General features: G+C 42.2%; 2 protein-coding genes across 4 annotated transcripts; both read right to left on the bottom strand.

The window, feature by feature from the left end:
* Nucleotides 1–5,114: 5,114 nt before the first annotated feature.
* Nucleotides 5,115–16,945, bottom strand: NUP42 (nucleoporin 42). Its single transcript, XM_068405031.1, has 7 exons — nt 16,779–16,945; nt 13,758–14,010; nt 12,328–12,422; nt 11,932–12,008; nt 8,593–8,679; nt 5,922–6,006; nt 5,115–5,789 (listed from the first exon to the last, which is right to left on the bottom strand). Exons 1-7 carry the CDS (start codon nt 16,888–16,890, stop codon nt 5,221–5,223), a joined length of 1,278 nt encoding a protein of 425 aa, XP_068261132.1. The 5' UTR covers nt 16,891–16,945; the 3' UTR covers nt 5,115–5,220.
* Nucleotides 16,946–18,195: 1,250 nt separating this feature from the next.
* On the bottom strand, nt 18,196–45,964 carry KLHL7 (kelch like family member 7). Of its 3 annotated transcripts, XM_068404703.1 has the most exons (11): nt 45,644–45,964; nt 41,228–41,330; nt 38,194–38,287; nt 36,918–37,042; nt 34,929–35,104; nt 31,670–31,844; nt 30,133–30,275; nt 24,683–24,923; nt 21,565–21,766; nt 21,179–21,276; nt 18,196–19,510 (listed from the first exon to the last, which is right to left on the bottom strand). In XM_068404703.1, exons 1-11 carry the CDS (start codon nt 45,761–45,763, stop codon nt 19,227–19,229), a joined length of 1,761 nt encoding a protein of 586 aa, XP_068260804.1. In that variant the 5' UTR covers nt 45,764–45,964; the 3' UTR covers nt 18,196–19,226. The 3 variants fall into 3 exon arrangements, with proteins under 3 accessions (XP_068260804.1, XP_068260806.1, XP_068260805.1); XM_068404705.1 differs by lacking the exon at nt 45,644–45,964 and having other exon boundaries at nt 38,194–38,310; nt 41,228–41,306; XM_068404704.1 differs by lacking the exons at nt 41,228–41,330; nt 45,644–45,964 and adding an exon at nt 41,184–41,206.
* Nucleotides 45,965–60,631: the final 14,667 nt, after the last annotated feature.

The following is a 60,631-nucleotide window of genomic DNA, read 5'->3' on the forward strand; positions in this document are numbered from 1 at the left end:
CATTTAACTGTCAGTACCTTTCAACTCTACAGTTTTCTCTGTCTCTCTGAATACTGGTAGTCTAGATTTTTCCTTCAGCTGCTGGCTTACATTAGGTCAAATACAATTAGATATCTACTCAAAATGTCTAAATACAACCTATGGCTTTTCTCCCTCCACTATTGCCCAGGTAAATCTCAAATTACAGTTTCTCTCTATCCCCTACATGAGGATATGGGAGGTGGACTATAAACAAAAAGTGTTCACTCGCTTGCCAGTATTTGTGACTAGTCGCTAATGCTAACCACTGTTCTACAAACAGCTGACACCTCTTAAATGCCTGTATCAAATGCCTTACTAAAAGACAGATGATCTGTCTTCAGAATCTCCTCCAATTATTTGCAACCATCAACAAAATAAGTACCTTTGCTTGCTAAGCTATATTATTTCCACAGTCTGCTAGCACATCCCTAGTGCTCTATCATTTATCATCTAAATAATTATCAGAACTATGACAAGTCCGTTAGCTGATTGCCTTACTGGCCAGTACAGCAGATTATCTGGACTCCCACTGTGCTGCAGCAAGCTCACGTTTCACAAATATTTTCTTACTTGCCTTTTATCAGTAACTGCAGTCCATCGTCATTGATTTTCAACTGTCCCTCATTTCAAGTATTTTTTAAATAGATTTCTGCCATTTCAGAGTTATCAATCTCATTTCAGTGCTCCTGTATTAATAGGCCTTTTATATTTCGTTCCCCCCAGACATGTCTGTGAAAGTTCTTCTTTCCTTCTCCTTCTGGCGGCTGTTAAGGTATTGTTGTTGATGCCCTTAGCTTTATTCTCTGAGGCTTACATCTAGTCAGTTGATTACTTGCAGTCCATCTTCCTTCATTCAGTGTGTAAGGGTACCTTGCTACTTTCCGGTGCATATAGTGAAACTACAGAGCACGTGGCTACTGTGATGCTTAACTTTTAAAACAAAATTGTAATGCTTTCTGAGGCTCAATTTTTTTTTCCTCTTCTCTGCTACTAGCTCACATTTCGAGATCTCCCAGTGCTGCTAGTATTACCTGGAGGAAAAAGGGCAGAGAAAATTCCGTCTGTTGGATGCTGGGTTGCTTCCTCTGCTGGGGCAGCGGAGGGATTTTCTGCTGTATACAGCCAGTCTCAAGTGCTGCTGTCTGAGGATTAATCCATGATCTCTTAGAAATCAAAATTTCAAATCATTGTTCAAATTAGTTGGTTGTACCACACCGCAGGAATTTCAGTGACTCATAAATCCTGTTATTTCAAAGTAAGGGGAGGAGCTGAAAATATCCCATGGAGCTTGAATGTTTTAGCCTATTTCACAGACAGAGTTCTTCTACTAATCAGGATGTGTGTACGCCTCTTTGCTTGGACGTTCACCTCATGATTCCCGTTCTAAAACGAGGTACGGTAAGTGAGATGTGTGAGCTTGCTGCCACCCTATATATGTTTTTACATGCCAGAGCACAATATTAAGACTTTCTGGAGAGCAGCCATATACCAAGCAAAAAAGCAGTTGCAAAAAGGAAAAGTTAAGGAAAAAAAAAAAGAAAAAGACAGTTGCAAATGTTGGGAAAGATTGCTTTGATCTACTGACAAATTGTTGCTTATTTTCTGCAGGTTAGTAAGCCCACTAGAGCAATACTATTTCTTTCTATTCTATCCTATCCTTATCTTCACTTCTGCAGCCAAACACACAGCCTGCCTTTTGCTAGCTGTCATATCACACTGCTCTCTGCCATCTTTTTAGGTGCTCAGAAGCCCATTTGGGATGAAACACCAAGTCTTAGTATCTCTGTAACAATGATTTTTTGATTTTTCTTTGAGGAGATGATCTAAAAAAAAAGCATTTGTTCAAAAAAATGCATTTGTTCAAAAAAATTTCATCAAACATGACTTTTTTAAATGTATTGTCATCTATATTAGGAATACCTCCCTTAACCTTTCTGTTTCTTAATGACAAAGTAACCTAAGACTTCAAAAATTCTCTTCTCCCCTTAGGTCGCTGTAGGTTAGAATGACGTTTGAGAACATCTAGCCAATGTTCTTTTGGGTAAGTACAGTAGATTATTCAGTTTTTCATGGCCTTACAATTTAAAGTGCTTGAGCACTTTTGAGCCTTGAAAGCTCTTAGCGCAGCTTAGCAGTAACAGCCTGCTGAGATACTCCAAGAAAGGCTAGAGGTTTTAGCTCATTACTTAAGTTCAAAAGCAAGCTGCTTTAAGCTCTTATGTAGCACAGCAGCAGCACTGAGGTACAGAAACTCAAAAATCTTGCAGTGGCCTTGTGTATAAAGACACTTCAACTTAGTAAAGATAGCTTTGGCATTTGTCAGAGGTAGCCTGTCCTTAACTGTGACTTACAAGGTATGTATGTTCGTGTCTCTTTTTTTTTTTTTTTTTGTTTGTTTGTTTGTTTGTTAAATTAGTCATTTAAGAGGATGAGCATTAGGGAAAAAAGCACAGGTGACTTCAAAACTGTCACTACTTTAAATGTAAGTCAGAACCATCCACAGTCCTCTAAAACACACCATGGGATCCTTAAGGTTATCAGAAGGACTTAATTCTGTACCTTAACCCCAAAATATACTTTTGCCATGCTAGAATGCTGCTTTAATACAAACAATAAAAATCATAGGAACTTAAAAAAAAACTTGTAGCTTTCTGATACAATTGGGCTTGAGAACTGCTAAGGCTTCACGAACGAAATAGGGGAAAGGGTATAGCATGTAATAGCATAAATTCAGGCAGTTATGGAATGCATCTGACAAACCACAAACATGTTTGGTTTTGTTTGTTGTTAAATACTAACTTCTTACAAAAGTGAGTTTAACGACTTCTGTAAAGATGGGGGATATACAACTACTGTGGCATAACAGGTTTTGGTATGTTCCTCAGTTCCTGTGTCCAAATCTGAGTAATTGGCATAAACGATCCAGATATGTACATGTCTTAATTTGTACAAGTCTTAGTACTGAACCAGAGACCCCACTTAGAAAAACACATTTCATAAGAATTAAATGGAACTCAGGGACAATATATCAGTATTTTGTTTGTGAGCTGCAGGAAGCCTGCACTGGGTCATGAACAACAATAACAAAACCCAGGTGCCTTATTTCATCTACAAAACAATCACCAGAAAAACCCATTCAAGGAACCCAGTACTATAACAGAACATATGCAAGTTTCTGGTACATCTAGACTGGGCACATGGACTGAGGAACCTGGATTTCTATTAAGCCTGCAGAGTGCCTACCCATGGCTTGTCATCCTAAATGTTAAATTCATTCATGCTGTTTTAGCAGTATGCTGTGGACCTTTGGTAGGAAAACCAGCTGTAGTGAAGTTTTAAGTAGCACCAGGAGTCCATAGCAAGAACTGAAATGTTATCTTCAAGTGTTAAAGAAAGAATCAATTTATTTATGTATATGCTGGAGTAAACCTTTGCTTTCCTCTTAAGTATGAGGTCTGGTAATTTTAAACCATTAATGGGAGGGCCTGGTCAAGAACAAATGTTCTCTTCACCTGACTCTAGTACCTCCCCTGGAAGATTTCTGACCCCTGCTTTATAGCATCTTGGCAAAATATATACCTTAATATCATTAATTCAGAAAAGGTATTGCTGATATATGCACCCATCAAGTTTTGAGAACCAGACAACAAAATTCTATCAATTCCCATAAATGTAGTAAGTAGGTTTGCAATTGGTTGCAAAGTTTTATCTAAGAGGTGTCAAAACAGCAAACCACAAGCTCCTTATTCATGAGGAATGCTTTCAAGGCTGTTCTCCCCCAGCTGTATTACATTAATGCATGCGTTATCACCTCAAGCAGAACAACTAACACAAGCAGAATTGTATCAACTGGGAGAGGTGTTAGGACCTGGTCACAACTAGCTCATAAATCCCGTGGAGTAAATTAAGGTGAAAGGACACCAAATAACTGGTATGAAATTAAGAACAATTTATTAATACAGGGAAAGTGGCATGGTCCTAAGTGCCTTGGGTTTCTAAAGGCATTGAGAAAAGAGAGAAAAGGAAAAAGAGAAAGAGGACAGAGAATATGAGAGAGAGGAAAAGAGATATCACCACCCTTGGATCCAGTGATGTAAGTTGTTTGTAGAGTTGGTAAATCGCTTGCAGGATGGGTCCTCAGGTGGTAGGCAGGAGCCCACCCACCAGCATCCCAAGGGAGAAGTTCTAAATACTTCAGGTCATTTGCATGCGAGATAGGAAAGAGTGGTAACATCCCTCATCTCCCCCCCCCTCCCCGCCCCCGCTTGCTTCTCACGCTAATTGGGACACTTGCGCATTTGTAGTCTTAGATTGTTCTCAAAATGAGTCGGTGGTCCCCCAAGGGGTGTCTGGTGGTCATGATCCCCCCTAGTTGTGGTGTTCGCTGTATGACCCCGCTTCTGCGCAAGCGTGGTTGGTGCCTTCATGTTACAAAGACGTGGGTTGGCCCCAAGGAAAAAACACCGTCCTGCCTCCAGGACTTATCTCTTCCTCCAGCAAGAGCTGTAAATCACATCAAGTAAGGCACAGCAAAGGCATTGTTCTGCACCCAAGGCCCTTATCTCTTGTCAGACTTGCAGGCCCCTGTAGCACCCATCCCCTCCTCCAGCCAGAGTTGTCAAACAAGTTGTTTAAGACATACAAACTCTGTCCGTCACAAGAGATAACCGACTCCCCGGTGATGGAAGCACGGAGCTAGCTCCAGACCACACCGGAGCCCTGTCTCCAAACACAACTGTCAAAGGCTGCACGAACCCTTTAAATAAGAGGCAAAAGGCAAGGAGGTCCAAGAAGCAGCAGTCTCGCACTGCATCTGTTTGTTTCTAGCATTCTATTCACAGTAGGCTGCAAATACCTCAGCATTCTACTGAGAATACAAAGCATTCTTACTTTTAATAAAGCCTTTTTAATATAGTTTTTGCTCAGAATTTCACAGTACAGAAGATAAAAGGGAACTTGAAATTTTATTTTCATGAGTTCATTTATCAGATATAAAAGGTCCATTCCAAAATAACCAAGGAATGATAAAATACAATGTTCAAATGTTTATACCTGAGTTTATTATTGCAGAAGACTTAGAGATGAAACAAAAATTAAACAAACAGAAGCGTTTTATTTCATTACTCAAGCATGAAATTGTGCAGTTGAACTATCAGAGAAGTGATAAAACCATTTTATTTCAGAATAAACTTAGAAGTCCTAAACATTTAAAAGTTCAAATGGTGGTGGCTTAATAGGAATCTTTCCCATCGTAAACCTCTTTGCTTGAAATTGTTTTAACTCTTCAGCTGTTAATTCGCTCATTGGTGTATATAACTTTTCTGGTCTAGTATTTCTTGTGACTCCAGAAGATGCTGATGTTATGTTATGTCCGGAGGCACTGGCAGTCTGTCCAGATAAAGTACTGCTTGACTGTGAGGGGGAAGCTGATACTGCTGCATTAAAAGCTCCAAAAGCTGTAAGTGGAGTGGTGCTTGAAGAGTTCACAGCGGAAGAATTGCCAAACCCTGAAAACGCAGAAGTTCCAAAACCACTAGTTGTTTCTGAAGTTTTAAATGAGAAGGAGGCTGCAGATGGAGCCACCAGGCTGCCAAAACCAACAGAACGGGACACGCTAGGAGAGGATGTGACGCCAAATGCTGGAGGATTACAACCAGCAGAAGAGCTCCCAAAAGCAGGGGTGTTTCCAGATGATGTGCTGACGAGACTGGAACTTGTTTTAAAGGAGAAACTGCTAGCACTGTTACTGGTGCTGTTCACAGGAAAGCCTGCAGTTATAAAATTTATTAAAAATGTTAGAGTGTGCACACCTGTGATACTAAACCACTGCTGTATTTCAATAATGCAGAAGAAAAACTCAAGAAAATGTTTAACTGTTGGTTCTTAATACAGGAACTTACTTGACAACCCAAAGCTTGATATTTGCTGTCCTCCAAATCCAAAGGCAGGCAATGGTTGAGTGACCGTGTTCTTTAATTCAGATAGCTTAAAAAAATTCCAAATACATAAATGAAAATTAGATTCCAAAACAGCGAAATGTCTTTCAATAAATACTTGAAGAAAAATAGAGTTGCACAGTCCAATTTAACACAGCTTAGACTAAGTTAGATTCTGATCACTTTCATCACAATTGCATGCTCTTGCAGCTATGAACAAAATGCTTTAAGGCTATACACTATTCTCTGTAAATCACTCCAGAAACACAAATATATTACAGTTTACAGATTTTTGTCTGTCAGTCAATAACCTGAACCCCTCTTCGAGCTCTTGTTCTTATCTCTTACCTATTTCAGTTAGTGCTTTATGACCCTATCTATGTCATTGCTTTGACTTAGTCTATTCTCTTACCGTGGCACATCTAGTCTTCTGTGCTAAAGCCCAAATCCTACTCCTTCACCTTCAGCATTGAACACACGAAGGAGTACGACCATATTATGAAAACTTTCATGCACTTCATGCAGACTCCACTTAGATCAGCTTACTGTGTCTCCCTGATTATTTAATATTGGCTTTAACTCAAGCACTCTTTTCTGACACTTCTAGATTCACAAGTCTTTGTTACCTTCCCAGGAACAACTACTCTTTATATCTTCAAATTTTATCAAAATAGTTTATCATCTCCCACCTATCTATCAGTTTCTCATGAGGGCATTACCAAAATGCTCTATAGATCCTAAGATGGCCTGCAGGACAATTCCAGTCTCATCTGCTGATTATACCTTGGAAGAGTCAACATCAGCACATCAAAGAAAATGTGATGTGAGTATTTGCCTCTTCTATACATGTACTTGACGGGATCCCAACCTTGAGCTATGGTTACTTCCACATGGCTTGCAATGATAGTATTCCAAACCTGGGATCCAGCTGCTGCCTTGCTGCCATGGAACCATCCTGATTCACTACTTTCCTTAGTTAACTAAAGGGTTTTATAATACCTGGCTGCAATTCCCTGGTTTCATGATTCCAGAGTGTCCTGGTTTGGCCTAAACCAGGCCAATTTTCCTTTCAGTGATTTTTACTTTCAGCTAAGTCTCCTCTAAGTAACTGCACTTTCTGAAACTAATTGCATGTTTTGCAGACAGTGTCTGCTTCTAGGACTGATAACACTTGAAGTTTGTAGTTATCGCTGAGGCACCAGTAGGGATGTTGTGCAGAAAGGCTCTTGCTGTACTTATTCTTAGAGAAACCAAGGTCACTGCTAAATTCCTCACTGCTTACGAGTGAAGAGCCGAAGGGGGGTCGCACCTGCAGGGAGGAGCGGACAGGACAAGTGACCCAAAATTGACCAACGAAGGTATTCCATCCCATACACGTCATTCTCAGTATAAAGTGGGGGGATCACGAGGGTCTTGCGCTCTTGCCCCTTCCGCCTTCCCTTGCTTCCTCTGCTGTGTTTGGGTGCTTCTGCTGCTTCGAGCTGCTTCTGCAGCTTGAGCCTTTGGCCAGTGTCCAAGGAGGACTTGTCTGTTTTCCTGCTGCCCCCGATCCCGATCCGTGCATCCCTGAATCCAGCTCTTGACCGTCGCTGGGCCCAGCCTGGGCCTTCCCGGAGCCTGCCCTGCAGTGCCGGTGGTGACGTGGCTGACATCGGGGGAGCTCTATCTTGGTTTTGTATATATTTGTATATATTTGATTATTCCAATATTATTATTATACTTTTTTTTTCATTATTATAGTTTATTAAAACTGTTTTAACTTTCCAACCCATAAGTCTCTCTCCCTTTTCCCTTTCCCTTTCCCTTCGGGTGGGGGAGGAGGGTTAACAGAGAGCGTCTGCCTCAGGTTTAATAGCCGGCCCAGCTTTAAACCGTGACACAGAGAAAGGTAGGTGTAAGACCCAAAACTGTGTTCACAGACTTTCATGTTCACCTGACTCGGGCAGTGCTAGAATAGTCAGTCACATTTCTATTGCCTATAAAAACCCACACAGACAGAGAGACAGGGCAGTTTTCCAACTGCAATCATTATTCTCTTATGTAGTTCCTCCTTACACCCTTTCCACTTTCTCTAACATTCCCAGGAGCATTCTAAGATTACTGTCAAAAGTCTTTGTGTCACCAGTCAGCCAAACACTTTCATGCCAGATGTTTTTCAAGGCTGCAGTGCCAGAATATAACACAGTGTAGTTTAGATTTTCAGAACAGTTGATAGATCTACCATAAAATTGCAGCTGAATCTAGGAATCAAAAATTTTAATGTCTCAGCTATTTAGGTGCAAACAAGGTTGCCCTAAAAGAATCACGTGTATTTCATTGTAAAATATAGTATCCTGCGATCTTCAAAGCAATACCTATCACCTCTTCATATAAGTTAGTAGAAGTTTAGTTAAATACTTGGATAACAGCTGAAGTTTCTATTGAATGTTTGCAAGATCTCTTCATTAAAAGCAAGGTGGCATATTACAACTATCATGTCTTAGAAATCTTTGTAACAGAAATTCATGTTGGCATTTGCACAACAGTTTGGTAGGATGTGTCTAAAATAATATGAATCTAAGAAAAACATTTGCCCAAGATTAATAATAAAATATGACATCAGGAACAGAAACATTTACTTTTCATTAACACTTACCAAAACTGCTTTTGTTGATGCATTTAAAGCTTTCAACTGAAGCAGACGATTTTTCCATTGTCCTGCTAACTCTTGGACAGAATTTATCTAAAAAGGGGGAAAAGAAAAGTATGTGTTTATTATTGGTGAAGACTTAAAAAAAATTAAAATAGAGTGATGAGTGATCTAAACTGAAAGAAGATTTCTAGAATTAGAAAAGAAACTTCATTAAGCCAAGAAGACATGATTTTTGCTTTCCTGAAGCTTCAAGGTAAGTACCTGAAATGTTTGTTATTAACACAGAATTCCTTTCAATTCTCTTACTATTGCCCTTAAATCAAATTTTTTACTTCACGTAACAGTAAGATTAAAAAAACAATGTGCTGGGGCTTTCTAAATCTAAGTTCTATCACTATCTGAATTAGGTGCTTGGCAAAAAAGCAAACAAACCACCAAGCCACAGACAAAATATGTATTTTTTAAGTATAAGAGAACAAACTCTTCAATCCTTGTTTTATTTCTGGCTTCTCCACTTATATGCTCACTCATTGAGCTGAAGTCCTAAGATTTGCCTTAGCTTCTCCCACATTTTCAGAAAAAAAAATGCCCACTTTCAAAACATTATGATTCAGAACACTTTTAATAGTATCATCCTAAAATATTTAGTTTTGGAAAAATTAACTTCTTTAATTTAAATCAGCCCCTTTAATGTGATCCAACAGATTACTGCACAGAACATATGCAGTAATAAATAGTACCTGTGTCTGATAACTATGATTAAAGTATTAAACAAGAAACTGGAAAGTCATTAAAGAGCTTACTTTTCAGGAATTTCAAACCTGAATTTCCTATATTTAAGTTTATCAACACCTTATTCAAAGCCTGGCCTAGTTGAATTTTCCTTAAAACTAACCAAGTAAAACATAATGTCCCAGATGCCTGTAAGAGTGGAAGGAGTAATCTTTTTGTAAATTCCTTAATTTTTCAAAAGGGTATTACATCATAAACATCAATAATTCTTTTGTGTCTAGTCACATGCTGGACGATCATGTTGCTTGGTATCAGCTCTTATACAACAGACTGAAAAATGCAGATTTTGACCCAGTTTAAGAATAGAAACACATGCTTTGGAAAAGACATGTTGTACTTGAACATTCTGTGAGAGAACTGTATCATACTGTTATCATCTATATACTGAGACTTTCATGAACTTGCATGCAATGCTTCAGTGAGACCACAAACGTTTTTTTTAATAGGCATAATGTATTGTTTAATCATTTCAGTTTAGTTTTTTAAACCGAAATTGAAAAAAAAGAAAAACAAACTCTCTTCTGTCTCTGAAAATGCAATTCTGGTAATTCTAAACACATGAAGCAAGAGTGGTGACAACAGCCATTCCTTCTGTAATACAGAACCAAGAGGAAAGAGTGCAGTGTAGCTTGATTTAGTTTGTACTTGCATCCATCCAATAGCCTAATTCCTTTTCTAGCACAACATTAAACTGTGCTAGCTTCCTTGATGTTGATAGGACTATGAGGGAGGAATAATACAAATAATCTAGATATATTTATATAAACCCACATGTATTACTTCCTTTCTAGAAACATATATACTCCTTTAAACGTATCTGCTATATTCAGCGTTAACTCCCTGCAATAAAGGTATGTAAAAGAACAAGGTCATTACACGGCACATGCAGGACAATCGGGGCATCGGGGCCAGCCAACATGGATTCATGAAAGGCAGGTCCTGCTCAACCAACCTGGTCTCCTTCTATGACCAAGTGACCCGCTTAGTAGATGAGGGCAGGGCTGTGGATGTAGTCTATCTAGACTTCAGTAAGGCATTCGACACTGTCTCCCACAGCATCCTCCTGGACAAACTGGCTGCCCGGGGCTTGGATGGGTGGACTCTTAAATGGGTTCAAAACTGGCTGGATGGCCGAGCCCAGAGAGTGGTGGTGAATGGGGCAAAGTCCAGCTGGTGGCCAGTCACTAGCAGTGTTCCCCAGGGCTCAGTTCTGGGGCCGGTGCTGTTCAATATATTTATAGATGATCTAGACGTAGGCATTGAGTGCACCCTCAGTAAATTTGCAGATGACACCAAGCTGGGTGGGAGTGTCGATCTGCTGGAGGGTAGGAAGGCCCTTCAGAGGGATTTGGACAGGTTAGATAGATGGGCCGAGACCAACGGCATGAGGTTCAACAAGAACGAGTGCCGGGTCTTACACTTCGGCCACAACAACCCCATGCAGCTCTACAGGCTGGGGGAAGAATGGTTAGAAAGTGGCCCGGTGGAGAGAGACCTGGGGGTGCTGATCGACAGCCGGCTAAACATGAGCCAGCAGTGTGCCCAGGTGGCCAAGAAGGCCAATGGCATCCTGGCCTCTATTAGGAATAGTGTAGCCAGCCGGTCTAGGGAAGTGATCGTCCCTCTGTGCTTGGCACTGGTGAGGCCGCACCTTGAATACTGTGTCCAGTTCTGGGCCCCGCACTTCAAGAAAGATGTTGAGGTGTTGGAGCGAGTCCAGAGGAGGGCGACCAAGCTGGTGAAGGCTCTGGAGGGTCTGACCTACAAGGAACGGCTGAGGGAGCTGGGGTTGTTTAGCCTGGAGAAGAGGAGGCTCAGAGGTCACCTTATTGCAGTCTACAACTACCTGAAGGGAGGTTGTAGTGAAGTGGGAGTTGGCCTCTTCTCCCAGGCAACTAGCGATAGGACAAGAGGACACAGCCTCAAGCTTTGCCAGGGGAGGTTCAGGTTGGACATCAGGAAGAATTTCTTCTCAGAAAGGGTTATTAGACATTGGAATGGGCTGCCCAGGGAGGTGGTGGAGTCACCATCTCTGGATGTGTTTAAGAAAAGACTGGACATGGCACTTAGTGCCATGGTCTAGTTGACAGGGTGGTATAGGGGCAGCGGTTGGACTCGATGATCCCTGAGGTCTCTTCCAACCTGGTTGATTCTGTGATTCTGTGTGATTCTGTGAAGGTCCAATAAACTTCCCTGGTGTTCTACCTACAGCACTATATATCCAGCTGTAACAATCAAACTGACTAATAGCATACAAAGCATTAAACTTTTGAGACAGGACTCAAATAACTTCTACAAATAACACACAAGAACAGGGACAAGACTAAGGCTAAGGAGTGTCTAGATTGAGAAAAGACCATACATTTAACTGAGACTAGCTAAAAGTCTATTGCCACCACTTTTTGTAGGAGCTGACGTATCAGGGCAGTTAGGCCACCAGTTTTACAAGCCCAGATCTGACAGTTTGAGCCTGTGATCTCAGACTGAAGAATAGTAACAAGTCCTATCTGAAAATGTGTCCACATAAGTCAGCATTTTTTAAATACTCACATAGTTCTGAATGTTGTTGTTTGCTCTACAGTTATAATACTCCAGATGCAACTCCTCTGGTGAGAAATCTGGAAAGCCTGTAAGGAAAGGAATAATCAAAACCTCCAAGAAAATATATTAATACTTCCAATTGCCCTCTATTGTTATGAAGAAATGGGCCTTGATACATTATGTGTAATAAGTCAGTCGCAGTTGGAGACACAAAAAAGATTCATTACAGAACTTCAAAGACATGAATGTCCAAAATGAATTTTCCATAATCCAATATTCCTTTCTGTTGCATCACAAGGCAAATCATCACCTCCGAAATGGTTCCACAGAGGTACAACAGTGTGGACAAGTGTAAGAAACATCCTAAATAACAGCAATACGCAGAACACTAAAAATATTACCTACCCGAGACATTTGGCTTTTCTTTCATCGGTGAATATGATGAAAATATCCATTGTCCTGAAGATTCCCAAATTTCCATGTCCTTCACCACACATTCGCTAGAAAATGAAACAAATAAAACCACAGATGAAGGTGAAATTATATGGCCAAAACAAAACCACCACAAGCAATTGCCTACTTTGAATGCAAAGTCAGATTCAAATACCTGCTACCATGAAAATGAAGTGTGACACTAGTCAGAATGAACAAGTACTCATCTCTCTGTGGGAAAAATGTAACTTATTTGGCAAGATAGATAAATGTCCCTTCAAAGCGTTTTACTTTATCATCTAGCTGCAAGTGAATCAAACCAGATCTTAAAAAAAATCCCAAAACACACCAAGTATTTTTTAATCCTTATATGGCATATGCGGTCACAGGATTTTCCCTGAAGCTGTAGATCACAATACAACTTAAAACCTTCTCAATACTAGATGATTTTACAATATAAATGAACATGCATGCATTATGAATGATCATGCAAGTATTAAATAGCAAAATTCAGGGGAAAAAAGAAAGAAAAAAGAGAAAAAAAGAGCGAGCGAGATAAGCGTTCCATTACGTTTTTGGAAAAGAATCAAAAGCGTACAAATGCAGACATTGCAAAAGCAGAGAAACAGAAGCTACATCAACAAAAGTAAATCCCAATGTAAACAAACAGTGAAAGGGTAAAAACTAAAGTGGACAAGCAGATCACTACACTACATAGTAACAACCAAACCAAGATTCTAAGTATTTCAGATGTTTGTAACACAGTACACATTCATGTTTGAGAAGCTGAATAAATAATGTTAAGCATTTTCTTAACGTAACCTTAAAAAAAAAAAAAAAAAAGGGAAGTGGTTCCAAAACCTTGCTTCTTCAGGAAATCCCACTGCCTGTTGTTTCTCATCACCTGCCCTGTAATTGCCTTGAACCTGCTGGTCACTCTCAACTGACTCTAACACACCCATGTGAAACCAGGTTTCAATAGTTTTGCTATTGGCAGAACAATTTGTTATCTTAAATGTCAGGCAAACTAAGTCAAATAGTTCATTTTCGCAAAGAGGTTTTTTTTTAATGGTTGAAATGCTGTCCAAGGGGCTCTGAGCCCTTATTTTCAAGTACTGAAATCTTTGTTTCCTTCCTTATCCTTGTGCCTACAACTTAAATACCCTACCATCTCACTAATAGCACAGTTATCTAGCTGCCTAACCCTGGTTCAAAACAAGGATTGCTTTCTTCCCATGCCAGCATAACTCAAGAGAACCAAATGAAGTAGTGTTTTCTATGGTTCTTACTACATGTCCCAGCTTCCTCCTCATGCTCATGTCCTCTGCATTCTCTCTAGTAAGTCAGTAAGCTTGTAAACTGCTCATTGTAAATGCTTTCAGTGAGACAGGACTATAACTTACAGAAGTCTCTCCTCTTCATCTTTATGACCATCAGCAGTATTTTGACTGTTCATTAATGCAGAGAATCTGTTCTGCGAAAAGGCCGTGTTTCTGCTGCCGCCGCCTGGTGATGCAAACTCAGAGGAGCCAAAAAATTGTCTTCCGTGATCTCTGCTGCCACTCCACGTCTTAGACTTAAAGGTAGATGGCTGGATAACATTAGCACATCTCTGCTTAGTGGTAGCCTCTCCTCCTCCTCCTTCTCTGCTAGTAGCTTCCAATTAAAAAAAAAAAAAAAAAGCAAACAGCAGAAATTTTAAATCATTAAGATATTAACACAACATCAACAAAATCTGTAAGTATGACTATTCTTGTGGTGGCAGTAAGAAGTTTGAAAAGAAAGTGTAGGTTTTTCCTAATGAGTTAACCTAAATATTTAGTGAGCTCAACCTAGTGAGTTACCCAGGGTAGTTCTGGAATCAGAGGTCAATGTGAACTCCTCCTCACACCACCATGCCAACAACTTGTGGCACTGCAGAAAAGGGACTGTTTCAGTTTTGCTTATGGTGTTTCATAAAGTAACTACCCCAGCATAAAAAAAATAAGATTTAACTCACCATACATTTGTGTCCTGGTTTGGCCTAAACCAGGCCAATTTTCCTTTCAGTGGTTTTTACTTTCAGCTAAGTCTCTTCTAAGTAACTGCACTTTCTGAAACTAACTGCATGTTCTGCAGACAGTGTCTGCTTCCAGGACTGATAACACTCAAAGTTGATAGTTATCACTGAGGCACCAGTAGGGATGTTATGCAGAAAGGCTCTTGCTGTACTTATTCTTAGAGAAACCAAGGTCACTGCTAAATTCCTCACTGCTTACGAGTGAAGGGCCGCAGGAGGGTTGCACCTCCAGGGAGGAGCGGACAGGGCTGGTGACCCAAAATTAACCAACAAGGTATTCACAGAATCGTCTTGGTTGGAAAGGACCTTTAAGATCATCAAGTCCAACCATTAACCTAACACTACCAAGTCAACCACTAAACAGTATCCCTAAGCACCACATCTACTCGTCTTTTAAAGACCTCCAGGGACGGTGACTCCACCATTTCCCTGGGCAGCCTGTTCCAATGCCTAGTAACACCTTCTGTGAAGAAATTTTTCCTAATATCCAAACTAAACCTCCCCTGGCGCAATTTGAGGCCGTTTCCTCTTGTCCTATCATTTGTTACTTAAGAGAAAAGACTAACACCCTCCTCGCTACAACCTCCTTTCAGGTATGTGTATACAGCAATAAGGTCTCCCCTGAGCCTCCTCTTCTCCAGGCTAAACAACCCCAGTTCCCTCAGCCACTCCTCATAAGACTTGTTCTCTGGACCCTTCACCCGCTTCGTTGCCCTTCTTTGGACTCTCTCCAGCACCTCGATGTCTTTCTTGCAGTGAGGGGCCCAAAACTGCACACAGTACTCAAGGTGCGGCCTCACCAGTGCCGAGTACAGGGGGACGATCACTTCCCTTGCCCTGATGGCCACACTATTTCTGATACAAGCCAGGATGCCGTTGGCCTTCTTGGCCACCTGGGCACACTGCTGGCTCATATTCAGCCGGCCATCGATCAACATTCCCAGGTCCTTTTCCACCAGGCAGCTTTCCAGCCACTCTTCCCCAAGCCTGTAGCGGTGCATGGGGTTGTTGTGCCCCTGATCCTTACCCATAAACACTCGACCCTATCGCCAACATCCTCAAGCTCCCCACCGCCTCTCTTACCTTGCCTATCCCTCTTCAAGCATTTACCATCCATCGCAGCACTCGTTGTGTGTGTGTGTCCTCCCACCGTGTTGCCATGACAGCAACTGTCAGTTTTCCTGCTGCACCAACGGCTTCCGGCTCCTCCTGTTTGTTGCCCATGCTGCGTGCGTTGGTGTAGATACACTTCAGCTGGGCTATTGATCCTGCCACCTTTGTGGGGGCAGAAGCCCTAATTCCTGTATGTCCATTCTGGGGCACTTGCGCGGTTTCTAAATCATCAGTAAGCCTTGCGTTCCTGTTGCCGCATGGGGCTCCATCCCCGCCACCACTGAGCTGGCAGACTGAAGGACCTGGCTAGCATACCGTCCCTCAAATACTGATGTGCCGCCCCCAGGCTTGTCTCTAGCGAGCCTCGTTTTATTCCCTCCCCCCTTCCAGACTAGTTTAAAGCTCTTTCAGTGAGCCCTGCTAACTCCTCCGCATAGATCCTTTTACCCCTTTGAGACAGGTGTACCCCATCTGCAGCCAGCAGGCCTGGTGTCGTGTATATGGACCCATGATCAAAGAACCCAAAATCGTGCTGGTAACACCAGTCTCGGAGCCAGGAATTGATCTGCTGGCTCTTCCTGTTTCTTCCTTCATCACACCCTGCAACTGGAGGGATAGAGGAGAACACTACTTGTGCCTCTGATCCCTTAACCAGTTGACCCAAGGCCCTGAAGTTGCTTATGTCAACTTGACCTCGGCAGCACCTCTGAGCTAGTTGAAACCCACAGTCATGAACTAAATGAACTTAACCAACTTTTTGTATAGAGATGAAGCATAAACTAGTGATATCTGTATATATTTGAAAATGAAAAGGTAACGATGATCTGAACTTGCTCGCTGCTCTTAGCAGCAAAGTTTCCGGAGTTATTTTCATATTTTCTCTGTTCACGTGGCACATCTTGCAGCACCTTCGCCAGAGCCCGGCTCCACAAGTGCCAAAGCAGACGCTACAGCCGACAGCCCGAGGAAAGCGACAGGACAGCGGGGCCGCTTTCCTCCGCCGCTCCCCTCAGCAGCGGCCCGCGCGGGGCCCCGGGGCGCACGGCGGGGCGGGCACCGCGGCAGGCCCCGGGGCGCACGGCGGGGCGGGCACCGCGGCAGGCCCCGGGGGCCGCGCCGCCAAGCGCTCAGCGCGCTCCTCCAGCCCCCCGCCCGCCCCCGCGCCAGAGGCCGCAGACGCAGCCGTGAGGCCCTGCGCCGCCGCCCCCGCCTTCAGCGCCGCAGGGCGCCGGGCCGCCGCGCTCGGTGGTACCTTGGTAGTGCGGTGCAGAGGGCCCGTGGCGCCCGCCGCCGCGGGGATGCTCGTTCCAGCACCTCTCGCCGAAGCGGCAGCGGCCCTGCAGGAAGAACTGACAGATGACCATGCCGGCTGCGCGCCCCACGCCCGCCAAGCGCCGCCGCCGCCCTCACGTCAAGGCGGTGCCGCGCAGCGGGGCGGGGCGGGGCCGCCGCGGCGGGAAGGAGGCGGAGCCACGACGGGAGCCCATGGCCGCCCGCCTCGGCCCCGCCGCCGCCGATCAGGGAAACCGCCGTCACGACGAGTCCAGGGGCCGCCGGGTGCTGCGGGAAGAGCGTGTTTGGGTGCGGGGGCCGGGCTGCCTTGCGCCGCAGGAGCGTGTAGGACGGCACCCAGCGAGCTTTGTCAGTACGCATCGCGACAGGCTACACGGCCTGGGAAAGAGGAGCATTGCCTTCCGGACCGTTTTAAATTGAGATCCCGAAACGGATCTAAACAGGATGTCCGAGCTGTGGGCCGGGGCACAGGGCAAGGGGAAAGACGAGGAAAAAACCCACCAGGTGTACATGAGCATCGTCCCTTTGCACAACGGTTGAGCCATTCCAAAAGCGTTGATGGGTTTGAGGAGTAGCGTACAGGCCTGGCCCCAGGACAGCCACCCGAAGATGGCCAGTGCAAGCGTGTTCCGGGACAAGCCACTTCTCGCAAGTCCTTTCCTTCTTCGTACTTACAAGTTTTTCAGAAGCTTGAAAAGAATTATTAACCCCTTGGCAATAAAATTAGAAAAAGGTGCTTCACAATTTGAAAAGCAGATACAAAAAAATCAACGAGCCTGTACAACCTAGAAAGTGGACAGTTCACTCCTGTTTTTTACAGTATTTTAGAATTAAGGATTGGAGACACCAGTGACACATTTGTTTCATCGCTCAGAAAAAGGGAAAGGCGAAGGGGAACAAAAAAAGAAAAAAAAAGTGTTTCATAACATTCACTTACTACTGAATAAAGAACAGTTGCAGGAACCACTATTAAGCCCATGAATTCATCTGCTACTTTCCGTACGTGCAGAGTTGGTAGTAGGAGGAAGAAAAGCAGGAGGAAGTCAATAAAGCAGCACTGACTTTGAAAACTGGAATTTATACTACTTAAGAGAACTTGGAGGATCTTCAGAAATAAAGCAGACTAAAAATCCACACCACCAGTGATGCACAAGGTACAGGTAGACAAGCACCAACTTTTTAAGTTAACTCGATAGTCTCATAGAAACAGATCTGAAAAAATCAGCAAGTTAGAAGAGACGTGACAAAATTAGGATGATGAGGAGTATTAATGAAATAGCATGGGAGCAGGACAGACATACATACATTGTTTGTATAGTTTTCCAGAAGCTGCAAGATGTACACAGTATTGACACCGATAGCTTGACAAGCTGAACTTCTATGCTGGAAGAAATTTACTATCATGTTGGCTGGAAACATTTACAAAACTCTATGCTTATAAACCAGAGATTAATAACCATGTGCGACTTTAGAAGACGTCTATAAAGTATCTTTAATGACTTGGTTCATGCCATTTTAAAAACACAAATTTTCAAGAAGAAAATCAATACATCTGTTGTATTGACTTTGCCTTCCCACTCCTATTCCCGTCTTTGCTAATGGTTTGGCATCCACAGTATGTACAGTCTGATGCCTGGGAAGATATACTGAAAATTAATCCCAAGTTTCCAACTTGCTAATTATAGTGCACAATTATTGTAGACTTCCCCCACAATCCCCCTACCTCAGTTTAATTAAAAAAATGAAAGTCTTTCTGTGAAAGCTCCTCAAAATGCCAAAGATGTCATTAGCAAAGTGTTTCTCTAATCTACATGTACAGCCTAACTTTAAAAATTGATACAGAGTCATGCAAATGATGGAAGAAAGTCACTGGAAGAGGGCAGCTTTCACTATCTAGAGCTGTTGGTCTTTCCTGAGGAAAATCTTCATTGCATCCTACTAAGATTTCTGCAGGTAGGTATAAATAAGGAAAATTTTTGCTGATATTTCTCATGACCCAAGCTGCATTTACTCACCTTATTAAATGAAGAATCTCTGCAACTGAGCTCAGTAAAGTGTCATTTAACCAGAAATCTTATCTTCATCAAATGCTTTGAGTCCTTCTAAATAATTGGATTGGGTCTGTTTTTGGCAAGGCCACACACACAGTCCTTTGAAAGGAAGATGCCATATGATCTCAGCTAGGTAAGTAGATTCTCAAAGCATATCCCCATCTCTTAAAACAGACAAGAAAATGGGAATGACAAAATCCATGTTGTACAATATGCTGTATATACAAATTGAAAGACCGCATCTCAGTTTTTCCTACTACTCAGTTTAACAAGATCCAGTAAAACATGGAAGCAAAGCACCAATAGCCATCTTTCCCCAAGCCCTTGAAGAATGTCTCAGCATCTCCTACAGGTCTTCAAGTCTCTAAAGTTTCTTCATTTGCCCCACAAGTGTCTACAACACAGATTAAACAACTTGTCACTGGGAAAGCACGGACTTTGGAGTTGGCTATCCACTTGTCTGTTTCAGTATTATATTCAAGAATGTGCCCTAATCGACCAACACCCTGAAAACCAGCCAGGACATAGACTATAGATCCCACAGCAGCACACTTCACTGTTACACCTTTCCATGGCATTGGAGACACCATCTTCCATTCATTCATCTTGATATCGTAACATTCTACATTATCAAGGCCACCTACAAAGCAATGAAATAGATAACTGCTTATTACATTATACTGTATGGACTGAACTAGAGCGTACAAATGCTTCATTAAACTTAAGTCTTTATTTTCAAGGTTTAGATTAAAACAGAAATCCTAGAGTAAAAAAAAACAATGTGAAAAAAGGCCAAAGGTTTCCAGACTAGTGGTTTAACCTTTTATAAATACAGAAACAGAGAAGAGTAAAAAGGAGACTGAAACTGAGATGTGCTGTTACAGATTTCACATTTTATGCTTTCTAGAGATTCTAATGTGTTACTTTGTGAACAGAACTAAAAATGACTCATTTCTTACAGATTTGTGGCTCCTGAATAAAACTTAGGAATACACCTGCAACTTCCTTCTAGTGATGGCATTTTATTCTAAAGGTGTCACCAGTACCTTTACCTAAATTGGTCATTTACTGATAGAGGATGTCTCTCTTCATTATGATATTAAAATAATTGATGTTTAAAAGCCTAAGTCCCTTTGAAAAGGGCCAAGGAAATCAAAAGTTATTACAGAAAAGTAGATTTTCTGACAAAGATTTGCTTCTTTAGGAAACAGGCTAGTAATCACACTTTACAATATCTACAAACGTCCTGTTATCCCTATTTAACAACAGTAATAGGAGTCACAGAGTTTTCACCTCCCATCCTGAATTACTAGATCTGAGAGATTAAGAAACCTTTATATAATGTTAAGAGGTACGAATATTTCACCCCAGACATAACTCTTCCCCATTATATTACAATAAGAATAATTAATCAGTCAAGCTACAGAATGTGAACAGCAAAATAATACTTTAACTTATTGGTTCAATAGTACACACTTCTAAAATGAGCATTCAGTGAATACATTAACATTTTGCAAGGTGGCAGCTCTGGCTATAGCTGGTTGATAAAATGTTTGTGCCAAAAATGCATCTACTGATATTTTTGCATTAGGAATCAATCATGCTGGAATACTTTTAGTAGCTAATTAAAGCTAAGCTATATTCTAAAATAGCATTAATCCAAAATAAAATAATCTAATTACCATAAAAACCTCATAGCTGAGAGTTTTCCATTTTGAAAAGCACTTCAGAAACCCTGTGTAATTAAAATTCAATTCTCCTGGGAAACAAACTATTATTATTCTAGTTTTAAAGACAAGGAGATAGGCCGATCATAAAATGATCTGCCCATGACAGTAAGTCGTATTTCAAAACTAGGGCAGTCAAAAAAAGTTCTCACTTTTTCACCTCTTTAAAATAGCTGACTAGCTTTAAGCCTTTAGACTGAAGTTCCCAAAATACTGGTACACCTTTACCCATCTCAAAAGAATGCTAAAATATCTCAAAATACATAACGAAGAACTAAAAAAAAAGATTTTATTTTCTCAGATGACTGCTTTAGCCATATTAACTACTGCAAAACTGGGCTACAGTATGGGCGTGTATCTAAATTTGACAGTACTGGCATTAGTAAAAGAGTGTGAAAAATAAGATATAGTGAAGTAGAGAGGTGAAAGGAAGGAAGGCAACAATGATGTGACAACAACAGGACATGTTTTATGGTACTGCTCAAAGTTATTCAGCTGAACAGAGTTGATTCTTTGCAAAGAAAAAAGGCCCCCACAAAACCTTGTGTGACCAGCTAGAGAATTAATAGAATTAAAAGTACCTGAGCCATTTTGTCCACCCACAGCAAATATTTTGTCCTTTACAAACACCAGCCCATGATTCTTCCTGGCTTCAATCATCGGACACAGCTCAGTCCACCTGGGGAAAAAGAAAACCAAAAAAACCAGGAAACCTCGCTATTTAGATCCTAGAAAATAAATATAAAATATATAAATACACCTAGCATTAGGAAAATGAAACATGGAAGAAAGCTGCTTAAGAAAAACTGCCTTTTAGGTAAACCTACAAATAACTGATTTATTAATGCTTAACTCAGGAGAATTCCTTACTACATACAATTCTTCCTATTCATCTATACTTCAGTTATTTACAGAGCGAGCAAAGCCACAGGTCACCAAAAATAATCAGCTTTGACACAATACTTACGTTTCTGTGGCTGGATCATAAACTTCACAGCAATTCAGGACTCTTCCAGAAACATTGTTTCCCAGGCTTCCTCCACATACATAAATGAGACCATTTGCCTCTACCATTCCATGGCTGCATCGCTGAGTCAGCATGCTGGGCTTTGTGTGCCAGCTTTCTGTTCTCGTGTCGTAGCATTCAAATAAATACAGTGCAGAATTTCCTTAAAAAAACAGAAACCCACCAAAGTAGCATTAATTTTTATGGTTGTCTTTCCAGAGAAGAGTCTAACAGTAATTATTAAGTTGATGCTTTATTTGTTAGTTGAAAAGGGAAAGCTGCTTTCCCACCTCCAAAAGCAGAACTAACCAACTTGAAACTTGGGACTATTCAGAAAGCCCATACTTGTAATTCTTTTGTTCCAAAATAGGCAAGTAAGTTTATAAAATCCCTATTTGTGTTTGAAAACAAAAACAAATGATGAGGATATTAGTGTTCTGGGTTTTTTTTTTTTTGGGTTTTTTTTTTTTTTTTTTTTTTTTTTTTGGGCAGGGTGGGAAATAAACACTGAACAGGGATGTATATCAATTACTGATCATATCGTCATCACCTCATGCTACTCTCACGACTTGGAAATATATTTCCCTTTCAGATCTGCAGATGAAACCAACTTTGTAAACTTAGTACAGATTCACATGAGTCTTTTTTCTCTAAGCAATGTGACTTGCCCAATTCCCAGAATACTTGTTGCCTTTGGAATTAGATAGCTTGATTATATTATAACATACTCCTGAATTATTAGCAACCACAAGACAGCTACCCCTCACCATTTTACTTTCTTCCTGAGGACTGGCAGCTACTTATTTTCTGGAAGTGCAAGGTCTGTGTACTCTTCCCTCAAGGGCCAATAAAACCATTAATGAAATGAAAAACAATTTTTTAATGAAAATAGATGGGAGCTTAAAAACTTGTGCTCAGGTAACTAGCTGAACCATAGCCAAAGCAGAGAAGGCTGGATACAACTTTATCAGAAAAGAACGAGGATCCTTCTCCCCTTTGTTTAAATAGGTATATTCACGTAGAACAGTTATAGGTGCCTTTTCTTTGTGCCTCTTTTTCCTTGGCTTTCTGCTTCTAAAAATTCAGTGTGTCACACTAGCAGCACTCACTACCAGCTGGGATTTGAACCCTCAAAACAGTGCTACATTTCCAGACCCGAAATACAGAAGTAGGCTGCTATAAACTGTGCGTTTGTTTACTCCTACCATGTAATTCTCAATACCACAAAGAACTGTATAGAGTAGAACCTATTTTTATCTTGATGTAAATACACATCTTTATTGCTTTGAAGTTGTAGAAATTCTTATCCATGGGAAATACAGCAGAACTGTCTTGAATGTCTTTTTTTAAAAAGGGAAAAGCCTCCATTTTCAGTATGCTGTCAGTATAATGTTAAATATTTTTCCTGCACCTAAATATAGTGGAAGAATTTAGTATGTTTAGCTTTCAAACTCTGCTAGCTAGTGCAAATAAAACAGCACTCCCATCAATTCAAAAGGGGGAAATGAGCCCTGTTTTCTGTAATGGACTGGCACAGTAATTTGTTTTCCAAACTCTTCAATCAATGCAAAAAGCATGCAATTTTTAGATTTCTTTACAGCTAAACACACTGCAGCATTTTCTCTGATTAATGGTTTCACATAATTGCCTGCTCCAAATTAGAAAATACTAGATTCAGGATAGACAGATTTCCAAACAATCAGTGTTCACTGGATTCCAAAGAAGAAAAAAAGTACAGGCAAAATAAACTCCGTTATTAATTTTTAGCTTTTACTATTTTGTCTGGAATAATATTTATGGAAAGCAAAGTGAAACTGTGCAGTAATGTGAGAGTAGATTTAAAAGAAAACTCATACTAAAATTTCCATTACAGTTGCATTAACTAATTACAATGTATTAGAAAATAAACTGTACAATCAAAGTTTGTATCCTTCTCCCTCACGAACTGACATGTGGGAAACTAGGAAGATTTATGAGATTTTGTAGTGTCCCAAGCTTCCCAACGCAGCAGTAGTTAAGCCTATTTCTAGTAAGGGGAAAGGTGCTATTTCACATTTATCACAGCAGGTGGCAGCTAGGAACTGTCTAAGCTGCTGCTACATTAGCCCTCTTAAAATATTTTAGAAGTCAGGTAATAGGAAGTTGTGACATCTAGGTAATGTTAAGGGACTTATGAATGTTAAGCACCGATTATGACCTTTTTTCCTCTGCTCACCTCCCTCTGCAGCAAGGCAGAACTCAAGAGGATCTACTAAAAAATTTCTCCCTGACTAGTTTTTCTTTTTTCCTCAGAACACAGCTTTTTTGAAAGCTGTGTATTTTTATGCATAGAGCATACCTACATTCCAGCTTTTGGTTTGCCATTTAAAATGCTGCCCTAACACATAGCATAAGTCACCCACTAGGTTTCTTGGTGAGAGAAAAAAAACCTCAATAGTCTTAATTTTTTTACTATGATGAGTCATAACATCTAAAGAAAGTAACAGTTCTCCATTTACTGAAGCAAACCAAAAAAGTAACAAATTAACATAAGATAACTTCTGTCATTTGACAGAAAAATTGGACAAATTCCTTTACAGGGCCAGGTATAATTTTACCACCAAAAGCAGTAGTTTCAAAAGGTTTTTTTCACCCTTTTTTTTTACCCCTCTAAAAATACTCATTAGGCCAAACACATACAAAGAATGCCATTGTCAAAATGCAGCTATTCTGGACAAACATCACAGAAAATTTTACACCACACCGAGTTCTGCAGATTTATAGAAGTAAGAGCAGAGTGGGACTCCCAAAGTATAAGTGCTTGTCCCTAGTTAACTCTTAAGAGTTACAGTGTACTTTATGCCAAGTTAATGTAAATATTAATCACTTCAATAAGTGAAACCATTTTAAAAACACAACAGAAATAGATTGTTGGATTGTGTGGAGGATAAAATTGTAAATATGGGAAAATAAACTCATTAGGCTAACATGGCAACGTGCAGTTTCTTTTCAACAGAGTCATGCAAAAACCAGAAAAATTTCCAGGTATCTTTGTTTGTTCTTTTTTGTTTGTTTGTTTTAAAGATTTTTAGTGTCTTACCCACTTCTGAACCACCAGATGTATAAATTTTGCCCTCAGCAGCACAGGCTGCAAGGCTATCTCGAGGTGTTGGAGGTCCTAGCTTGGAATACCAGCTATCCTTCACCACATTGTAGCAGTCCATTCGCTTTATAGGGAAGAGCTGGGAACCACCCAAAATATAAACTACGTTGTCCCAGAAGACACAAGCTGCATCCCTGCGCTTTTCAAAGGGACATCGGATGTCTGTCCAGCTGTAATCCTGCATTACAAAGAACAGGTAATGTCTAATAGATTATAACACTTACCTGCACAGCGAGTGTTTTTCAAACAGAGCTTTTCATAGAGATTTAGATATGGTCAGTTTTAAAGTTGCTTTTCAAAACAAACATGAATACTGTTTATTGAAGAATACTCCTCAGGCGTACTCTTGAAAAATTCTCTTAGACACAGACATAGTTAGCTGCAATGAACCATGACATTATCAATTTCTATCTCCTCATTCCCTGTGTGCACCCAGTACAGCTTCCTTGAAAAACAGTTTGGTTTTTTTTCCCAACAAAATTGACATCCTGCTGCTATCATCTCAGAAACAATGCATGTGATCAATAAAGTAGGATTGCATTTTCTTTTATAGGAACAGAAAAAGACATCTTATATATAGTAACAGATTATTTCTAAAAAAAAAAAAAAAAATACAGAATGTACCAAAGGCAATGGAAAAAGGAGAAGATAATATCCAAATTGACAAGCAACTCAGTTAAAAAGCTCTGATACATACTTTATTACCATGACAACTAGAAGCTTATTTACAGGATTTACAAAACACAAATGATCTATAGCTATCCACAGTTGATAGCATGAGAAAGAGAGTAATGCTCCATCACAAATACTGGCAGTCACGTTGCCTAGAAACTGATTTTGCATGGATTGGCATAACCAGCAAGTATCAAATATGGGCAGTAACGCTACCCAAAGCCTTAAGAACACCAAACTCAGCAACTGATAGCAGACCAGGATAGCATACAGCACAAGAAACGCTTCTTGAGTAATAGCATCTCACATAGTCCATGAGCATAGCTTGTATCCTATACTGAACAAGCAAGTATGGAACCTTTACTGTTATCTGGTCTACTAAACCTGCTGAATGACCTTCATTGTAATGGTTCACACAAGACGTTACATCGTTACATTTTCTTAGCAAGGACATACTTCAAACACCTTGGTCAATGAGGAAGAACAGCGACTCCTACATGGGGGTTCAAAGAAAGAGAGGCAGAGCATGTTATAGTCCAAAACATCTTACAATCTTTTCTTGTAGCATCCCCCATATCAAGAAGAGCTGGCAGGTGCACGTGGCCCTTTATGGTGAGAAACAGGTCCTGGGGCATCCTAGAAAGGAAAGCCATACTACAGCATGGCAAAATAAATAGCTGCATAAATCTTAAGAAAATGTCTTAGTGCATTGTGCAAGATCAACATACTTTCTAGCTCAAACTTTTGGCACTTTTACAAAAAATCCTGTTGTTTACTGTTACAAAGGGCTGTGATCTGACCCACTTTTATGGCTTCAGTTCATAGCTACCATTTCATCCACATATTTATCAAATGAAAAGCCATAGATTCTCCCATAACCTGAGCATACTCGGCAGTATCCTCCTCTTTCAGCAGGATGCAATTTAGGTAATTCTCTTGTAATGCTCTTCAGCGTTAGTCTGCACCACATAGAATTGATTTCAATTCAGGCATTTGTATTTTTACACATCTAAGAATTATGCAGAAGGGTTGCTTTATGCCACAGTAAAGATCCACACAGCCCTGGGCAGTGGCAAGCCTCATTTTTGGGAGGCTGAGTAAGGAAAGAAAGAACAAGATAGGTATATAGTGACACTGTCCCTGCTGATCTTGGTTTTCAAGAAATTGTGATGCAGGACACCAGAGGCAGAAGCTGTATCTTTGTATTTAATAGCTTTTTTCTCGTTCATTAATTTACTTAATCACTTATTAAAACTGTCTGAACTCCTAGCAGCCACAAGACCCTGTGATAGGAATGGCACATGTAATTATGGGCCATGTGAAAAAGTACCTCCTTTTGTTTAAGACTTTTCCCTTGTTTTCAGTTGGTACCTCCTCTTCCAAGTTTGTCAGGGAAAACAGCGGACATGCCTAATATGCCTCCCTACTAATAGCTTATTGACTACAGCTCTATCTCCTCATAAAAGTTATGCTGGTTCCCTTAATAATCAAGAAATAGCAATGCCAGGCATCTGTTTCTTTTTACTTGCCATTGCTGGCTTTTGCACTGTTAAAAAGTTAAAAATTCCAGCCATTTCTGGTCACTAGAGACAGCAATTTCAAAAGAATAAACATATTGCTGCCTCAAAACCCCATAAAGTCATGTACAAGTTTTCATCAAGAATTCATAAGACAAGAAGTATTTTATTCCCAACTTGGGGGGAAAAAAGAAAAATCTTTTTTTAAACATTCTGTGGAAAATTCAACAAGAAAATGCTTCCCACCACCATTAACTGGACAGCTAGGATTTCTAGTATTATTCTGAAAACAAACATCTCTACTCAAAATAGTGTCAGTTTGTTCCACAAGTTTTATGCCCATCTGCATCTGTCCTGTTACATCATCTTGCTCTCTTGATGAAGTACATGCATCAATAGAAATATCAGTTACAGTGCAACAAAGACAACAAATATAGACTTAAAGTAATACTGTTAACAGTCTCGACAAATAACACACAGTATCCAATCCATTCTTATTTAAAGAACTCTTTTTGACAACAAGGAAATGAAGATTAACATTAGAGACTAATTTTGCGTGCAAAGCAATCAGTTTATAATGTCAAATTATTGAAATGTATATCACTCAAGTGAGAAAATATTTTCAGGAGAAACATAGCCTTTGTTTTGAACTGTTTCTTTACCTGACATATAAGAATTAAATTAATGAATTGAATTAAAATCAAAAGTGAAGGACTAGGTCACTATTCAATCAGTTCAACAGACAACAAACAAAATTTCAATTCTTTCCCAAGGTCCTAACCTTGCAAAACTACATACACAACCTTAAATCTCTGCTCTGTGACACTCCCATCATCTTTTGATGAGACTAATTAAAGTGAGTTAAGGTGATACAGTCTTTCCAGCACTGCAGCCTTACATCCCACACTTATTTTTCATGCACATGATGCTAATTCAACAGGGGTTCTGGATCCTTGGTTTGTTGCATTTAAGAAGCTACTGTCACAGTTAATTAAAGATCAAACTCAGATACTCAAGCAAAACATCCAGAAAAGGACCTTTAAATAGCTTAGAATTGGAAATGAAGTAAGTAAAAGCTATTCAACAAGACATGACAGGCTAGCTAAGAATACCCAACAAAGCATATAAGCACTAGGAAAACACTGAAGGAAGACATGCTTGTTAGAATCAAGATCTCCAATTACCCACTTTTTTCCTTCTTCTTCCCTGCCCCCCCCTGCCCCTATTAATCCACATGCAAGGCCATGAGGCTTGATCAAGAGAAAGTTCCAAACTCAATTCTTTTTTGGTGTTATACCTGGGCAAATAGTGTATGAAAAAAATTAGCTATTTTCTCTTATGCTTTATGTAGATTGATATAGATATGACTTTTTGTCCACAAAACAGACCTAATATTATAGTTTAGGTCTGACTGAAGATCACTAACTATGTACATAATTTTCCTTTTAGTTAGAAGCCTTTGCCTGTCGCTCCCACGCAGCATGCACTGAGATTATTATTTTTCAAACAAGATTAAGTTTTCAGAAAATACATGGTGACAACTGTGGGGAATCCGTATTAGTTTATAAAGGGGGATGAAGCAACAACCTCCATCTTTTGAGTTCTGACCACCATTGACATTAGGCACTTACGCAATTTAACCTATCAGGTTGGTAAAGAGACCATATGCACGCTATGCTGATAATACCATTGCCAATTAATGACTGGGACAACAAGTCTCAAAGCTAGTTTCCATCCTGCCTAAAATTAGCTTTGTTCCAACATAAGTAATTGGAGATTAAGAGAAAGAAACTTTGATCTTATTTCCTTCTAATAAAAGACAGGTCAGAGCATATTGGGTGAATTACAACTTGTTAAGATGCCAAAACAAAGGATGAATGCCCTGATCAAAGGCTTCCCCAACTCAGACCTTGGAAAGCAAAGAATTACCTGCTCTGTTCCCTTCACCTCCTTGCACCCAGCTGGAGTACTGCTTTCTAACTTGACTATGTGTACGAAGGAAAAACGTGGTCATTATTTAGGAACTGGAATTCCCAATAAAAATACATATTAAATGTCTCTCAAACTAAGTAAGCAAAGCTGTTAGGTTTTTCTCCAGACTTGAGTGCTGCTCAAAGAAGGTGGCTTAAATTTTATCTCACATAAGGGTATGTGGATGATGAGTTCAAAACACATGCCAAGGGCTCATTCATTCTGAATTAGATTTGACAGGGCTCACATTGACTATAAAGTTCGCATACATAACATGCAAAACTTTGAAATTATAACAAGCATTTAATATGCTGAATTAGAACAACCAGAATTTCTGCAACAAAATGTTACATGTATGTGATCTCATAACTTAGAGAGCCTTGATGTTTACGTAGCAACTTTTTTCTGTATTACTGCATGTGCTTGCCTGGTAAAAGAGAGTATGGATAATCCTTTTGCATGCAGCTGGTGTTTCTAGACCATCTAGTCTGCATAGCTGAAATATACACCATTCCTGTGGCTTGATTTTAGTCAGGAAAAATGGAAACAAAATTCAGGCAAAGCATGCTTGCTTGCTCTGAATTGGCCATCTCTTAAGTTTTTTGTTGTAGAAACTCACTCTTTTCCACTTCTTTCCACAGAATACTTGGCTCCCAATTCTTCTCCTTACATGCTCTTAAGAACAAACAAAATTGTGAACCACTGGGATTTAGAAGTAGTTGCATATTTATAATAAATGCACTGAAAAACCACCTTGCGCTCTAAAACTGGGTCCTACACTAACATAAGAGCCAATAATTTGACTTGTGCTCAAAAGAAATTGCTTTGAGTTATTCTCTGAAGACATACATGCACGCACATGCATATAGACTTTCATATATTTCTAACCAATTGCTTGATGTTTCAGTGACCTTTTATTTATTTCCAGCTATGCGATGCACATACCAATCAATTCTCAACTCAGATAGATTTATCAGAACTCCGTATCTAATATTGCCAATAAACAAACACGTAATAATTCTATTCAAAATGAAGTATTACATCTAGGTACACACATTTGAAAATACCTAATTAACCACACTCTTTCAACCGTATATCCAAGGGGCAGGGAATACATCCTTCCTAATACTGTTTTGTAGATCATTATGTCTTAGTTAATATCATCAGCAAATAAAACACTGAAGATTACAAACAGTGAATCTTAATGCATTCTGAGGTAACGATTACCTTTGGATTAAAATATCTGCAGGACTGGGGCTGTGAGCCTCCAAACAAAGCAATGCGATAATCATGTTTTTTTCTTCTTGGCCGCGTACCTTCCACTAACTCTTCTCTGTCTTCTGGGGAAAGTAGATGGTATCGCATCCCACCTGGAAGGAAGGCAACAACTGTTGCAGATCCAGTGTAGCTCATACATCGAAAGGGATGTTTCAGAGGCAGGGATAGTGGGGAGAGGGAAGGGAGGGAAAAGGAGGAAACCAGGTTTCTACATTACACCAGATTTACACCCTATTTCAAATTGCCTGCTCCATGTGAAAACAGGACATGGATATGGACTCACATTATATACCAACTTATCAATCAGGTCATTTATTCAATATTAACAGGCAACTAAGTTTGTTGCATTGAAACAGGCAAAAGGAAGCAAACCCAAAGAAAAGAACAGCAGAACTGGGAGCCTAAAGAGGACAATAACATTAAAAGAAGGGTCTTGAATGCAATGAGGAGTCAACCATGCCTGCCTCCTCACCCCCCAATTTCTGATTAATAAGGAAGGCATCTCTATCATACCATACCTCACGAAAACAACACACTTTTGTTCTCAGCTTGACAATGAAAAATATTAGTTACAATTGGTGTAAGAAAATAAGCATTCTCCTAAGAAACATTCCAAAGAATGCAAAAATATTAGTGACATTACAAGCCACTAAAACCAGGCAAACAAAAATCCTTATTTCTTAAACAATGCACCCAACTCCATGTCACACAAGAAGTATGACTAAGATGTCGATTGTCAGTCAGCAAATACTTACCAACATATAGGTTAATTTGAATCTTGCTCATTGACTGAAGGAAAACAGTTGCATACCATTTTTTAGATCTACACTAAAATGAAGCCAACTAATTAACCACTATCGAAATTAAAAAATTGCCTTCCGGAATATTTATCAATATCTAGGCTCTTCTTTCTTACATGACAAAATTTCACAAATGGTGTCTGAAAACAAAACTGAAGCTTGTTCCCTATCTCATCTGCATCTTGAGAATGCAACTGTCTGTAGGCTCAATGGTCAGTATATATTAGAGATGAAAATAGTGCAACATATGCTTAACATTCTAATTTGCTTAGGGAAGCTTTGTAATATTCAAAATTTTGACATAAAATATTTCTTTTATTAATTCACATATGAACATGAACAATATTGAAGTTACTAGCCTGTCGCAAAGGCACACTAACACTTCCGATTACCCTAACGACTCATTGAGAAAATCTCCATTCCATTACTCATCATAGAGTTCATGTCATTTGCTAGGAGAAAAAAAAAAAATCAAAGTGACACTCTGTTACGTAAACTGGGTTTTATTCACATGATAACCTGCTAATCCAACTTCAACTAAACACAGCATCCTAGAAGGAACACAGTCCGATTAATTTAATACGAAAATGTTGTCAGAGCATTTTAAAGCAAACAATTTTCAAAAATTCCACAGCATTTTTTTAATTATACAGAACATGAAAGATTTCAGCTGGAGGTCAACTTACTGATCACCATCTTAAGGCATTCTGGGTTATCCTGAATAAGTGGTTCAGCCTGAACTGTTTTACTTAAGAAGTTCTTTGATATAAGAGGAAATCGGACTTTAGCAAGAATATCAACCATGTACGGCTGGCGATTTGGCTCATCATACTTCAGCCATCTGACTGCTGCATCATAAACCTTAAACAAGAGAGAAGGAAAGAAAAGGATAAGGTACATCACCACACAGTAAGGCAAATAACGAAACCTTAATGCTCCAAATTGATTCTTCTGCCTGTTGGAGGTTAACTTATACTAAAGTTTAGTATGTGGGGATCCATCACTATCTTCAAAAAAAAAAAAAAACCAAACCAAAACAACACCCACAACAAAACAACCCACCAAACACCAAAAAAGACAATGCTCAGACATGAAGTAAAACAAATGCACAACCATAGAATAAAACCCATCTACAAACATCAAAAACCCCCAAAACACTATTTCTGCTATTTAGCCTTTTTTTTTTTTTTGCCTCCAAATGGGAGGCATGAATCTGCAATTCACATTAATGTGGGTAACCCCTGTACCAGGTTAAGACTAATACGCATCGACTTCCATGTCACAAACACAGGTAATACTTCACCAGAAATGCTGAAATAACTTCTACTTGATATAGCCTTCTGAGCTGACAAATTGCTTCTGTTAGGAAATCACAGTGTTAGGGATCCAAATATATTGCTATTATTGTGTCTTAGGGGACCATTTAAAGTTTTTAGCTGCAGACTGCCGTAAATTTACCATTCAGAGAGCCTCCTCCCTGTCTCCTCTTTACAGGAAAAGATACTGGGTTTTCTTAGGGGGCAGACTGTCCTCTGGGTCAGGAAGGAATGAAACGAAAATCTAATATTACCTATGTACTAAGATACTTCCATGCTGCTCTCAGACATAGCAAGCTTATCCACGACGTTGCCACTTCAGAGTCAGCCCTAATTTCATTACAAGTGATAGCACAGTCAATACCTACTCCTGTAGCTGAAACTGATCACAGCGATCGGTGGTCAGTGACTGAGATATAATGTGGAAAGACATTTAGTCGCAGAATTAGAGTTATTCAGAAGGACTGCTAAACCACCTCAGCTATAATTCTGCAAAATGACCAGGGAGCAAGGGAGAATAAAGAAATAAAAAAAATATTTAAGGCTAAATTCCATCAGCTAAGGAAATTCAACAGAATGACTGTGACAGGAACATTGTATCCCTTCCTCAACAGAAACATTACTTGCATACAGGAAAAATAGGACAGCTAGTAATTAAAGTTACCTTCCTTTTTTTGCTAAATGTAAATATGCTTTACACCAATACGAATGTTAGAGTATAATATCAACTTTCTAGCAGTACTCCTGAGTGTTGGGGGATATTGTTACAGCTAACGGAAAGAATCAAGAGCTGAAGTCAACAAGCTCTCCAAGCAAGGTCACGGGCCAATCTCCTGTGTGCTTCCCACAGAGCCTCTGCATACCTGACCGCAGACATCACTGTGAACAGTGCTGGACTTGGCACCTGCAGGATCATGGTACAGCACAGGGGGATGGTGAAAGGACTGACCAATGGGGGGTTGCAGGGGGGCGCGTGGACAGCGTGTGGCAGAAGCGGGGCGACCAATCGGGTTTTGCATGGACAGTGCCTGGCTGCATGTACGGAAGCAAATATATTATAAAAAGGGGCTTTTTTTTGTAATAAACGGCTTATGCTTGATTCACACTGAATCGTGTGCTGAGTCCTTTTCTCCGCACCTGAGAAATAAGATTCCTATAGTATCACTGGCAAACTTATTCAGTTTCATACTGCACACTGCCACCTTCCTAAAGGAATTTTAATGATGCCATGCTGCCTACACCAAATTTCTACCACTGCTGCCAAGTTAAAGCACACCATCCTACCTTACCAGCAGAACTTCAAGAATGTAAATTCCAAAGTGTCGTTTTGGCTGCAAGCCACACACCACTTCCAGCCTTGAGAATGTCACCCTGTGACCTGAACTTTTCCCAGCACGTGGCAAAAATGTTGAACTGTGACATAACTCATATTTATACTTGTAACTATCCAACTATCATATTCAATCACCTGATATTATCCCCCACTCTCAGTAATTCTTATTTTCATTGAAGCATTTTATTGCAACAGATACACTGAAGAAAACATATTAATTCTGTGAAAACTAAACTTCACAGTCAGGAAAACATCCATTTCTACGAAAGTGGATACACGTACCATCTTGGCTATGAGATCCCTCTGTTGCACTTCAAACCTATGAGCCAACTCATGATGAGATATCCAAACAAACTTAAATTACCTAGTTCAAGCACCAGAACAGCATAGCTAGAAAGGCCAGATTTCAGTTTGTTTTCAACAGATTTGACTGAGAAGCTACAAGAAGTACCTAGCAGCTACAACCATCCTGTAGTCATTTCTTTGGGCTGCTGTGCAGATCCACCTATACTCTTCCTATTTTCCTGCAGCAGGAAGAACAAGCTGGCGAACAAGCATTCAGGGCTGTGCTATAAGCTGAATCAAGCTTTCGAAATGGGACAGCTGTGAATGTAATTTCTACCACAGGTTACAATTTTTAATTGAGTGAAACTCCAGGCTTCTTTCAGCCACCTAAGCTTTTTGGGATTCACTCCCTAAATAAGGGTCTTCCATCAATCCATCACTGTCAATGCATCTAGCTTTCAGTGTTTTGTTCATCTTGCTTCCAAGTCCGTCAGTTCCTGAAGTTTCACTTGTCTATGTTACTATACTATATGTTTCCATCAAAAGCAACTCCTCTCTGAAATGGGCTGAGACCATATTCTGGTAGAGACATGCAGCCATTAAGGCGCAGTTTGCTTACCACTTTGAAGTAGTTCACTTTCACCGATAGCACATGAATCCTAATCTGCAAGCAGCTGCTATAATATATCAAACTTAATTCAGCTCGCGTACTATGGAATCAGAAGCCCTATAACTATCTCAACAAAGGAAACTGTTTTGCTTACTCCCTTTATGACTTCTTTCTTTCTAGTTTGCTGAAACAAGACATACAATAAACACACTTGAAATGTGGATATTCATTAATTTTGGTTTTGACTAAGCTAGGATGCACCTTTTATTCTACAATTTAGCAAGCACTATGTGCATCATATACTGTAGGAACATCAGAAGTGAGATACTTTAAAGCAGTTCTTGATTAAAAAAAGAGAGTGAAGTTCAATGCTCTTAGCTAGTATGAAACAGGGATCTCACCTGGTCTTCTGCCCTCACTGTCAACGTATCCTGGTTCAAGAGGTGTGTCACACGCTTAACATCAAGCTGAAGAAACTCATCTGTCTTGTAAACCTCAGTGAAATGCTGATGGATAAAGTCATCTGCAGTGGCTTTTAGTTCTGGACAGTCTAGGCATTCTGCTAACACACTTATACCTATGAAGGAAAAATTAAGAAAAAAAACTTTCCAAACTTGAACTGCAATTACTTTTCATATATTAAAATAGAATAAAATTACTGTAATTTCAGAGATGCTTGCAACCCCAGTTTAATATTTATTACCCATGCTTTTTTTCCCTTTAAAACACATGCTGTCATAACTCATCTGCAACTCAAGACAAACTAAGATAAGCCCAAGCTTCTGATCCCATCCCTACCAAACTAATTGGAAAGTCAGACCTGCAGCACTTGCTGTATTAACTATTTCTCCAGCACTATTTCTTCACTGTTTCTTTCCCCATTACAAAGCAGATAACAGTACTGTAACCAGTCTGAGCCATATCACAGTAACATCTAACCAGAACAGCTTGAGAAACTGGATCCAGATTTTATGATCTCCCCTGACCTGCTCATGCAGCAGCAGTCACCAACCAAGCCCAATTTCCTTCCAGAGTCACAGTGAACTGGGACTCTTCTATACAGGTAGCACAGTCAGCTGCAGACCAACACAAAAGAGTCAAGTTGATGCTGCTGCAAGGGCAGAAGGTTGGCATAAAGGTATAAATAGTAACTGCTACTGAGAAGCACTGTTTCCAAGCTTCTCATCAATACCCAGGTAAGCACAGAGCTTTTCAGCAGCAACTTTTGCTCATAATGCTACAGCCTTCCTCTTCCTTCTATGGAGGAGATGGCAAGTGGAATAGAAGCAACTCACCAATCCATGGGCTGCAACTAGCCTGAGCTGCTCTGTGTAGTAAAATGCAAACTACAAAGATAAAATCCAAGTGTGTGACCTCTTGACAAAATTTTAAGAGATTCAAAATAAGCCACAGTTTCTATGAAATATACTGGTTTTTTTTAATGAACGATGGACCTGCCTATGAGTCTGCCCAGAACACATTTCAACTTGTAAACAATGCCTTGAGGAAAAATTTATTTAATCTTTATCTCCCTTTTTGCTATAAATTAGCAAAGTATGCAGGTGTTAGAGAGCATAATTCATTTTCTAGTTAACAAAAACCACAGAGGAAAGATATGCCTCAAAGCAAGCATAAGTGGCATTTTCCTTAGAAAGTAATGTCTTCCTTCTAGCAGTTGTTTCAGAGCCACACCTGTCCTGCACTGAAGTGTCAGTTGAATCATTATAATTCAGATACTCTGCAAAACATTTCTATTGATATTATAAACATCTGTAACATGATTGAGATGTTACTAGGAGAATTACATGACAAACAAATTTAATCAGAGCTTAAAGATAAAGTGCACCAAATCTTAAGCATCAAAAAGCATTTAGTTCTTCTTCTTGTTTACCTTTTCTGTAACACTGCGTTCATATTAGAGCTACAGAACATATTAAATATCAAACCTGCCCAGATGACATTTGTGGATTTCAGTCAAAATGAGGAGCAATTAAAAACAAAAGTAACCTAAACTTATCCTGTTTATATCTTTAGAAAATATGCTCATTTTGTAGAAATTAGAACTCTCTCAAATTCTGTCTCCAAGTACAGTAACAACAACTGAAAGCTCCACCTTACTAAGCAGCTGAGGCTCTCTAACAAACAAGAAGCTCCAGGGTGCTGCCAAGCTGGGATGAGACCCAGCACAGTCAGTGGACCTTGACATTAGCAAAGACAACTGCCAGATTGTTTTGTCTAAAGCAAAGGATAACAGTTCAGATTCAGAGCAAAATTATTTTTATGTACCTGGATTTAGCCAAATATTACTGTCTTTTAGGCAATACTATCTATTTTTCAGGAATAGCAAAGTTAAAAAATAAACAGTAAATTTAAGTCTGCATTTCTCTTACCAAGACAATTGGAAGCATCAACTTGTTCTTTTAAAAAGTCCACGCACATTTTTTTCACAGGTTCAATTTGATATTGGTTTGCTGCATCTAGTAAAGACTGGACGTTATTGCTGTTAACTGAGATTCTGCAACGGAAGGTATAAAATTAGCATCACCAAAATTACCTACTTTGTTGTAGTAAAAAAAAGCATCTTACATCAATTCACATAAATGGCAAAATTATTTCCCTGCTATTTGCCCAAGAACCTTTCACACACAGTCTGAAGACGCAATCTCCCTTCATGATCTTTCCAAATTGCTTGCATTTGCTCTGCTTTACTGAGGAAGGGCAAAGGGTAAACAGTCCTGGATTCTGAAGAATAAGCCTTTAACGCAGGCCCTCTGCAGTGCCATACTATTGCTTTGACTTGTGGGATTAGCCACTTTTATAAAACAGAAAATGAACAGAACTTTTTTTCTGACAGTCTCCTCCTCCCAAACAGGCATCAGCAAAATCTGTCTAAACTCCTTGTCAAGACTGCTCTGGCTGATTTGCCCAGAGTGTTTAAGCAGAACAACCAGTTTGGCAGTGCTTCAAGAGAAGGTACAGAGCCCACAGACGAGGGCTTGGGCACCAGAGGAGGCCACCATATGGCTGGGGTGCTGACACTGACTGTCTCTCACCACTGATGAAGTTTACAAGAAGATTCCTCTCAAAGAAAGGAGAAAGCCTTCCTAAGGAGAGTTAATCCCATTAGTATAAAGATGAAAGGCCTGCCATCCATCAGTCATGAGAGATGATTAAGAAGTACTGTTTACAATCCCAGTCATCTGCACAAGCTCTGTTTAAAAACAAAAAAAAAAAAACCCAAACACATAGGCAACCTGAGAGAGGAGGGAAATGCTGTTCACAGAACAGTTATCCACCCTGCCTGTCCTGAGATGAAGGTATAACTCCTGGAAATGAAGATAAACCCTGCTGATGTCAATAAGGGCCTGAATTTCAGAACAATAGGAAATATCCTTTGACTCCAACACTGAGGTAAAAAATTTGGAGTGTTTTGAATTGCTTTCTGGAGACAACTACCACTCTCTTCAGTCTGTAGGGCTTCCTACCAATTAAATAAAAAGGAAAAGGGAAGAAGGATAGAAGGTCTAGTCACATCAGGCTTTAAACAAAGTAAAGAATTGTAATGGTAACAAAACTGATGAATCATAAAAGCATTATTTTAAGATTTTATAATTTACAATTGGCAAGCTTCCTAGAAAAAGTGCCAGCTTTAAATAACAAAACTACCTTGCAGTATAAGCAAACTCCACAAGCTGTTCAATAATGTCAGGTTCTGCATCTTTTAGCTCCACTTCAAAGGACTTTGATTCAAGCATATTTGCTGCAAATAGATTGAAAGACAGACTACATCAATAAGCCACTCCAGTTATCGTATGTTTTGCAAACAGTAGAAAATAAAGTGATTATACAAAATTGGAACCTGCTAAAACTGCACACAGTTGGTTGCTGTTTGTGGAAGACCCTCGGCCTTCAAACAGCTGTGCTTTACTTGGGGAGCATAAGATTTGCTTGGGAACACTGCACTGAGAATAGTTTTTGCTTGCTTCTAAGATAAAGGAGCCAAGACCAGTTCACAGGGCTTTTTGGGGCATGAAAGAAGTAAACATGTGTTGAAGGTCAGTTCTGAACACAGAGCTGAAAACAGGGAATGGTTGTTGATGTTTTGAATCCAGGACACTGTGGCTCTTCCCAGAATGTGGTGAATGTTGATGTTATCTTGAACTGCCTAGTCTGGCTCCTGCATTATAGCAGTTAAATAGGGTAGTAGAATAACAATAAAAAGCCTTAGGCCTTTCGGCTTCAGGCCCTTGCATCCTCGATCTCAGAGTCTGTGCCTTCCTTGCCGCCCGCCGCAGCTGTTTTCCCAAGATTACTAAAGCAAGTCAGGAAAGAAAGGAGGCAGTGGGACAAACAAGATCACTGGTGTGTGCGCGTGCTTGTATTATGTAAATTATGATAAACTGTATTCAATTGTATTGGAAATGGTTAGCGACCTGCTACACCACTTAGACACACACAAGTCTATGGGACCGGATGGGATCCACCCAAGGGTACTGAGAGAGCTGGCAGAAGTGCTCACCAAGCCACTTTCCATCATTTATCAGCAATCCTGGCTAACCGGGGAGGTTCCAGGGGACTGGAAATTAGCCAATGTGATGCCCATCTACAAGAGCGGCTGGAAGGAGGATCCGGGGAACTACAAGCCTGTCAGTCTGACCTCGGTGCCATGGAAGGTTATGGAGCAGATCATCTTGAGTGCCATCACGCAGCACGTACAGGACAACCAGGCGATCAGGCCCAGTCAATGTGGGTTTATGAAAGGCAGGTCCTGCTTGACTAACCTGATCTCCTTCTATGACAAGATGACCTGCTTACTGGATGAGGGAAAGGCTGTGGATGTTGTGTACCTGGACTTTAGTAAAGCCTTTAACACCATTTCCCACAGCACGTTCCTGGAGAAACTGACTGCTCATGGCTTGGATGGGCGTATGCTTCACTGGGTAAAAAAAATGGCTGGAAAGAGTCGTGGTGAATGGAATTAAATCCAGTTGGTGGCCAGTCACAAGCGGTGTTCCCCACAGCTCAGTATTGGGGCCAATTCTCTTTAACATCTTTATCAATGAGCTAGACCAAGGGACGAGTGCACCCTCAGTGAGTTTGCAGATGACACGAAGTTGGGCGGGAGTGTTGATCTGCTTGAAGGTAGGAAGGCTCTTGGAGGGATCTGGACAGGTTGGATCGATGGGATAAGGTTAATTGTATGAGGTTCAACAAGGCTCAGTGTCAGGTCCTGCCCTTGGGTCATAACAACTCCCTGAAACGCTACAGGCTTGGGGAAGAGTGGCTGGAAAGCTGCCCAGTGAAAAAGGACCCTGGGGAGTGTTGGTCAGTAGCCAGCTGAATACAAGCCAGCAGTGTGCCCAGGTGGCCAACAGCATCCTGGCTTGTATCAGAAACAGTGTGGCCAGCAGGACTATGGACTCACTACTCTGCGCTGGTGAGGCCGCACCTCGAATACTGTTGTCCAGTCTTGGGCCCCTCACTGCAAGAAAGGCATTGAGGTGCTGGAGTGAGTCCAAAGGAGGGCAACAAAGCTGGTGAAGGGTCTAGAGAACAAGTCCTATGAGGAGTGGCTGAAGGAACTGGGGTTGTTTAGCCTGGAGAAGAGGAAGCTCAGGGGAGACCTTATTGCTGTCTACAAGTACCTGAACGGAGGCTGTAGCGAGGAGGGTGTTAGTCTCTTCTCCCAAGTAACAAGCAATAGAACAAGAGGAAATGGCCTCAAGTTGTGCCAGGGAAGGTTTAGATTGGACATTGGGAAAAATTTCTTCATCAAAAGAGCTGTCAAACATTGGAACAGGCTGCCCAGGGAAATGGTTGAGTCACCATCCCTGGAGGTACTTAAAAAGACGTGTAGATGTGGTGCCTAGGGACATGGTTTAGTGGTGGACTTGGCAGTGTTTGGTTAACAGTTGTACTCAATGATCTGAAAGGTCTTCTCCAACCTAAACGATTCTGTGATTCTAAACAGAAAAGGTCATAGATGCTGTTGACTGCAGTGCAGACTGCCAAGTTAGCATAACCAAAACCAGGAAGCACACGCTGCACTGTCAAGAGCTGATAACAACAGAGACAGCTCCGAGCTCCCCACAAACAGACACAGCACTGTAAGTTTGCCCACAGATGGTTACAAGCTGACCATTGGAAGGTACGGTTATTTTACTTCTACTCGACTTTAATGTGTGTTTTATAGCACAGTAATTTTACAATTCATGTGTAAGGCATACATACAAAAGTAAGATAGATACTACATAATTGAATTAGTAAAGACAGCATAACTGCAAGAATATTTATGCTTCTGAAAGCCAGTCTTATATGTGGAAGTGGGAAGCAATGGGGGAGACAAATTCTGTCATGGGAGTAAAAACTTCTAATTTTCAGGTTAAGGGAAGGAAACCAACTCTAATACAGTGCACAGGCCCCAATTCATAAGAGAGTTTACCTACGAAATAACACTTGACTCGATCAAAAGAGAGTTAAAGGGAAATTGAGGGGAAGGGTGAACAGAGATGAATGGAAGAAGGACATAAAATGAGGAAATCTTCACTTATACTTATCCCTGAGATTAATCACTTTCATAAAACAACTTGTCAGCCACAAGTCTAAGAGGACATCATCACAAAAGCTTATAATCAATCAATTTTGAAAAGACTTACTAGTAAACATCAAGTTAAAAAAATGACTGGTTGAAAAGACTTACTAGTAAACATCAAGTTAAAAAAATGACTGGCTGAAGCAAGCACAACACGGTGAGCTGGGATCTTTCTTTCTTGGACCATAAGAATGACATCACACAGAGTTTTCTAAATCAGAGGAAAAACAGACAAACAAAACCACAAAGATCAGCATTTTTGAAAATCTTTCAATAATTTTTCTTTAAAAACAGCTTATGGTAATTCATTGCTTTTCTTAATTCACACAACTCAAGAGTATTATGGAATAAAAAGACTTTCTAAAAGTCAAAGTTAAATTCAGTAACCTGGAGAACTAGCAAAGTTCAATTTACCCATGAACTTGCACCTTAAGGATGGTCATGAATAACATGAACTCTGATGAAAGCTTTTCCTGTGGCATTTACATCAGCCTCCAATAATGTAGGCTCTGCAGCATCGAGCAGGGGCTGCATTTACATTAGACCCTCTTCAACCATCAGTGGCTCTCTTCTCTACTCAGCTGCTGACTTCCAAAAAAACCTCATAGGAACCTCATGTCTGAAGACTGCCATCATATTGCCCAACTGGAGTGAAAGTGATAAACAAGTTCAAAGCATTCAATGGAACATTTTTAAGAAAATGTATCCCCCAAATACCAATTCTATGGAAGGGTTTGACTGGTAACACCTGATGAGCAACTAATTAACTTCCAGACCAAAAAGAAATATTTTTATTTCTCATTTGTTTGCTATTTGTATGTAAGCAGGCAGTTTCTCCCCTACATGTAACCTGTCGTGCACTAGAAGGAGAAAGAAAAGTGACAGAACTTATAAAAGTTGTTAGGAGACATGAGAGGAGAGTAAGGGATTGGGGTAAAACCAGACAATTTGCATAGATTCTCAAATAGTATCCTTTCTAATAACATATTGACTGAAATAAATGCACACCATACTACAGTTAATTACAAGATCCTCTTTATTAAGAAAGAAAAAATGAGCAGCATTGCTTCCTAAAAACAGGAATTAATTTTCAACTACTATCTTAAGTTCATAGAACTTCCTTAAGAAACATCTACCTACACCCATCCCACACTAGCCCCAGAAAACAGCATGTCTGGGAAGTACATACTCGCTTAGAACAGTGCGATAATGTTTTCCAAATACAGACAGTATTATCTGGGGCACACCTCACAAGGCTGATAAACCATATATGCAGCCCCTTCAAATAAACCTATTTTTTAGTTTCTTGAAGGACACTCAGAAGCACACATTGAACAAAATATAAATAATACATTTTTTTAAAAAGTCCTAATTAGAAGTTAGACGTGGGAGTGACATGCAGCTTCCTTTGTACATGTGTAGCTTTAAACAATTTAGGATTGAAACAACAAAAAACAGAAACAATTTGAGAACAGTTTCAGAGGAAATCCTTTAAAGCTGAAATTCCTGCCACATCTGGTTCAAAACAAGTGTTGGAAACTAGCAGTACAAGATACCATAAAATCCTGTGGCCAAGCTTTGCTGACTTGCAACTGCTGCTTGAACTCCACACTGCATTTCTAAGATACATTTAGTGCCTCAGCTCATCATTTGAAGCACCTCAGATATTCTAAGGCCTCTCTGGGTGTGGGAAGAAATATTTCTCAACCAAAACAGACCATCATTTTCATTTCTTTCCCTGTTATGTTTCTGGATGTGACTGTTCCATTTCAACTAATGCTTTTCTGAGGATTTCTGTACTATTTTCCAGAAGGACCCATTGGTGTCACTGAGTCACCTCAATAAGGCAACAGATGACTGGTGTTACATCAACCAAAGAACACACCCAAGCGTGAGCTTGCATTACGGTGCTTCATCTTCCAAATAACAGGTTCAGCAACACCTTGCAACTCTGACCCAGCTTCATTCTCAATTACTTCACTCTTGGCTGATCTCCACTCAACTGCAAAGTTGCAACAAAGGATTTATGCACACGCTGTCAAACAGCTCTGTAAACCCCACAACGTGGGCCATCTCACGTCGGAGATGAGCAAGGAGTCCTCCATGCACTACACACACTTGTCCCCAACATCTCACCAGTACTAAGTGTAGGTTTGTCCATCGTTTACTCTAAACTCCCATACACATGGAGGCTGCCTCTAGATACCAGCTCACACAAAAAGCAGCCTCTTTAAAATCAGCTGTGCTTTCCAATCAGCCCATTTTCCTACAGCATTAAACTAATATAGATAAATAGCTAGTGCTCCACATGCATGTTGCTATTTCCACCACAGCAAATGTTTAACTCGTATCATGTTTAGGTTTTATAACCACAGCATAGCCCTTGACTTACCAAAACACAAGAAGAAAGAGCTGCCTATAAATCCTCTTAAACTTTAGCACAACTAATCAGCTGAATTTGTACATTTTCCTCTGGCTCCTGCTGACTTCCTAATTTTATCCTATATAACCACACCTCCCCCTACCCCTCCCAGTAATAATTAACCTCCTCTTACAAACAACTGCTAAAAGAAGCATGAGCGTCATGAACTATGCAAGAATTTCTGGAATGGTCAGCACTGTGTGTGATATGCAAAGCCACCATCTGAGGTCAGATTAGAAGTTTCCAGGAAACTGAGAGCAGGCTAAATTCAGAGGTGCATCTGAATGCAACAGATCTTGAAATTCAACTTGGAAGTACACACAGATTTCACAGCACTTAAGTCTGATCCTCTCCCTGTTTAGAGTAACTCATAACTTGATGAGAGCTGGCACTCTAGTGAGACGAGGTACTTACACAGAACAGCAACATGGTGCCACGTACTGGAGTAGTAACATAGCAAAGCACTGCTATTTGCCTGTGCTACGGGCTGTACGTACATCTAAAAGAGAGCAATATTTCCTCTATCTACTTAAAAAGCATAACAGCATCTGGCATCCCCTTGTCAACAACGACAGAGGTATGAGCTAAACAGTGATGAGCTGAGTTATGCACTCAGCTACACCTTGGAATATGTTTACCCAAGTAGAACAGAAACAAAGCCTACATTGAAAAAGTAGATCATAGGCTTTAAGTCTCAACTCCACTACCTGAAATCACGGAAACCATTTTGTTTTTTTCATACACAGGAGCTTAGTTGCATGAAATGGTTTATGCAGACAACACAGCTGACTGTATTAGTGAGAGAACAGGGCTGAAGTGCTAGCGAAAAGCAGAATCAACACTCTGATATCACTTGCTAGGCCAGGACCCAGACTGCTGATGAACACATCACTAAACGCTGGACTGAACCTTTGGCAAGACTAATACGGGAGACAAGCAGCTAAACCCTAGAAGATACAACACATGTCAGTGCCAAGTATGAAGCCCCCACAGCTGTCTTCAGAGTCAGCTTTAATTCTGGCTCCACATCATTTTTAAATGAACCATAGTACGACATAGTATGACAGCTCCGAGGAGGAGGACGAAGATTTCTTCATATGCAAGTAGTTACACAGATCATCCTTCTGCTCTTGTTCCAGAAGTCTGAGCTTTTTAAGGGCGGTGCAGGGGGAAGAGCATTTCTTTCAGTTTGGACAGCTTAACTGAAATCCACTTGTATAATTATAATTTTGGTTACCACTCTTGCTCTATTGGTAAACAGAAGAGTCACCTTTTAACAATCATTAGACTATTAATCTAGGAATCTGATCTGCCAAAAAGGTCAGAATTTGTCAAGATGAGGCCACCCAGCCGCCTATACCGCCACTGGCTTCTTAGTGAGATGGCCAGATGTATTCAGTAGGAAGCGCAAGAAGAACCACAGAATGCCACCTGTGAAACCAAACCGTGGTTCCAGTCATCCCTCTCCTCCCGCTGCAGAATCACTGCACTGACACTGTTCACGGGGGCACACGGTCAATTTGTTCAGAGAAGAGTTCGTGGTTAAAATTCAGCATCAACACCTTTTTACTCCCCTCAGGCTTCTGTTTGAAAAGGGCTATGTGAATAACTGGGGAAGCTCAGCAATCCATTGCAGCTTCACTTCTGTTGTAACTATAGGACAGAACTACCATAGGCAAGATGTTATCAGATGGGGAAGCGGACCCACCGTGTCCTCTGCCTTCAGCACCGGCCATAAGCCGTAGCAAGTCACGCTCGCTGTGTCGGTGTACGGCAGCGTTTCCGAGTTACCTTTCGCGGTGGCCAAGGCCTCCCGGAGCGGCTCCCGCACCCGGCGCTCCGTCCCCCCCGGCATTCCCTGCAGTCGAACGCAGAGACGGAAAACCCGAGCAAAGCCCCGCCGGGGAGGCGGCAGCGCTGACTTCGCCGGCACCGGCGGGCAGCCCCGGCGAGCGCCTCTCCGCCCGGCTCCGCGGGAGCCTTGCACGCGGCGGCGGAGCCTGGCGACAAGCGGCCGCCCGCGGGTCGCCGCCGCAAGCCCCGGGCCCCCCGCCGCGGCCCGCGGCCCCGCCGGGCCGGGGGGGAAGCCGCCGCCGCCGTACCTGCTTGCGCATGGTGTTCATGACCCCCATGAAGCTCGCCAGCAGCTTCGCCTCCTCGCGCGCGGCGAGCTTCTTCTCCGTCTTCTTCTTGCTGCTCTTCTCCGACCCGGGGGCGGCCATGCTCCCCCGCCCTCACCGCCGCCGACACCGCTGGCCCGCCACCCCCGCCGGGGCACATGCGCCGCCGGGGCGACGCCCGCCAGCTACCGGGCGGCGGTCACCGGCTCCCGACTCTCGGCACCGGGCAGGGAACGCGCAAGCAGGCAGGGCCCGCCGCGCCCGTACCGCCGACACCCGAGCGACCCTGTGCGCGGCGGAAGCGGCCTCCGCGGGGGGGCGAGGCAAGGCCCAGTGACGCCATCAGCCGGCGCGCGGCCCCCACGCGGGATAAACAAAGAGCGGCGGGGCTTGGGCGCGTCACGTGGCGGGCGATGGGCGCGCGTGCGCGGTGCCGCAGGGTGCGCTGTAAGGGCTGGGGGTGGCCTTTGGAGGAGCCCCGCGCCCTGTCAGTGATGGGTGCGCCCCGAGGGACCCCCTCTGGGCGTGCTCTAAGGGGCCCTGCCCTGCCGGGGGGCTGGCGGTCGCTGTGTGTGAGCAAGGGGGGGGGGGGGGGGAAGTTAGAGCGCGCAGGGGGAGGCCTGTCAGCTCCAGCCTGAAGGACCTCGGCCCACGGTGACAACGCGGGAGCACGTCGCGGGCTCGCGTGGACTGAGGAGGGAGAAGGACATGCACCAGAGGCGACCGCTTCCCTCTCATGGGGCAGCAGCTGCCCCTCTTCCGGAAAGTGCATCGGCCAACATAGTGGGTGCTTCGATCCCTGTTTTGTGACTAGGGTTGTGACAGCCTGTCTTCATGTAGCCCACACCCGGGGCTAAACAATAGTAGTTCTTCCTCTCACCTAATGTCCCTTCCCCAAATGAGGAAGGGAATTGGGAAAAGGAGAGGGAGACTTGTAGGATGAAGTTAACCAGATTTAATGAAATGAAGAAATCAATATAAATGACAACACAAAACAGACAAAAGCATACTTATCCACAGATCACTGGCAAGTTGTTCCATGAATCACAACAAGGAAGAAAAAGGCAAGGAGAACAGGAAGAACCCCACCTTTTCCCCTCTGACCCTCTCTTTTATAGTGAGCTTGATGTCAATGATACAGAATACACCTGTGGGCCAGCCAGGGTCACCTGCCCTGCATTTAACTGCTGATGGCCTTGATCACCATGGCTGGCCACAAACTGAAACCAAATCCTAGTGAAACCAGAACACAGCCAAAGCTGCGTTTTAGTGTGAATTTGCTGTTCACATGTTTGTACGATGTTTCCAATTCTTAATTCCACAGATAACAAGGTGTTGAACAGCTTAATGCTGTGACTTGAAGAAAGAGAGATTTGTGTGTGGAATAAAGTGAGGCTTTGTTTTGTTAATTAAAGGAACAAGCTGTTTTGTTCCTGGTACCATGTACCTTATTGTAAGCCTTAATAAGATGGACTTTGTAGTCTGATATTCTAATAATTATTCCTACATGGAAGTAGTAAGAATTTTAACACATTTAACCTTTATTTCATAGAAATAAACACACACAGCTATCACTTGACTTTCCAGATTTTATTATATAACAGTAAAAATGAGAACTACACCTCTCTTGCCACGGTAATAGCCTGTTATCTCCAATCTTAGTACAGCTGTCTTAGTGACAAATTGAGAAAATTGGGGATGTACATCTGGCCAATTCCAGATTTCAGTGTAAAGAATTTACCTTTAGAGTTTTAATTTCAGGTTGAAAGCAGTCATGAGTGGCCTGCTTTATGTGTGGGATACACAAAACCAGCTGTGTTGGGCCCCTGAGTGCATTCCCCCATTCTGGGAGCTTCGTTGGCTGAGTTAAGGAGTTCAGCTTACTGAGTCCAAGGTCGGCTTTTCTGCTCATAAGAGCTGTGGTGAGGAAAGCTAGAAGCGAGGGCCTGACCCTCTTTTCCTGTGGGAGCTGCTTTTGAGCAGAGAATTGACTGACGGCTCCTGTTACACTGATAGACACCACATGAGCTCTTCAATACACTGGTACCACTTGTGTGTTACTTTCCTTTGTACTGTGCTGTCCCTGAGGTGGGCAGCGTTACTTGACCTATTGTTTAGCTTTAGTATATAGCGTTAGCAATGCTAGTGCAGTAGCGTTAGTAGCATAGTCCCGTAGCATTAGTCCTAGCATTAGAGGAGATGTCCAGGGAGGTGCCTGTCACACAGGCAGGCAGCTAACACAACGTCGGTATCCAGATCAGGCTCAGATGAGGCGTCAGCCAAATCCTGCGAGAAGCTTCAGTGGGATTTCAGACTGAGGGTAACCTGTGCTGCAGGGAACCTCCATACTCCTTAAGGGGCAACATACCACAAAGCCAGTTTCTCTGGGGAAGTTTTCACTACTTCAGGCCAGAGCATGAGATGAACAGCTTGTGGGGTAGCAGCAAGGGTTGGCTGCTCCGAAAGGGATGGTGAGCCAGAAGCAGAGCATGATACCAAGGCAGGTGAGAGCAGTTGCCTCATCAACAAGGAACTATCATGCTATATAAGAGAATTCTAGATTTAGTTTAAGTTTAAATGCTCTTAAGATTAAATGTCATTTAACTGAGATGAGATTCTACGTTCCTTTTTGATGAAAACCAGCTATCATTTATGTGTGTGTGTGTACATGCGTGTGTGCGTGTACATATGTGTGTGAGCCGACACAGGCAGAACGCAGGAACAGCCACAAGACCATGGATAAAATGCAAAGAACAAATTTATTCCCGTTACCTCACAAACCGGGGGATCTCTGAAGCAGCACCCGGGGCAAAGGCACGCAAGCGGGGACGCAGGCACCGCGGAGCTCAGTTCCTGCTAGAGAGAGAGCGAAAGATTCCGGGCCTGCTGCTTTCGCCTGTATATTAGGGGTTTCTTGCAGGCGGTAGTTTTCCACTGTGCTTTGATCTTTCTCACAGCAGAGCAGGAATCTCAGGCATGAACAATTAGGTGCCTCTGAGTCTTATCACAGGCCTATGTTATCTGAATGCAGATGTTCTACTTGTCCAGCACACAAGACTAAACAACAGTTACTAGTATGATTTATGTGTTTTTCCACACCCCAGGTGCAAGTCACTTGAACGTGTTTACAATCCTCCTCACCAATCTCCCGTTATATTCCCACAATATGTGTGTATACATGCACTGCCATGTGTAATTAAACAAAGTCACAAAGGAAGAACACGTCAGGAAGAAAAAAATTAGATATATAGGGGACCTAGATTTCACATCCAAGGTATCAGAATCTTGGAGGGATGGCAGAAAAATGGTGTAACCTCAAGGGCAAAATCACTTACTCAGAATTTTGAGATGAGGACTGGAAAGAAGAAGAGTCAGTTCCTTGTGAAATCTGAGAAATTAAATTCAAATCATTTAAACAAATAGGCAATTTATAAGAGATTTAATACAAAAGAAAGCATCATAATGTGCTATGTCTCTTCTAAACACATTGTTATTCTCAAAGCACTCTACAAACATGAGCAGTTTAATGATATCTTATCCTCCAATTCACAAACAGAGGTTCAAATTAAAAATAGAAAAGGATTATCTTCTTCTCTAAAGCGCATTTTATTTCTGACCTTGACGGGAAATCACTGGCCTGGCACAAACAATACCACATCCATTGTGGTTTTGAAAGTTTATCAAATTACATTTTGAGTGATCAACTAATGCTGCTAAACAGGCTGGTAGAGGACAGCTGAAAATCCTGAAATGTTTTAGTGAACATTGTTTACTTAATCCAATAATCTCTAATCCATAGTGTGGTAGAGATGTTTCCCATCAAGAAACTGAAGTAATGAGCGAATCATGCTGAAATGTAGAAGATCAGCAAGGCCTGGCTCTGCGGTACAGACTCAGAAGGACACAGGGTACCTGCCAGTCATGTTCAGCTCTTTATGCTAGCCTGGGACTAAAACTCAGAATATTTACAGCATCCTTTTCTCTCAGGGGTGAATGTGCTTCTTTGGGCAGGAGGAATGCTCCTCAGTTACTTTCGCATTGGAGTGAGATTAATTCTTCTTGGCATTAATAATTTGGTTTATACTGTCTATAAATGGTAACAGATCACCTGTGGCTTGTTTTTTCTGATTTACAAAACAAGACAAAAAGTAGAAGTTCTGAATCTGAATGTATGTGATATCTCATTATGTCGCAATGATACAGACTTGGTGTGGAAACTGCTTCCACAATCTGTCATTCCAGTTTTCTGTCTTGTTCTCTTGAGCCTGAGTCTACTCACCCATCTCCCCATGCCTCTTCTTCATTCAGATGAAAAAACACTGCTCACAAGGCCTCTCCCTTCTTTCCCTTCCCATCCTCTTGCCAGCAGCACCTCTGCCTTTTGTGGGCAATGTGTGCACGTGTGGGAAGATGGGGAAGCTGAGGAGAGTTGTGAGTCCTAGTAGGAACATGAGAGAGAAGGGGAGGGTTGTGTTGGACGTGGAGAACATCTCATGCCAACTTGCAGTGTGTAGAGGGGTTTTTGGAGGAGAATGGTCATGTAATGAGCCAGAAGTATGAGAGTATGGAGTGAGGGCCTAGCTGCGTGACAAGATTCATGTAGCTAGTGTCAACAAGCCGACCTTGGAGAGATGAGGAAAAACAGTAGCTGAGCAAACAAGAATTGAGGGAGTAGCCGGTGGGAGCCGAACACGGAGGAGAAGAAACAAGAACTGATGGAGCCAATTAAGGAAGGACCAGTGGCAGAGCAGTGACCAATCAACACATCAAAGAAGAGTATGTTTAGTAATATTAACGAATAGCAATGCACATGCTTACAGCCAGGGAAAGTACAAAATGTATAAAAGGGACAGCTTTTGCTTAATAAAGCATCTTCACTTTGATTCACATTGGATTGTGTGGAGGCGTGTTCCTTCTCCTCAGATGGTGACCCCGATGAGACGCTGATCGACGGCAGGTTTGGGGAATAGCCCAGAAGGAGGTACACCGGCCGGAGTACGGCTCAGTGGGACTGAAGACCGGGGCGAGCCGGAGGACGACTCGCAAGAAAAGAATAGTACGTTGCAACGGGACACCCAGTGAGCTGAGCAGCCGGCGAAAAAGGAGATAGGCCAAAATATTTCTAAAGAAGAAAGTGTGATAGTAAGGCTTCTCCGACATATCCTCTCTAAGAGAGGGGTAAAATACAATGAGCATTTGCTCCGGAGACTATTGATGTAAATAATTGGTGTAAATAATTGTAAATTATGGTGTAAAAAGAATAATTTGCCAGCTACGGCGCAGACTGCTTTCGAAGTTAGTACGTGGCAAAGCGCTGGAACTTCCTGTTTGAGGCTGCCTCAAGGAGGGACAAGATCGCCACTGTGTCGTTTGACGACGTGGAGATTAGTTATAGACTCACTGGAGCAACTGAAGGGGGATAGAGAGGCAAAGGCGACGGCTGAGGCGGCTACAGCTCCTTTCACAGTGACTTTGCCCTCCGCGCTGCCAGAGCCTCCCCCCCCCCTGCACCGCCAGAGCTAGCCCCGCCCCTCTCCGCGCCGCCAGAGCCCCCCCCCACTACTGTGCCGCCAGAGCTCTCCCCCCACCCTCACCCTCCGCACCACCAGAGCTCCCCCGCCCCCACCGCCCTCTGCGCCGCCAGAGCACCCCCCCGCCACCCAGGGAACAGCAGCGGAACATTGATCCTTCTACCATCCCGTTACCCGAATCTGAGACTGAGCCACCCTTAATAGACCTTTCTGAAGAGGTGGAAGCGGGACATAATTGCTGCAGAGCCCGAGGGTCGGGAAAGTCGGGCGGTGGCGTGGAGGAGTTGTTCACGCTGCAGCCAGTCCAGGTTGCTGTGTCTGGCCCGGACCCGGCCAGGTTCTGGAGAAAATTAAGAGAGCACGCGCTTGCGAACGGTGATTTCGGGGCCGCGGCTGCTGTGGGTGGCGGGGTATTGGCTTGCTTGGTATATCGAGGGGACGGAAGCGGCCCACCAGAATGGGAGCCATTCAGTTGGGGAGTGATTTGCCTTAGACAAACAAATACAAAACGGGGCTGCTAAAGAAGTGTTGTTACAGTTAGCGAAGGACAACGCAAACGAGGACTGCAGGAAAGTTATTGCAGGGATGGCAAATCGTAACCCCACGTTAACCGAGCTAATGGATGCTTGCGGGAAAGTAGGAACCACCATATTTCAGATGGAGCATTTAGCAAAACTTTTGCAGCAGCAGTTAAGGTAGTTCATCGTTGTTATACATGCGGGCAAGAAGGTCACTTTAAGAAAAACTGCCTTAAGAAGTCGAAGCTGAGTGGGAGAGATAACTCTGTTTTGATGTGTCATTGCTGTGGGAAGCTGGGGCATTTTGTGAAGCAGTGCAGGTCTAAGTATAATGCTCAAGGTCAGCTGATAACAAGCAGCTGCAGAGTGCAGGGAAACTGGAGAAAGAACGCGGGGAGGAACCGTGTGCTGACACAAATGAATCTTCCCAACCAGTTCCAGGCCTAAGCAGTCAACTCGCAGCCCGAACCGCAGGGAGCGCCGGGCTGGATGTTACCACAGCAACCGCAATCACAACAGAGAATAGCAGAGTGCATAAGGTGCCACTGAATGCCGTGGGACCCACTGGAAATGGGCTAAGTGCACTATTACTCGGACGTCCTAGTGTAACCTTGCAAGGTCTATTTGTTTTACCAGGAGTTATTGATGCAGACTATACGTTTTGGTTATTGATCTGAAAGATTGTTTTTTCACCATCCCTTTACATGAAATTGACAAATGCTAATTTGCTTTTTCAATACCTAGTAGGAACAACATGGTGCCTTGTCAACGATATCAGTGGACGGTATTGCCGCAGGGCATGAGGGGCAGTCCCACAATATGTCAATGGTATGCAGCAGAAAGAGGTACATCGTGTGGATTTAGAGACACCAGTAAGTTTATATGTAGCCATTGCCAACTGTCATCCCATGGGATTACTGGGCCAGTGGAAGGAGCGCTGGCAGGATCCGCTACACGTTATAGAGTGGCTGTTTCTATCTGTTCAATACAAAAAACAAAACAAAACAAAACAAAACAAAAGCGTGCTGGGTATGAATGCAATTATATACTACTGTAAGACAAGGACCCAAGGAGCTCTTTTTATCCTTTGTTGAGAGGCTACAAGAAGCAGTTGAAAAGCAAGTTTTTGATGTTGGTTTACAAGATACTCTAGTTACACAATTAGGTAGGGATAATGCTAATGCTGATTGTCAAAAGATCATTGAAGCTTTACCTGGAAAACCAGATTTGAATGCTATGATAAAGGCATGTACAAAAGTGGGTACTGTGGAACATAAGGCTCAAGTTATGGCTGCGGCCGTACTTGGGGCTTACGTCATCACAATTGCAGTCTCTATTCCAATTGTTAGCAGGGGACACAAATTTAACAGCACCACGACACACTAAAGCGCAGAGGTACAGCAACTGATTACAGAAGTAGAAAGCAGGCTACATTCCAAATTTGTACATCGTATTGATTTGAATCAGGAAATACAAATTATCACTTTGTTTGATAGGCAAATTCCGTATGCAATAATTGCTCAATGGAATTCAGAATAATCAGATTTGTTACATGTATTGGAATTAGTTGTTTCTACCTTTAAGAACAAAGAAAACTGTCCCCATGATTGAAGAGTTATTGGCACAGATTATCATCAAAGGACAGATGCGATGTCGGGAGCTTGTGGCCAGAGATCCTGCGTCACTAACCGTTCCTATTGCAGCTCAATATTTTGAGTGGTGTATGGCCAATAGCTTTGCTTTGCAAACAGCCATGGAGAATTTCTCGGGACAGGTTGTTTACCACTTGCCCTCCCATCCTGTTACAAAATTGAGTGCGGAACTTCCAATTGCCACAGGAGTGTTGTGCGCAGACACTCCTGTGGATGGAATTACCATTTTTATGGATGGATCTGGAAAAACAGTCAAGGTGGGCCTTGTCTGGTATTCTGACGGCAAGTGGGAATCTATGGTAGTACAACAAAAGGGTTCACCTCAGGTGGTAGAATTACGAGCTGTATTAGAAGTATTTCAAAATTTCCTCACTCCCTTTAATTTGGTTACTGATTCAGCATATGTGGCTGGCATTATAAAGCAATTGGATAGATCTGCTATAGAGCATACACGTAATCAGTGTGTTTTTGAACTGCTGCGAGCTCTGTGGCAAGAAATTCAAATCTGAACTGCATTGTTTTATGTTCTACATGTAAGAAGTCATACTAATTTGCCTGGGTTTATTGCAGAAGGCAATGCTCGAGTGGACTCTGGTTTCCGACCCCACAAATTCTACTACAATGACTGTACAGGTGCCGGACATTAAACAGCAGGCACGTATGTCACATGAGTTTTTTCATCAAGGACATCGGACACTGCAACGACAATTTCATTTGTCACACAGTGATGCTCGGAATATCGTGGCTATGTGTCCTGATTGTCAGCAACTGCCGCAACCTACGCAGATACAAGGAACCAGTCCTCGAGGACTGCAGGCCTTGGACATTTGGCAAACAGATGTAACTCACATGGCTGAATTTGGCAGGTTAAAATATGTTCCTGTAACAATTGACACTTTTTCTTCTTTGATTATATCTACAGCGCAAACAGGCGAATCCAGCAAACATGTTCAACGACACAGGCGTTCTGCTATTGCGGCCCTGGGCATTCCACAGACGATTAAAACGGACAATGGCCCAGGCTATGTGGCACACGCCACACAGGACTTTTTCCAACTGTGGGGTATAACACATGTAACGGGCGTCCCACATTCACCAATGGGACAAGCTATTGTGGAGCGCATGAATCAAACTCTGAAACACCTTTTACAAAAACAAAAAGGGGGAGAGCCAGGGCTATCTCCTCCTGACAGGTTGTGTAAAGCGCTTTATGTACTAAACTTTTTACGCTTGCCACAGGACTACTCTGTACCTCCAGCGGTAAAACATGGTGCAGGGTTAAAGGGAGGTATGGAGGCTTTTCAGAAAGAACAGGAACAAGCCAAAGTGATGGTAAAAAATGGGGTGACTGGTGTGTGGGAAGGTCCAATGAAATTAATAACGTTGGGTCGAGGGTATGCATGTGTCATTACAGATACAGGAGCCAAATGGGTACCAGCTAAGTGGGTGAAGCCGTGGCTACAAAAACAACCCGAACTACAGGAGCCAACTCAGGATCTGCCTCGGAACACTGACCTCTCGAGAGATCCAGTGCCCTGACTGCGGGAAGTGAAAAAAGGTTTGCGTGGGAGGTATAGAAAAGGGAGCAAAAGGCGCAGTCATGATGAAGCAAGGGGTTGTTTTTTCTGTGTTAAGCCTGCTTTGGATCCTGGACCTGACAAAAGGTCATCAACCGATAGTCCTTCCACCGACACCGTGGAAGGGGAGTCACAACGTTTGGGTGACTCTGATGCGGAGCCTGAACTCGACACAGTCTTGTGCCTCCTTAGCTCAGCCTGAACAACCCTTTCATACATGTCTAGTGGGGGTCCCCTTAAAGGGATCTGAAAGCAAAAATTATGAAAGGGTCTATTCCTAATTTGTGGGGATAGGACTTGGCCAAAGTTGCCCAGTAAGAAACTGGGAGATCCGTGTACCATAGGTAAATTAAGTTTACTAATGCCTATGTGAAAAGTCATACTAACCATACTAACCTACATAAGGCCAGGTAAAAAAGAAGTGTCACTAACATAGGGATAGAATGTAACAATGCTGACCAAGGGTTAACACAATTGTGAAATTTAGCTTGCTAGGTTGCAAAAAGAGCTAACTAAACTTCTAGAATTTTAGGAACATTAGCCAATGATGTAGATAGTATCCGACATGCTACCTTACAAAATAGAGCTGCTATAGACTTTTTATTATTAGTGCACGGTCATGGATGTCAGGATTTTGATGGGATGTGTTGCATGGATCTGAATGATCACTCCAAGTCAATTCATAAGCAGATCAAAGAGCTCATGGATACCACGCAGAAAATATGGGAACAGCATGGGTTCCTGGATGGCTGGTCGGATTGATTAAAATGCTATTGATGGGATTGTTTGTGATTTGTATTATCATGCTTGTATTACCGTGTTTATTCTCCTGCTTGCAAAGGGCCCTGCAGCGGATGATAAACACGGCCTTTCTGGCTCAAGAAAAGAAAGGGGGAATTGTAGAGGGGTTTTTGGAGGAGAATGGTCATGTAATGAGCCAGAAGTATGAGAGTATGGAGTGAGGGCCTAGCTGCGTGACAAGATTCATGTAGCTAGTGTCAACAAGCCGACCTTGGAGAGATGAGGAAAAACAGTAGCTGAGCAAACAAGAATTGAGGGAGTAGCCGGTGGGAACCAAACACGGAGGAGAAGAAACAAGAACTGATGGAGCCAATTAAGGAAGGACCAGTGGCAGAGCAGTGACCAATCAACACATCAAAGAAGAGTATGTTTAGTAATATTAACGAATAGCAATGCACATGCTTACAGCCAGGGAAAGTACAAAATGTATAAAAGGGACAGCTTATGCTTAATAAAGCGTCTTCACTTTGATTCACATTGGATTGTGTGGAGGCGTGTTCCTTCTCCTCAGCAGTGCAGCTTTTGCCATGAAAGGAAGGCTCCCAAGGGAGCCCCGTGCTCTTCCCATGGAGATCAGGAGATATCCCTCCTCCCCACGCCAAGCCACCTCCCTTCAAAAGCACCGTGATCCTCTCTGAAAGACTTAATGCTATTGTGACACTTAGTGGTATTACAGTCCTGTTTCTGGCAGTTCTGTAGCGGAAGACTCAAATGCCTTGGGTGGGCTTTTGTGGCGGGTTGGGTGCTCTCTGCTTACGCTGGCGTGGATGACTGATGGGTGCAAGCAGTGCTGCTGTTGTGAGTAGAGCTGACACCCAGGTGAAGCAATGAAACCAAACAGACACCTGTGACTTGGGATCGGTAACAGGCTTCGTTCAGTGTGTATTGGCTGAAGAGGAACCGGCACATTCGGCATGAAAGAAAGATTGTCCAGATGAGGCCCTAATGATATACTGGACAGACACTGCTTTTAAAACCAGTTCTCCTCTTGAGTTTGTAATCAATTCATATTTGGTGGATTAGAGAAATACAAGTGAATGTGTCACAGCAGAGAGCAAAAAGATCAATGACAAGCACTCAGGTCAGACACTACTGGATTAGTGGAAATATGACATCAAAGATGAAAATATATGCTTAGTTGGGCATAGTATTAAACCAGGGATTGTCGGCAGGTTTGACTTTTTGAAGTGGTCTGCGTGTGGGTCTTGGGTATATTATCTAACAAAGTGGCAAAATACTTTCCAAATTGTAATGTTTCTGATTCTTTTCATCTTAAGCCATACCAGATTTTTTTAAAAAAAAAAACCAACCTCAAGGCTGTTCTTCATTTATCCCAGACCAGTCCTTTTTTTGCCATGCAGCTACATATAGGAATTTTAACTGTTATGCCAGAAGGAGCACCGGGACAAGGCATTGCATTGATGCTCACAGGAGGCATAAACTTCAAGGAGAAAATAGGCTTATCACCACATTAGCCAGGGTGCCTTACTGTATGCTTGAAGGAGATCCAATGTTTATTTCCTTGTACTCCTAAGAGCAGTGGGAGAACTTAGACTTCCTTAAAACAATATTCTGGTTTTGTCTGGCACATTTTTAACTGTTGCTGGTCTTCTTAGGAGCATGCTCTTACTGGGTGCTGGCAGCCTCTTCTGAGCAAGGATGCCTTGTCCCACCTTTTGTCTGTCCCTCCGAGCTGTGCCAGAGCACGAGAGGAATTTGGTCTGAATGGTTTCCTTGTGTTTGAAGTATTTCCAGGATACTCCCTCCTGTACTATTTACTAGAGGTCCTTCTGATTTCTTGGCTTGGAGAGTTGATTTAATGTCTTGAATTAAGGCTTTCTCACTGCTTGTTTCTAGAGTCCAAGTACCCTTTTCACATGGCTTTATTTCTTTTTTCTTAATGAAATTGTTCCTTTTTTTCCTTCCTCTCATGTTTTAGACTTGTGCCTTCAGTGCTAATGGAGGGGAGACTCTCGTTTCCTTACCATGCTGTGACCTGTGGCTTACAACATCCCCTGGCATCCCAAATTTTCTGTTCTGATAGATGTGTCAGTTGCATTAAAGCTTTGAAGGCAGAGGGAAGAGAGACTAAAATGGATTTATACTTTATTTGCTTATTCATTATGTAAGGAAGCTGGGGGTTTTTTGCTTACTTTTTGCATTAAAGATTAAGATCCCCTTTGAAAACATGGACCACGAAATAATTAACAAGTGAAACCCCAAGTGGCAAAGTGATTCTTTTTCATACCGTGTAACTGCTGTGTGTACTGTTTAATTTTTACTGCTTGCTCACCCAAGCAGCAATGCTTATCTGAAAGCAGCACATTTGTGCGGGGAAGTGGGAAGAGCTGCCCCAGGAGGGAGCCGGCTGCCGAGGAGACCCCAGCCTGGAAGGGCAGTGCCCTCGCAGGCAGGGTGCCATCCCCCACATCCAAACAGGGCCAGGGTGGTGACAGGACCTGCCAACGGTCCAGTGGTCATTAGAGGAGGCGAGAGTGGTCATGGCACCGCAGCCTGCCCGTGCGCTCAAGGCCCCGAAGGTTTGGATGAGGGAGGTTCTTCCAGCGAGACAACACCCAATGTATTTGGTTTTGAAAGTGTACCTCCTGCATTCTCCCATGCTGAATTTCATGCTATTTAATTGCACTGTTGTTGTAATATAACTCATCTGTATTTCAGTGGTGAGGCTTGGGACATGATGGGTTAAGGAGCAAGTGCAGCTTTGTCCTGGCAACCCAGGTTGGTATGTGCCTTTTGTCAGGCAGTGGTGCGTTTTCACGCCGGCACTTCCATTTCAGCTTATTGTGGAATGATTTATCGCCAGAGCCAGACAAAGGAGGCAACAGTGACAAATGCATGTAAATACTCTGAAAACAATCTCTTTTCGGGAACAGATAAAGCAAACAAGACAAGGAAAGCAGAGGACTCCCTGGATGCCTGTTTGGCAGACCCCAGCCAGTGGGTGGGATGAAGTTAATTTTGCCGCAGGAGGCATTGCACAAAGTCATTAATGTCTGCCGTAGGCTGAATACATCTCCTGGGTTTTGGTAATGTTTGGGACTAATTCCAGACCTTTTCCTTCATTTAGCTTTTCCACTCTGAAGAACGATAAATATTTAGGCTGTCTACAATACTTCTAATCCAACCCACTTCTCTGCCCCTTCCTCGAGGAAAAAATAATATTTGATGTGTCTTCAAGCCAGTTCAGTAACTGTTATAGCATGGGTTATAACAGCATAGCAGTAGAGCAGCTGAACAGAGCAAGCCTGTCTCTGAAGTATAAGGATCTGGGGTTGGCTTTGCCGTCTGCCGGTAGCACAGGCTGCTGCTCTCCAGAGGTGACCTGTGGAAGCTTGCCAGAGACTGGGCCAGCAGAGCCAGAACCAACTGCAGAGTTTCTGGATGCTGCAAAAGCCCTAGGCTTCCTTGCCTGTGAGAGGGAAAAGCAAGCAGCCCTAGCACGGGAGATTTTGTAGCAAGGTTGTAATAACCACACAATTAAAAAAAAAAAAGTCCACAGGGGAATGAATTGCAAAAAAAACAAGTACCCATCTTGGTTTTATTACTTAAAGTTACTGGGCATCAACTTGATGAAGACTTAAACATGAGTTCTTTTTAGTGAGTTTGAAATACCTTGAAGTGACAACATACAATAGGATATTGCCTGTCGTCTTCGAGCACGATCTGCCCTTCTGCACTTTCTAGCAACCAGAGTCCCCCGAAAGGGCTGCCCTCTCCTCTTGAGAACTAGTCTTTTCTTGGGAGATACCTAGCAGAGAAAGGATTCCACACACCTAGATAGCTCCTGTTGGGGATGACTCTCAGTGGTCATAAATCCACTTCACAGAATCACAGAATCACAGAATGTTAGGGATTGGAAGGGACCTCGAAAGATCATCTAGTCCAATCCCCCTGCCAGAGCAGGATTACCTAGACCATATCACACAGGAACGCGTCCAGGTGGGTTTTGAATGTCTCCAGAGAAGGAGACTCCACAACCTCTCTGGGCAGCCCGTTCCAGTGTTCGGTCACCCTCACCGTAAAGAAGTTCTTCCTCATATTTAAGTGGAACCTCGTGTGTTCCAGCTTGCACCCATTGCCCCTTGTCCTGTCAAGGGATGTCACTGAGAAGAGCCTGGCTCCATCCTCATGACACTTGCCCTTTACATATTTATAAACATTAATGAGGTCACCCCTCAGTCTCCTCTTCTCCAAGCTAAAGAGACCCAGCTCCCTCAGCCTCTCCTCATAAGGGAGATGTTCCACTCCCTTAATCATCTTCGTGGCTCTGCGCTGGACTCTCTCTAGCAGTTCCCTGTCCTTATTGAACTGAGGGGCCCAGAACTGGACACAATATTCCAGATGCAGCCTCACCAGGGCAGAGTAGAGGGGGAGGAGAACCTCTCTCGACCTGCTAACCACACCCCTTCTAATACAGCCCAGGATGCCATTGGCCTTCTTGGCCACAAGGGCACACTGGTGGCTCATGGTCATCCTGTTGTCCACTAGGACCCCCAGGTCCCTTTCCCCTACGCTGGTCTCCAACAGGTCTGCCCCCAACTTGTACTGGTACATGGCGTTGTTCTTGCCCAGATGCAGGACTCTACACTTGCCCTTGTTATATTTCATTAAGTTTCTCCCCGCCCAACTCTCCAGCCTGTCCAGGTCTCTCTGAATGGCTGCGCAGCCTTCCGGCGCATCAGCCACTCCTCCCTGTTTTGTGTCATCAGCGAACTTGCTGACAGCGCACTCTATTCCCTCATCCAAGTCATTGATGAATATATTGAATAGTACTGGTCCCAGTACTGACCCTTGAGGGACTCCGCTAGGCCTCCAACTGGACTCTGTCCCATTGACCACCACTCTCTGGCTTCTTTCCTTCAGCCAGTTC

Source organism: Nyctibius grandis, chromosome 7 (genome assembly GCF_013368605.1).
Source record: "Nyctibius grandis isolate bNycGra1 chromosome 7, bNycGra1.pri, whole genome shotgun sequence".
In the NCBI taxonomy this organism is placed as follows: domain Eukaryota; kingdom Metazoa; phylum Chordata; class Aves; order Nyctibiiformes; family Nyctibiidae; genus Nyctibius; species Nyctibius grandis.

Coding starts and splice junctions, on each gene's coding strand:
- KLHL7 (XM_068404703.1), bottom strand. CDS start 45,763: ATGGCCGCCCCCGGGTCGGAGAAGAGCAGCAAGAAGAAGACGGAGAAG. Junction 31,845..34,928: donor CAGTGAGGGCAGAAGACCAG/GTGAGATCCCTG, acceptor CTCTTGTTTAAG/GTTTATGATGCAGCAGTCAG. Junction 30,276..31,669: donor ATGCCTTAAGATGGTGATCA/GTAAGTTGACCT, acceptor CCTTCCTTCCAG/GTGGGATGCGATACCATCTA.
- NUP42 (XM_068405031.1), bottom strand. CDS start 16,890: ATGGTCATCTGTCAGTTCTTCCTGCAGGGCCGCTGCCGCTTCGGCGAG. Junction 14,011..16,778: donor CTCTGCACCGCACTACCAAG/GTACCACCGAGC, acceptor TTTAATTGGAAG/CTACTAGCAGAGAAGGAGGA. Junction 12,009..12,327: donor AGAAAAGCCAAATGTCTCGG/GTAGGTAATATT, acceptor CTTTCCTTACAG/GCTTTCCAGATTTCTCACCA.